Source organism: Silene latifolia, chromosome 10 (genome assembly GCF_048544455.1).
Source record: "Silene latifolia isolate original U9 population chromosome 10, ASM4854445v1, whole genome shotgun sequence".
In the NCBI taxonomy this organism is placed as follows: Eukaryota; Viridiplantae; Streptophyta; class Magnoliopsida; order Caryophyllales; family Caryophyllaceae; genus Silene; species Silene latifolia.
In genome coordinates this window covers 49,698,208-49,770,296 of record NC_133535.1, presented here as the reverse complement: position 1 = coordinate 49,770,296, position 72,089 = coordinate 49,698,208, and the positions used below count along the sequence as shown (strand labels likewise).

General features: G+C 38.0%; 4 protein-coding genes across 7 annotated transcripts; 2 read left to right on the top strand and 2 right to left on the bottom strand.

Annotated features, from left to right (window-relative positions):
- Positions 1–18,809: 18,809 nt before the first annotated feature.
- LOC141608982 (mannan endo-1,4-beta-mannosidase 6-like) lies at positions 18,810–20,086 on the top strand. Its single transcript, XM_074428269.1, has 2 exons — positions 18,810–19,245; positions 19,318–20,086. Exons 1-2 carry the CDS (start codon positions 19,084–19,086, stop codon positions 19,537–19,539), a joined length of 384 nt encoding a protein of 127 aa, XP_074284370.1. The 5' UTR covers positions 18,810–19,083; the 3' UTR covers positions 19,540–20,086.
- An 8,914-nt stretch (positions 20,087–29,000) lies between these two features.
- LOC141605616 (protein argonaute 5-like) lies at positions 29,001–33,872 on the top strand. 4 transcript variants are annotated; one of them, XM_074424471.1, is made up of 10 exons: positions 29,001–29,146; positions 29,259–29,359; positions 30,287–30,439; positions 30,520–30,650; positions 30,763–30,872; positions 30,969–31,066; positions 31,193–31,331; positions 32,770–32,890; positions 32,976–33,067; positions 33,489–33,872. In XM_074424471.1, exons 4-10 carry the CDS (start codon positions 30,629–30,631, stop codon positions 33,609–33,611), a joined length of 705 nt encoding a protein of 234 aa, XP_074280572.1. In that variant the 5' UTR covers positions 29,001–29,146; positions 29,259–29,359; positions 30,287–30,439; positions 30,520–30,628; the 3' UTR covers positions 33,612–33,872. The 4 variants fall into 4 exon arrangements, with proteins under 4 accessions (XP_074280572.1, XP_074280573.1, XP_074280570.1 ...); XM_074424472.1 differs by having other exon boundaries at positions 29,259–29,400; positions 30,972–31,066; XM_074424469.1 differs by having other exon boundaries at positions 29,259–29,400.
- Positions 33,873–45,944: 12,072 nt separating this feature from the next.
- Positions 45,945–47,601, bottom strand: LOC141607559 (protein FAR-RED IMPAIRED RESPONSE 1-like). Its single transcript, XM_074426911.1, has 2 exons — positions 46,614–47,601; positions 45,945–46,327 (listed from the first exon to the last, which is right to left on the bottom strand). Exons 1-2 carry the CDS (start codon positions 47,599–47,601, stop codon positions 45,945–45,947), a joined length of 1,371 nt encoding a protein of 456 aa, XP_074283012.1.
- Positions 47,602–47,703: 102 nt separating this feature from the next.
- Positions 47,704–49,675, bottom strand: LOC141607558 (putative protein FAR1-RELATED SEQUENCE 10). The gene is made up of 3 exons (XM_074426910.1): positions 49,642–49,675; positions 48,388–48,866; positions 47,704–47,763 (listed from the first exon to the last, which is right to left on the bottom strand). Exons 1-3 carry the CDS (start codon positions 49,673–49,675, stop codon positions 47,704–47,706), a joined length of 573 nt encoding a protein of 190 aa, XP_074283011.1.
- Between the last annotated feature and the right edge of the window lie 22,414 nt (positions 49,676–72,089).

The following is a 72,089-nucleotide window of genomic DNA, read 5'->3' as shown; positions in this document are numbered from 1 at the left end:
CTATGCGAGCCGAACTCTGGATGAGGCTCAAGTGAAGTACACTACCACTGAGAAAGAGCTACTAGCTATAGTTTATGCCTTAGAGAAGTTTCGTACTTATTTAGTTGGGTCAGAAGTCACTGTTTTTACTGACCATGCAGCTTTGAGGCATCTCCTTGCTAAGAAGGAGGCTAAACCACGGCTATTGAGATGGATACTCCTCATTCAGGAGTTTGATTTGCAGATTAAGGATAATAAAGGAGCTGAGAACGTTGTAGCTGATCACTTGTCGCGGCTGATGCGACAAGAAGGGGAAGATTCTCTACCTATAGATGATTCTTTTCCTGACGATACTTTAATTGCTATTATATCGTCTATTGTTAACCAAGAACCTTGGTATGCAGATATAGCTAACTTCGTCGTCAGTGGCAAGCTGCCGCCTGACCTTTCTCATCAGCAGAGGAAGCGTTTTCTGTATAACGCTAAGCAGTACTTTTGGGATGATCCTTACTTGTTTAAGGAATGTGCAGACGGTCTCTACAGACGGTGTATTCCGCAGTAGGAGACCAAAATAGTCCTGGAAGGCTGTCACTCCTCTTCATATGGTGGTCACCACGGTCCATCGCGCACCGTGGCTAAGGTACTTCAGTCTGGTTTTTACTGGCCTTCTTTGTTTGCTGATGCTAGGTCTTTTGTTTCAGCTTGTGATGTTTGCCAACGATCAGGGAACATTTCAAAGAGACTTGAGATGCCACAAAACGGCGTCTTAGAGGTTGAGGTCTTCGATGTCTGGGGCATTGATTTCCAAGGACCGTTCCCATCCAGTAAAGGTAACAGGTATATCTTAGTGGCTGTAGACTATGTGTCAAAATGGGTTGAGGCAATTGCCTCACCTCTTTGTGATGCTAAGACCGTGATAAAGATGTTTAAAAAGATCATATTACCCCGATTTGGTGTCCCTAGGGTCGTCATTAGTGATGGGGGAATGCATTTTAAGGAAAAGAAACTCACTTCTATTCTGTCTAAAGTTGGTGTCCAACACCGGCGAGGTTTGGGGTATCATCCCCAAACTAGTGGTCAGGTTGAGGTCTCTAACCGCGAGTTAAAAGAGATATTGTCTAAAGTAGTTTCTAAATCACGGAAAGACTGGAGTCTTAAGCTAGATGACACATTATGGGCTTACAGAACTGCCTTTAAGACACCAATTGGTGCATCACCTTATAGGCTAGTTTATGGAAAATCGTGTCACTTACCTGTTGAATTGGAATGTAAGGCCTGGTGGGCAATTCGTGAGCTTAATTATGATCCTAAGTTGTGTGGTCAGAATCGTCTTTTGCAGCTAGATAAGTTAGAAGAGTTTAGGCTTAATGCCTATGACAGCTCGCGCATTTACAAAGAAAAGACGAAGAGGTGGCATGACAAGAGAATCCTACCTCGCGAATTTCATGTTGGGCAAAAGGTGCTGCTGTTTAATGCCCGGTTGAGATTATTTCCTGGCAAGCTGAAGTCCAGGTGGAGTGGTCCTTATACGGTGACAGCTGTTACCAAATTTGGATCCGTGGAGCTCGAAGATTCCGAGGGTCATAGATTCAAGGTGAATGGCCAATATGTGAAACATTACCACGAGGCGAATGAAGCAGACAATCGCGTTGAAGTCCTGCGCTTCGACGAGCTTGACGCGCCAGTTCATTGATGCCAGAAAGGTCGTGCGGGACCTCTTAAACCAGCGCTCTCCGGGAGGCAGCCCGGACTGTTTTATTGTACTTTTGTTAAACAATTTATTTTTCCTTAGCTTTTTGTTGAACTTTATACGCTGTTTACGAACTCCCTATGTATTTCCCTGCTTTAATTGCGTGTTTTGAAGGTGCAAGCACTCGATCGAGTGGTTTCCAGCTCGATCGAGTACTTTTTGGGGAAGAATTACTCGATCGAGTGATAATTGTCCTCGATCGACCATTTCCAAAATCACGTTCACTCGATCGAGTGGTTTTTCACTCGATCGAGTCATTCCACTTGACAGATCACTCGATCGAGCTGTTCCAAGTGCTCGATCGAGCGGTTATGCTTCCCAACTGCTGTTTTTACGTCTATGGAGCTACTGCTTGACTTTCTTTGACCTCCCATGTTCATGGTCGGTTTGGGGAGGTTCCTCCTTATGACGTTTTGTAAGTTTTCCGACTCCACTCCTCATTTTCTCTTCAGTTTGCATTTCTTTCCCTATTTTTGGTACAATGAGGGCATTGTACGGTTTGGTTTGGGGAGGTATGCATCCATATCTGTGTCTGCATGTTTTCTTGCATTTTGCTTGCACGTTTATTTATTTCTGCATGCATTGTTGTTTTAATTAATTCCAAAAAAAAAAAAATCATATAAAAACCATAAAATTTCAAAAATTTCACGTTTAAATTGAGTCGGAACGTTTGAACATTGACGCTACTTTGAATCCTTACTTGAACCTTGCATATTCTTGACATTCAGTTGGCATGATTATGTGCATAATATACGAGTTTTTGTTTTTCTCTTATCTGAACGAATAGACATGATTCATTATGTCGGCAAGCTACATTACATTATGAGGTTAGAGTTCTTTTAAACTGGTGACATTCATGACCGGTTTCATTTAGGATGTGAGTAGTACTCTCTTTAAGGCATGTAACATCAATTTGCATAAGCATGAGTCTAGTCTTCTTAATACCTGTATGCATTCGGTCTGTGGATGGTGACACATGTTAGGAGAGGCAAGTCCCCTTTATTTCATCTACCCATGAGCCCCACATAGCCAAATTGCCTTTTTGTCCTATTAACTACTTTCTATAATACTTCCTACCCTAGCTGAGCTAGTGACGAGTAGTTCTTGGAATGTTTCATTGCAATATGGTTATTTTATCTGATTTCAGAAGATGGTGGAAGAATTGAAGAGAAAGAAAAAGAATGCTGAATTATTGAAAGAAAATGAAAAGAAAAAGAAAAATGAAAGACGAAAAAAAAAGGAGAAAGAAAAGAAGAAAACGAAAAAAGAAGAAAAATCATATGAGAAAAAATGAGAATTGGATAATGATTTTCACTCCCATGTTCTATCTATACTTTATGGGGAGTCGACAAGTATTGTTGTTTAGTGAGTTTAGTGCATAGTTTGCACCGTTTCATCTTGCTATATTGAGTACGAAGTTGGGATGCAGTCTATATTTAGATCCGTTGTTGCTAGCCTGGCTATTAACTCCACATATCCAAATTCATTTTAGCCCCTTCTTACCCATTACCTCACTTACCCAAATGTAAGTCCTCGGCATGTGTCTTGGTCACTAGTATGGTTGGAATGCATATGTACGGTTGTAGAGACTTTATTCATGTTAACTGCATGCATGTTCTTATAGATCGAGTTAGGTGAGTGTCTCTACTTCTTTCTATCTTTCACATATATACTCACCTTATGCCTAATTTTGAGTGACGAGCGACCCGTGAGAGTCCGACATCTTTTGAGTCTTGCAAGGTCGACGGTTCAGTAAGTTTGAAACATTGATTTAACTCGTTTGCACTTCTCGTTTGCCATTTTGTCGCATTAAATTTGTTCTAGTGGATGATTTGTAGCTGATGCGTTGGTCCCATTCCATTGTTTATTCTTAGTTGCATTCATATTTGCTTGGGGACAAGCAAAGGTTTGGTTTGGGGAGATTTGATGCGTGTCTTTTATATAAGGTTTCTACCTCATTTTTACACGCATTTCTGTACTTTTTATGTAGCATCTGGCTACAAATACCCCCGAATATTCTACTTTGGTTCGTTTTATGTAATTTGCAGGAATTAATCGAAGAGGAGCTAAATCGAGCCTAATTTGTCCCAATTGTATGCATCCATGGAGAATAAGGAGCCGGAGCTTGGAAATCTAACACTCGGAAGACGCGTGAGCTGGGTTCGGGAAGTAATTCAAGGTCTAACGAGCTTAAACAGCTCGATCGAGTGATTTATTGCTCGATCGAATGCTTTTATTTGCCTAGGTTACTCGATCGACCACTTTCGAGTACACACAAGAGGAGACAAGCAAGAATTACTCGATCGAGTAGTTTATTTCTACTCGATCGAGGAGATTGGCGCATAACTGCTCGATCGAGTAGTTTATTTCTACTCGATCGAGTGGTTTTCCTTCCTTAGTTGATTTCCGCCCAATTATTTTATGGGCTTTTGTAATCGGTCCATAGATTAGGTTTTAGGATGAATTTTTAGTATAAGACTGAGGGAGTGAACTACGTTACTCCTCTCTAGGCACCACGTCCGTTTTTACTCTAGTTCTTACTACTGTTCTTTGAATTTTGCTTCTTTTACTTTTTGCTACTCGGATTTGGGATACGATTGGTATTATCATTCTATTTTAATCTCTTAATTCTTAATCATTGCTCGAATTCCTTCTTCCCTTTATTGTTATCATAATCGCTCTATTTTAATCCTTTAGTTTTATCATTATGTTAAGTCTTAATTATCAATTTGTTATTATCGTTAATTCATTGGTTATGAGTAGCTAATTTTCGTTATGCTAAGACTATAGGGGATCCATAATTATGAAGGGAGAGTAATCGATTTATTGGGTTAATGCTGGTATAGTCTTTGTTGGTTAAATGCTACAATTAACTGTATCTGTCTAATTGAGTCGACGCAATTAGACCTTTAATTCTTAGTGATCCTTGACCTGGACCGAAAGGTTGGAAAAGGCGAGACTAGTAGTGTGGACAGCGGGGGCCACGGGGGCGCTTGGGAAACAAGCGTTTGCATTTTGTATGGAGTCGCCACCAATTTTTATGGGAAATTGGAACTGTTCGAGTACCTCGTGTCATGTCAAGACACAAAGTAGAGACATGAACACTAAGCAATCGTTACCCTTAGCATTCTATGTCTAGAATGACTCTCGTGGATGCCAATGAACACGGGTGTTCACAGATATCTGGAGTAAGGGGTGAGGGTACGTATTAGGAAGCTCTTTTGATCGAACACCTAATCCCGCCCGCCTCGATAGCGGCCTCTACTAATGATTAGGGAAGTTATTCGTACTCGATATATCGTCGGCTATATGCATGCAATGCAACATCCATTGTTTTGATCCTAACATGTGAGAATTAATACTAAGTCGGTGAACAATTAATTAGCATACAATTGGGTTGGGGTAGGATTTAATGTTCAATTATATATGAAAACATACAAGCAATAAAAGAAATACAATAATTATGAATTACAATAATGAAAATTACATTAATTACAATGGATTAGGCGATTTATGTCGAAAATACCTTTAAAACGGATAATTTGAGAAAAAGGAATAAAAGAAAGAATTAACGAACAAAACAGAAGGTGATATTACGGATAATAGTTAATTAATACGTAGTCTAAACAAACTAGGTCAAGGCAGAAACGGAGTTCAGGGACAGAACTCAGCCAGGAACAGGCGCAGCAGAGCTGCGTCCCTTGGAATAGGCGCAGCAGACGCTGCGTCTGTTCCTTGGCTCAGTTCTGACTGTGAAGCCGTAATTGCAAGTCTTAATGTTAATTGGTGATATTAATGATCGATTAAATTATTTACTCGGATGAAAGTGATTAGCATGTTATTTAACATATGAATGGGTCATAAAATCAATGAAACATGAATGAGACGGAATTGAACGAATTAACATAAGATGGAATAATGACAGAAGTGAAAAATATTAACAAGCTAAACAAATTAATTTAATTGATTAAGTTAGATACGATGGTTTAATGACGATTATGCGATGAACATGACAAAAGACAGATGAAAACTATATCAAAGACGAATTCCAGAAACTCAATATTGATGAATTGAATCTCTACAACCCGGAATTGAATTTAATGACGAAAACCCGCAAATATTGGATTATTAGGGATTTAAGTCGGATTTGTGATGATTAAAGCATGTTAATGATGATGATGAAGATATACATATGAATTATATACTATTATGGCGAAGAATAAACAAACAAAACGAAACAAACAAAAGGATTTTGGAACGAATAAGAGGATTTAACGAAGAAGAAAGGAAGCAGGAATCGCGGCCCCACGAAGAGGCGCATCAGGAAGCTGCGCTCCTTCAAGAGGCGCAGCGATTCTTTGCGTCCTTTCTCGACGGTTATCTACTGGAAATCCGTAAAAAGAGGTTTTAAAGCATGGTTTTAGAAATCGGTTTTAATGGTATTTTCGACATAAACCTTACATTTGATTATACAAAAAGGTAAATACAATAAATAAAAGAGAGATTACACTCTCAGACTTACATGTTGACAAAACGAGAAGGACTAAGATATCGATTAGTGATGCTCGACGCGAATGCAAAGAAAGTGCCCTCGTAAGAGGAAAACGATTAATTAATTAAGTTGATTATTGTGTAGTTGGTCAAATTGGTCGGTCATGCAACGGGGAGGCTGGTACTCAGAAGGATCCGAGCTTACGTGGTCGAATGTTCAAGCACGTAGACGCCAAAAAGTAAGAACAAAGTCTAGAATGCAAAGGGAGAAGAGAAGGGCGGACACTCGCGTGAGAAATATGAGGAGCGAAGGCTCCTATTTATACTAATCACGTGAAGGAATTAGGGTTTCGGAGACTCTTTGGAAGTGAATCTCGGAAAGATATGAAAAAGATACGAGAAACATGCAGAAAAGGGCCTGGGAAGAGGCGCAGCAGCCATTGCGTCTCTTGGAAGAGGCGCGAAGACTTCTTTGCGTCTGTTCCCAAGTGGTTTCCTCCTGCAGAAGAAAGATCTCCGTGTTTGAGTTATGGTAGGACGGAAATAATTCGGTTTTCCTTAATATCTTATGTGAATATTACGGGAAATTGCTTACTAAAAGATAAAATTTATGAAATATGGAATAGAAATATCCGGAACATTCCAGAACATTCTGACTCGGGTTTTAACGGGTATCAGAAAATGGAGACGGTTTTAGGCCCGGACTCCGAATGTACTCTAATTACTGTCAAAACGACCGTATTGGGACGTAGATGACAACTAAGAGGTAGACATTAATATTTGAGCAATCACTTGACGATAATCTTACGAATTGTCACAAATCGTTCCGCGTACCAAACATGCGGCCCAATCATCACCGGGTGGTTTGCGGGAGGTGCAGAAATGAGGTATCTACAAGTAGCGAACAATAGGGTATTGCAGTGAGGGCGAAAGTTAAGCTGTTTACGCTTTAGGGTGAATTAAGGACCGAAAGGTGACGTTCGCTACCCCTTGGACCGTATTTGCATTGACCTGAGACCTAGATTACTTGACTAAATGATTATGGTGAACCGTCTGTCTTATTTTGTTTCTCTTTATCTCGCTGATTCCTTCCTTTTAATTTCCTCTTCCTTATTCTTATTAGTTTAGAATATCATATTTAAAAACCCCCCATTTGGTTACCTAGACGAACTTAGATTAAGCTGACAATTTCCTACCTCTCTGTGGATTCGACCCGACTTCCCTAGCTATATTAGTTAGAGCCAGTTGGTATTTTTGACAGGTACGCGACAGACGTGTCAACTGTCGTATTTCTTAACATTTACACTCGCATTTCTTTACATTTACACTTGTATTTCTTTACATTTTACACTCGTTAAAATTATATAAATTTGCACTCATATATTTCTGTGGATATGAGTTGGTGGGGAAGGACGATGATGGTGGCATTTTTTGGTAGTCGGACTAAAATTTTACTCGTAAAGGACAAAGTTAATGGTGGCGTTTTTTGGTAGTCGGACTAAAGTTTTACTCGTAAAGGACAAAGTTACACTTATAAAGGACCAAATTCACACTCAAAGTACAAAATTTACACTCTAAAACCTTAAAATTGACTAAAAAATCAAATTTACACTCTTAAAATGTTACATTTACACTCTTAAAACATCAAATTTACACTTGTAAAATGTTAAAATTATATAAATTCAAAATTTCCGCCACAAAAAAACAAATTTACACTCTTAAAATGTTACATTTACACTCGTAAACATCACATTTACACTTGTAAAATGTTAAAATTATATAAATTCAAAATTTCCGTCACAAAAAATCAAATTTACACTCTTAAAATGTTACATTTACACTCGTAAAACACCACATTTACACTTGTAAAATGTTAAAATTATATAAATTCAAAATTTTCGTCACAAAAAATTAAATTTACACTCTTAAAATGTTACATTTACACTCGTAAAACATCACATTTACACTTGTAAAATGTTAAAATTATATAAATTCAAAATTTCCGTCACAAAAAAACAAATTTACACTCTTAAAATGTTACATTTACACTCGTAAAACATCACATTTACACTTGTAAAACTCATACAACATTACATTTACACTTTTGAAATCTGAAACTCAAAACTGATTAATTAGGGGCTAGAGAGAGAAAGAAAAATTAATTAGTGTATAAAAATTTGATTAGTGGTAATTTTTTTTTTGGTAATTTTCAATCTCAACCACCCATCTCAATCCAACCATCCACATTTTTTTCCTTTTCCTTTTAATGGCCTTTAATCAAATTCATCTCAACCATTCATTGAGGCCGTCCAATGGCCCTTAGAGGGACTTATGGACTCAATGACACATGTTGGACTCATTAGAACTCATCTCTCTCTCTCTCTCTCTCTCTATATATATATATATATATATATATATATATATATATATATATATATATATATCTTGTGAGTTTGGTTTCTTATGGTGAGTTGTGAGTTTGCACTTTGAAATCTCAACCACTAGATTATATTAGAGATGAATGACCAAGATCTAATCTTACATGTCATATAAAACCACGGTCATTTACTTATTTTCTCCTTTTTCTAATGTTACTTTTTTTTTTACTTTAATATTTTCTCTTTTTTTTTTACCTCGTGTTATTATGCTGTTATTGTGCTGTTTTTTTTTTACCATTTTGATTTTTTTCTCTTATGTTTTTCTTTAATTTTCTCAATATGTTACCTTTTTTTCTTTTTCTTTTTGTACCGGATTTTTTTTTACTTGAAATTTTTTTTATTCTTATTTTTTACCTCGTGTTATTATGCTTTTTTACTTTGATTTTTTTTACGACTTTGATTTTTTTTTACCACATGTTATTGTGCTGTTATTGTTATTCCGCTGTTATTGTGATATTATTCTGCTGTTACTTTGATTTTTTTTACGACTTTGATTTTTTTTCTTTTTTACCACGTGTTATTGTGCTGTTATTCTACTGTTATTGTGATGTTATTCCGCTGTTACTTTGATTTTTTTACTACTTTGATTTTTTTACTCTTTTTTACTGCATGTTATTCTACTGTTATTCTGCTGTTATTGTGATGTTATTTCGGTGTCACTTTGATTTTTTTTACTACTTTAATTTTTTTACTCTTTTTTTACCATGTGTTATTGTGCTGTTATTCTGGTGTTATTGTGATGTTATTCCGGTGTCACTTTGATTTTTTTTTACTACTTTGATTTTTTTTCTCTTTTTTTTTTTTCCCGTGTTATTGTGCTGTTATTGTAGTGTTATTCTGGTGTTATTCTAGTGTTATTGCATTGTTATTCTAGTGTTATTATAATGTTATTCTTATGTTATCACACACTTCAGTGAAAAATGATGATACGTGCCACATGGTATTACATATACCAATCACCTTTCAAAAAACTATACAATAAATATACGTTAGTTGTGTCCGGGTATATATGACAAGACATAATTCAAAACCAGACTCCAGATGAGAACAACGCCTTTCAGTCTTTCACCCAAATGCACGGCTAAAAGCCGACTGAGACCAACTTTCAGGCAACAATTAACAACTTGTAGCCTGGTCAGGCAAGAATAATTAACACACAGTGGAGGAAAAGGTCAATACCATTTGCACCAGTGAAATATAAAAACTACCCATACCACATGAATACCCAATTGCATCAGCTCAAGACTCCCAAAAGATCCAAACTTTCCACTGAAATAAGATCAAATCAACTGAAATACCGCCCAATTCCGGTAGTTACTAGGGTATTAAGGACTAGAAGAGACTATATCAGTAGGATGATCAAAACTATCCCAAATCGAAACATTGTTTCGATCAAGCAATACAATATTACCCATCTCATTCAAACTATCCCAAATCAATTCACCAACCATTCTTCAACCTCCATTCAACACCATGGCTGCCCGGAATCGAGCTCCCATTTCCATTCACAAAACCAAACCACGCGCCACCGTTAAACTTTTACCACCGAAGCAGCAGCTCCGTTCTGCTCAGCCGTACCACCACTCGACGACAATCAGTCCCAGCAAACCAAGTTCGCTCCCCTGCACCACGGATTATGCGTGTCTTTTATATAAGGTTTTTACCTCATTTTTACACGCATTTCTGTACTATTTATGTAGCATCTAGCTACAAATACCCCCAAATATCCTACTTTGGGTCGTTTTGTCTTATTTGCAGGAATGAACCAGAAAATGGTGAAATTGAGCCTTTTACCGTCCGTTTAGCATGCATTTGGAGGAAGAGTGAATTTGGAGCGGGAATGTAGCTATCTTGAGATGCGCAAAGAAGTAAAATAGCTAGGCGAGCAAAGGAAGAACTTCAAATTGTTAGTACCTACGTTGAAGAGCCATATCTCAAGTTCTACAATGGATATTCAGGTGATTCCAATTGGAGATGAAATTTTGTCCTCTTAGCTTTCTAACGCCACCAGAATCGCCTTGTTTTCCCAAGTAACGAAGAAATGGCAGCCGTTTGACGTTCAGTGCGCAAAGCAGGAAATGTGCGCTGGAAAGTACTCGATCGAGTGGATTTATGTTCGATCGAGTCCTTTTTCTACTCGATCGAGTAGATTCAATTTAGGGGTTACTCGATCGAGTAAATTTTCTACTCGATCGAGTGGTTTGAGCTTAATTTTACTCGATCGAGTGATATAAAGTTACTCGATCGAGTGGTTTCTTGTGCTTTAGTTAATTTCCGCCTAATTTCTCTTATGGGCCTTGGTAATTAGTCCATAGATTAGGTTTAGGATGGATTTTTAGCATAAGACTGAGGGGGAACAACGTACTCTGCTCCTCTCCTCTCTCGTTGAATTTCATTTTTTACCTTAGGTTACTGTTCTTTGGATTTTGTTCTTCCTTATACTTTTGCTACTCAGATTCGGATTGTATTGGTACTAATATTCTTCTTTAATCTTTTAATCATTTTTATTGCTTGAATTCCTTCTTCCCTTATTTATTATCATAATTGCTTTTATTCAATCCTTATCAGTTTTATCATTATGTTTAGTTTCAATTATTTATTTGTTGTTGTTGTTAATTCGATGATAATGAGTAGCTAATTTTCATATGCTAAGACTATAGGGGATCCATAATCATGAAGGGAGAGTAATCGATTTATTGGGTTAATGCTGGTATAGTCTTTGTTGGTTAAATGCTGCAGTTAATTGTATCCGTCTGATTGAGTCGACACAATTAGGCATTTATTTCTTAGTGATCCTCGACCTGGACCGAAAGGTTGGAAGAGGCGAGACTAGTAGCGAACGATAGGGTATTGCAGTGAGGGCGAAAGTTAAGCTGTTTACACTTTAGGGCGAATTGAGACCGAAAGGAGATTTTCACTGCTCCTTAGACCGTATTTGCATTGACCTGAGACCTAGATTACTTGACCGGATGATTATGGTGAACCGTTTGTCTTAGCTGTTTCTCTCTATCTGCTTAATCCCTTTCTCTTATTCTCTTTTCCTTACTCTTATTAGTTTAGAAAATCACATTTAAAACCCCCACTTTGTGACATTAGACAGACCAAGTTAAACAGATAATTAGCAAAATATCCTCCATGTGGAGATCGACCCTACTTACCGCTGACTTCTGTTAGAAGTAGTTAGGTATTTATTTTTGGTACATAACGACCGTATCAAATTTTGGCGCCGTTGCCGGGGATGCGACGCTTTTATCTGTTTTATTTTTGTCTGTTTTTCACCTCAAGGGAAGACTGAGTACCTTGAGGCCGTTCTTATCTTTTCTTTAGTCTTTGTTTTGATAGGTCTTACAGTCTATTAGACAGATTTTAGAAAAAGATCGCCAAGGGAAGGCTTGAGTACCTTCGACCCTTTTGCCAAGATGACGTCCGTCTCTCGACTTATTGCTCTGTTTGAAGCTCAAACTGAAAGATCTACTAATTGGGAGAGGAAAGAATCTTGGGGTTGTGGTAATCACTATGAGGCTGCTCCTCCACTGAGGCCTAGACCACAACCGTTGCTGCAACAAGGCTATCCACCGCCTTGTTATTCTTTCTCACCGCAACCAACTCCCCCACTTGCTCGGAATGATGAGGTTGAAGAAGTTAAGTCAATGATAAGGGCACTTGGTGAGGAATTTGCCATCCGTATACAGAAGCTACAGGCTTGGGTGAACCAACTAGCTGTCGAGCAAATCCAAGAGCAATATGAGACGGTGTATGCTATCAACACCGACATCATTCCGTCTCATGAAGAACCCGTGTCACCCAATGTTGAGAATGATTTCTATGACTCGGATGATGAATTCCTATCGTACTTCAAGAGTTTATGCGAAGATTTAAGCCCTGTACAGGAGGAATCACTCGATCGAGTGACTAACATTGGTCGATCGAGTGATTTTCCAGGAGAAAGTGCTCGATCGAGCAACAAATCTGCTCGATCGAGTGGAATTCAGGGGGAAAGTGGTCGATCGAGCAACAATTCTGCTCGATCGACTGAAGACGAAGGGGAAACAGTTCGATCGACTAATAGACATGCTCGATCAACCCGGAAAAGCGTGGAAGCGTTAAATCGTCACCAATGCCTATTCCAAGTGACGATACAAAGGAACATACGGTCAACTCCTATTCTGTTCAAGTTCCTTATCCACAACGATTGCTGCCACACCGTAGATTTCTGGACCGCATACGAGCTTTCAATGTCGCTGCTCATTACGATGAGATGATCACTCAGGTACCTACTTATGCTAATTTTATTTCTCAAATTGATTGGTCTGAGAAGGATGCTAGTGAGACGATAATGAATGTAGCTATGACTGAAGAGTGTAGTACACTTCTTCGGAATGGGATCCCCCCTAATATGTCTGACCCGTGTCGTTTTCCTATTCCATGTTCTATAGGGACCCATTCGTTTGATAATGCTTTATGTGATCTCGATTCTAATGTCAACATTTTACCTTTGTCTCTTGCCTTGAAATTTGGGTTGACTAAGTTCACACGCGCTAAAACGCCTGTTCAGCTAGCTGACCATTCTTATGTACGGGTCAAAGGAGCTTTACATGACGTACCTGTTAGGATCGGGAATTTCTATATTCCCGCAGATTTCATTGTCTTAAACATACCCGAAGACCGCAATGTTCCCATTATTTTGGGACGACCATTTTTGTGCACTGCTGGCGCAATTGTTGATGTCGGGGTTGGGACACTTACCTTTTAGGTCGGAGGAGAGGACTTGGTTTTTACTAAGTCCGATGACCCTAGGGAATCCATACCTATCATACCTTGCATTGATATTCCCCTTGTAGACTCCATTGATATTCCGTCTGATATTCCTAGTCTGTCACTTATTGCTGCTGTTATGACACCTCCGCCCCATTCTGGGAGCAAACTGGAGGAACATTTGTTTGTTTCTCTTTCTACAGGTCGTGACAAGTTCAAAGACCCGGGAGGTGAGATGGGTGCTCTTAGCATGAAGTCTGGAACTGCCTGGATAGACGACCCAGGAGGAGGTGTTGATAAAGCTACACCGTCTAGGAAAAAGCTGCTTGATGAGGTGATAGATTGGGACCCGGATGCTGTGGGAAGCTGCTATTCTTACATTGCCAAGTTGTGGAGGCCGGATGTCCGCTTGACGATTGCTGAAGCTATCGCGACACTGATCGGAGAGGCCTAGTAGTAGGCAACTGATTTGTGCTGTTGGATGATCCGGGAGGCAGCTCAGACTGTTTTATTGTACTTTTGTTGAACTATTTATTTTTCCTTAGCTTATTGTTGAACTTTATACGCTGTTTTACGAACTTCCCATGTATTTCCTTGCTTTAAATGCGTGTTTTGCAGGTCAAAGTACTCGATCGAATGGTTTTGTGCTCGATCGAGCACTTTTTTGAGGCAGTTTTCACTCGATCGAGTGATATTGTCCTCGATCGACCAAAACCAAAATCATGCTTACTCGATCGAGTGGTTTTCTACTCGATCGAGTCCTTCCAAGCACCAGTTCACTCGATCGAGCTGTTCCAAGTACTCGATCGAGTAGTTTTGACTCCCAGCAGCTGATTTACGTCTATGGAGCTACTGTTTGACTTTCTTTGACCTCCCATGTTCATGGTCGGTTTGGGGAGGTCCCCCTATATGACGTTTTGTAAGTTTTCCGACTCCATTTACCCTCTCCTCTTCAGTTTGCATTTCTTTCCCTATTTTTTGTACAATGAGGGCATTGTACGGTTTGGTTTGGGGAGGTATGCATCCATATCTGTGTCTGCATGTTTTCTTGCATATTTGCTTGCACGTTTACTTATTTCCGCATGTATTGTTGTTTTAATTAATTCAAAAAATCATATAAAAATCATAAAATTCAAAAATTTTCAAAAATTTTCATGTTTAAATTGAGTCGGAACGTTTGAACATTGACGCTACTTTGAATCTTTACTTGAGCCTTGCTTATTCTTGACATTTAGTTGGCATGATTATGTGCATAATCTACGAGTTTTTGTTTCTTTCTTATCTGAACGAATAGACTTGATTCATTATGTCGGCAAGCTACATTACATTCTGAGGTTAGAGCTTTATAAACTGGTGACATTCATGACCGGTTTCGTTTAGGATGTGAGTAGTACTCTCTTTAAGGCATGTAACATCAATTTGCATAAGCATGAGTCTAGTCTTCTTAATACCTGTATGCATTCGGTCTGTGGATGGTGACACATGTTAGGAGAGGCAGTTCCCTTTACTTCATTTTACCCATGAGCCTCACATAGCCAAATTGCCTTTTTGTCCTATTAACTACTTTCTAAAATACTTCCTACCCTAGCCGAGCTAGTGACGAGTAGTTATTGGAATGTTTTATTGCAATATGGTTGTTTTATCTGATTTCAGAAGATGGTGGAAGAATTGAAGGAAATAAAAGAATTGTTGAAAAAAAAAGTGAAACGAAAAAACGAAAAAAAAGAGAACGAAAAAAAAGCGAAATAAGAAAAGAAAGAAAAAAATCAAAAAAAAAAAGAAATTGGATAATGATTTTCACTCCCATGTCTTATTTATATCTTATGGGGAGTTGACGATTTTTGGTGTTTCGTGAGTTTAGTGCATGGTTTTGCACCGTTTCATCTTGCTGTATTGAGTACGAAGTTGGGATGCAGTTTATATTTGGATTCGTTGTTGCTAGCCTGGCTATTAACCCCACATATCCAAATTCATTTTAGCCCCTTCTTACCCATTACCTCACTTACCCAAATGTAAGTCCTCGGCATGTGTCTTGGTCATTAGTATGGTTGGAATGCATATGTACGGTTGTAGAGACTTTATTCATGTTAACTGCATGCATGTTCTTATAGGTCGAGTTAGGTGAGTGTCTTTACTTCTTCCTATCTTTCACATATATACTCACCTTGTGCCTGATTTTGAGTGACGAGCGACCCGTGAGAGTCCGATATCTTTTGAGTCTTGCAAGGTCGACGGTTCAGTAAGTTTGAAACATTGATTTAACTCGTTTGCACTTCTCATTTGCTACTTTGTCAGTTATTGCATTAAATTGGTTTTAGTGGGTGATTTGTAGCTGATGCGTTGGTCCCGTTCCACTGTTGTTTCTTAGTTGCATTCATATTTGCTTAGGGACAAGCAAAGGTTTGGTTTGGGGAGATTTGATGCGTGTCTTTTATATAAGGTTTTTACCTCATTTTTACACGCATTTCTGTACTATTTATGTAGCATCTAGCTACAAATACCCCCAAATATCCTACTTTGGGTCGTTTTGTCTTATTTGCAGGAATGAACCAGAAAATGGTGAAATTGAGCCTTTTACCGTCCGTTTAGCATGCATTTGGAGGAAGAGTGAATTTGGAGCGGGAATGTAGCTATCTTGAGATGCGCAAAGAAGTAAAATAGCTAGGCGAGCAAAGGAAGAACTTCAAATTGTTAGTACCTACTTTGAAGAGCCATATCTCGAGTTATACAATGGATATTCAGGTTATTTCAATTGGAGATGAAAGTTTGTCCTCTTGGCTTTCCAACGCCACCGGAATCGCCTTGTTTGCCCAAGTAACGAAGAAATGGCAGCCGTTTGAAGTTCAGTGCGCAAAGCAGGAAATGTGCGCTGGAAAGTACTCGATCGAGTGGATTTATGTTCGATCGAGTCCTTTTTCTACTCGATCGAGTAGATTCAATTTAGGGGTTACTCGATCAAGTATATTTTCTACTCGATCGAGTGGTTTGAGCTTAATTTTACTCGATCGAGTGATATAAAGTTACTCGATCGAGTGGTTTCTTGTGCTTTAGTTAATTTCCGCCTAATTTCTCTTATGGGCCTTGGTAATTAGTCCATAGATTAGGTTTAGGATGGATTTTTAGCATAAGACTGAGGGGGAACAACGTACTCTGCTCCTCTCCTCTCTCGTTGAATTTCATTTTTTACCTTAGGTTACTGTTCTTTGGATTTTGTTCTTCCTTATACTTTTGCTACTCAGATTCGGATTGTATTGGTACTAATATTCTTCTTTAATCTTTTAATCATTTTTATTGCTTGAATTCCTTCTTCCCTTATTTATTATCATAATTGCTTTTATTCAATCCTTATCAGTTTTATCATTATGTTTAGTTTCAATTATTTATTTGTTGTTGTTGTTAATTCGATGATAATGAGTAGCTAATTTTCATATGCTAAGACTATAGGGGATCCATAATCATGAAGGGAGAGTAATCGATTTATTGGGTTAATGCTGGTATAGTCTTTGTTGGTTAAATGCTGCAGTTAATTGTATCCGTCTGATTGAGTCGAAACAATTAGGCATTTATTTCTTAGTGATCCTCGACCTGGACCGAAAGGTTGGAAGAGGCGAGACTAGTAGCGAACGATAGGGTATTGCAGTGAGGGCGAAAGTTAAGCTGTTTACACTTTAGGGCGAATTGAGACCGAAAGGAGATTTTCACTGCTCCTTAGACCGTATTTGCATTGACCTGAGACCTAGATTACTTGACCGGATGATTATGGTGAACCGTTTGTCTTAGCTATTTCTCTCTATCTGCTTAATCCCTTTCTCTTATTCTCTTTTCCTTACTCTTATTAGTTTAGAAAATCACATTTAAAACCCCCACTTTGTGACATCAGACAGACCAAGTTAAACAGATAATTAGCAAAATAGCCTCCCTGTGGAGATCGACCCTACTTACCGCTGACTTCTGTTAGTAGTAGTTAGGTATTTATTTTTGGTACATAACGACCGTATCAACGGACACCCAGCTGCAACAAGAAGCAATCATCCAATGCTCAATTCGTAACCAACAAAAATTGATGGCGCAGATCGAAAGTTGATTAAAAAAAAAAAGATAAATCTAATCAAATATTAGCAGAGAGTTAGAGATGGCGCCGACTTCGTTGTTATCGGATGTCGGTGGTGATTATACCGACTGGGGTAGCGATTATACTGATTATAGCTATGCTAATGAAGATTATGGCCCCATTCAAGCTGATAAGGTACAATTCGACTATTTCCGTCTTAATTATTTGCTTATCTTTTATTTTAAATTTTTTAATGTTGCAGCCTAAGGTACACGACTTACCCAAGTATGAATTGGAGAGGTGGTCGTCTGTTGACGATGATGATTATGACGACGATGACGACGACCACACAATTGAAAAGCTTAGTTTAGACGATAAATTAGCGGCTTATCTGTTGCACGATGTGTTTTTTTATTTTATTACTATTAGATATTTAGATGCAATCTCAGCGGTCTATTTATTCAGATTCAATGGCTGAGATTTTTCAAACTCACAACTCACCGTAAGAACCAAACTCACGAGATGCCGCGTCTATATATATATATATATATATATATATATATATATATATATATATATATATATATATAGAGGCGGGATCTCGTGAGTTTGGTTCTTACGGTGAGTTGTGAGTTTGGAAAATCTCAGCCACTAGATCAAATGAAACCAAGGGCTGAGATCAAAAGAAACCAAGGGCTGGGTCATATGTCACTTCTTTTATAATCGCAAACAAACACTGTACCTCACGCAGAAAACAGAACCACTCCATCTTCTACCTCTCTCCCACTTCTCTCTCCTCCCTCTCCTACCTAGCAACCTTCAACGACGACAGCAAGTATGGCGGCGACCAATCCATCTGCCGGTAATCAACCACTTCGCCGGCGATGTCAGCCATCATTTGCACCTACTCCACTATTTCCCTTCCCTTTATCCTCTCCATCTCCACTCCGACCTCCGACGACGAACATTATCACCCGCAACGACCTTCTTCGTCGAAATCACCTACTTCACCGGTGATGTCGACGGTTATCCTTGACAACGCTCGCGGTGAATGTCCTTGACAACGCTCGCCGGAAAGCAGTAATCCTGCTACAAGGCCGATACGTCGGAAAGAAAGCCGTAATCATCAAGAACTATGATGAAGGAACTGGCAATCGCAAATACGGTCACTGCCTCGTCGCCGGAATCAGCAAGTACCCTATCAAGGTAATCAAGAAGGATTCCGCAAAGAAACAAGCGAAGAAATCTAGGGTTAAGAGTTTCGTTAAAATGGTTAGTTATAATCATATTATGCCAACTCGTTACACTCTTGATGTTGATCTTAAAGAAGTTGTTTCTGCTGATGTTCTTGGAAGTCGTGATAAGAAGGTTACTGCTGCTAAGGAGGTCAAAACCCGGTTCAAGGAGAGGTTTAAGACTGGAAAGAACCGTTGGTTTTTTTTAGCAAGCTCAGGTTTTAATGGTGGTCCGGTTTGTGCAGCGGTTCGAGTTATGCAGTATGAATCATTACAAAGCAATGTTAGGAAGACGAACCGTGGACAATAGTAGGAAGGAATGGGGTCCAATTCACAGTGAATGGTAGCCCATTTTATTTCAATGGCTTCAATACCTACTGGCTAATGGTATTTGCAGCAGATCAATCAAATCGCGGTAAAGTCAGTGAAGTCTTCCAACTAGCACCAATTGTTGGGTTAACTGTCTGCAGGACTAGGGCTTTTAACGATGGCCAATGGCGAGCATTGCAGACCTTCCCTTCTGTTTACGATGAGAATGTTTTCCAGGTTAGTTTTTATACTGTCACTGCTATTTTATAAAAAATGTTGGGAGGTTAACGCGATTTTAACTTTTTACAGGCGCTGGATTTTGTGGTGAGTGAAGCGAAGAAGAATAAGATCAGGGTAATATTATCATTGGTGAATAACTGGAGCGACTATGGTGGTAAACAACAGTATGTGAAATGGGGGAAAGATGATGGCTGTAATGTCACCTCTGATGACGACTTCTTCACTGATCCGACTCTCAGGACTTACTACAAGAATCATGTCAAGGCAAGACTCGAAATGCAGACTCAGTGACTTGACCTGAAAAACTTATTCTTTTATTGAATAATGTTTGGAATTGATGTGAAGCTTAGTGAAATTCCTGACTCCAGTATCCGGGCTAAAAGGTTACTGGGACCCCTATTCGATAGATATGGAGTTCAAACCACCATGTATGGTGCTGTAGACGATATGAATCTCAAAACCAGGTAAACTAGAGGGACAAAGTACAAAGCAATGTTCTACCCATCTTAACCAGCTTCATGTTTGTTTACCGTCATCAAAGAACAAAACAAGGCTGCTTTACAGAATGTCATTGGATTTCGCTCCAATATGGAAGCACATTCCCTTTATGCACTACTTGTGGAGGCATTTTGCTGAGAAGGTAAATTTTAAAAGTGGCCGTATACAATAATAGCACAATAACACGAGAAAAAAAAGAGTAAAAAAAATCTCAAACTAGTAAAAAAAAATCAAAGTGACACCGGAATAACATCACAATAACACCAGAATAACAATACCACCAGAATAACAGCACAATAACACGTGGTAAAAAAAGAGTAGAAAAATCAAAGTAGTAAAAAAAAATCAAAATGACACCGGAATAACATCACAATAACACCAGAATAACAAGACCACCAGAATAACAACACAATAACACGTGGTAAAAAAGAGTAAAAAAATCAAAGTAGTAAAAACAAATCAAAATGACACCGGAATAACATCACAATAACACCAGAATAACATCACAATAACATGCGGTAAAAAAAAAGAGTAAAATTGGTGTCTTTTGTCATTTATTTGGCAGGAATAACATCACAATAACACCAGAATAACAGCACAATAACATGCGGTAAAAAATAATAAAAAAATCAAAGTAGTAAAAAAAAAATCAAAGTGACACCGGAATAACATCACAATAACAGCAGAATAATAGTAGAATAACAGCACAACAACACGTGGTAAAAAAAAAAATCAAAGTCGTAAAAAAAACCAAAGTGGCAGCGGAATAACATCACAATAACACCAGAATAACATGCAGTAAAAAAAAGAGTAAAAAAATTAAAGCAGTAAAAAAATCAATAAAAAAATCAAAGTGACACCGGAATAACATCACAATAACAGCAGAATAACACGTGGTAAAAAAAAAAGAAAAAAAAATCAAAGTGGCAGCAGAATAACATCACAATAACAACGGAATAACAATAACAGCACAATAACATGTGGTAAAAAAAAAAGAGAAAAAAAAAATCAAAGTCGTAAAAAAAGCACAATAACAGCATAATAACACGAGGTAAAAAAAATAAGAGTAAAAAAAAATTCAAGTAAAAAAAAAATCTGGTAAAAAAAGAAAAAGAAAAAAAGGTAACATAACGAGAAAATTAGAGAAAAACATAAGAGAAAAAAAAATCAAAGTTGTAAAAAAAAAGCATAATGACACGAGGTAAAAAAAAGGAGAAAAAAAAATTAAAGTAAAAAAAAAGTAGCACTAGTGTTCCGGGTATGAATTCCGAAGTAGGTTTGTTTACCACGCTAGCTTTGTCGAATAATGCCTCTTCTAGCCTTGACTGCTCTCCTCGGCCTCTCCTGCAACAATGGGCAAACTGAGGGCTTGGCTTTGTGCCAAGCGTACTCACTCCGACGCTCAAGTCAGTGAACTTATTGTGATTAAGTAGTATGTAGCTTGATGACGTGTATTGTAGAGAGATGAGAGAGATAATACCAATTTAAGTGATTCTTAGGTTGGATTCCGGATCTCCTCCTCAATGAGGATTGAGGAGTATTTATAGACTTTCACCTTTTGTCACGTAGTGGCCAAGTGGGCCAAGTGGCGTAGCAGGTGGAAAGACTGATCTACCCTCGGCCGAGGGACCCATGGCAGGCCGGCGAGCCTGGTTGACTCCATGCCGAGGGTTCTTGGATATGAGTACGCGGGTATGTGCCCTACTGGAAGGTTGCCATGCCGAGACCAGTGGGAAGGCCGAAAGGCTGCATCGGCTGGGATGTCTAAGTCATTGGCTTGCTGTGGATGTCTCTGACCCCACTCAATATGTTGATTTGGTCAGCGGGTGCATCGTAATGATGCAAGACTGTCGCCCTCTCCGCCCCGGAAGGATTCCTTTCCTCATCATCATCACCGTCATCCACATCGTCATCATCCTCCCACTCCTCCGAACTCGCGGTCAACTTAGGGAAGGAGACCTAGGGCCCCTCGACCTTAACGGAATTGCGGCTACCACCTCCTCCTCATCAAAACGCGACGGGGAACCCCCCGGCGCACGAGTACTGGGACCGGCATCAGTAGAAGACATGGTTCACAACAATTACTTAAACAAAACAAAAAGTTGAAAAGGTTTTTCGGTTTACCTTGAAGAAAAGTGCTACGCCGACGTAAAAATTCTGAAGATCGGAAGAGAGGGAAAGACTTGGAAATTTTGGAAAGAAGAAAATTTTTAGAATGAATGAAATTGCTAACCAATTTCACTTCAAAAGCCTGGTATTTATAGGCAAAAGCCCATAAAGGAGGACCAATCAAAACGCGCGAGCCCCATAAAGCGTCGGCCCAATCAACGAAGAGACACATGTCGGGGCATGCGTACACGGAATGTCAATCGACGCAACAGTTGAATGTCAATCAATGCAACAAGAACAAGCGTCTTCAACACGCCCCTTCATATCCCTTTGACTATTCATCTTCCTCAGCAAAATCCTAAAGTATCTGTTCTCCGCCCGGCAAAGATGACTAACCAAGCTAGGTAGCACGGCCGGGGCAATCAAAAGTACACCTAAGCACTCTCAACCTTGAGTCCGCCGGCAAGTAACATCTTCTCTTCCACATTTGATGTCCATTACCCATCCATGTGGAGGGGGGATATGGTACGGCCTGCACAGAAGTAAGCCGAGGGAGAAGAAGCGGGCGAAAGGCGAGAAAATTTTCACTTGCGCAGAATATACGCTCAACATACATCGGAGCCCATACCACGGCATAGACTACGCTGGGGGCAAATTGATGGGGCATATTCTGCACCCGCTGACCAAATCAACATATTGAGTGGGGTCAGAGACATCCACAGCAAGCCAATGACTTAGACATCCCAGCCGATGCAGCCTTTCGGCCTTCCAGCCTGGGTCTCGGCATGGCAACCTTCCAGCCGGGGCACATACCCGCGTACTCATATCCAAGAACCCTCGGCATGGAGTCAACCAGGCTCGCCGGCCTGCCATGGGTCCCTCGGCCGAGGGTAGATCAGTCTTTCCACCTGCTACGCCACTTGGCCCACTTGGCCACTACGTGACAAAAGGTGAAAGTCTATAAATACTCCTCAATCCTCATTGAGGAGGAGATCCGGAATCCAACCTAAGAATCACTTAAATTGGTATTATCTCTCTCATCTCTCTACAATACACGTCATCAAGCTACATACTACTTAATCACAATAAGTTCACTGACTTGAGCGTCGGAGTGAGTACGCTTGGCACAAAGCCAAGCCCTCAGTTTGCCCATTGTTGCAGGAGAGGCCGAGGAGAGCAGTCAAGGCTAGAAGAGGCATTATTCGACAAAGCTAGCGTGGTAAACAAACCTACTTCGGAATTCATACCCGGAACAATTGGCGCCGTCTGTGGGGAAACAGATACTAGAAGCTAGTCATTCCCAAACAAAAAAAAAAAAAAAAAGAAACCCACCCAAAAAGCTAAGAAGATGTCAAAAGAACAAGAGGTGTTCGTAATCAAGAGCCCTCCACCTTAAGATACCGTCCACATTGCAGGTTGTGCAGCCCTCCACCAACCGGATAATTCAACCGGAGTTCGGGATGCCAATAATGCGATACGCCGCCGCCCGCCGACCAGGTCACCGTCATGGGCGTGTGGTTGATGCAAAGCAAAAGGGCAGCTCTGGACACGATTGTCGCCGGCCGCTCACACTGCTTGTCACACCGACAACAAAGAGCGGGACCCGTCCAGGAAGCTAGGGCCCAAAAGGTGACTCCGAGAAACCTGAACGAAGCACTGAGAGAGGCTGAGCCTACCAAGACGCCGGGGGAGCCCAGAGTGTCAGTGGTAGAACTAAGCCCTTCCCGCACTCGCGGAAGGACGATGTCGCCGCGACGCCCACGAGGCATACCCCAGACGAGCGAAGGGAGTCCGACTCACCAGAGTCGGAGAAGGAGTCCGACTCACCAGAGTCGGAGAAGGAGTCCGACTCACCAGAGTCGAAGAAGGAGTCCGACTCACCAGAGTCGGAGAAGAAGCCCTTCCCGCCACGGGGAGAGGGGCCGGACTAGGGATGCGAGGAGCCGATCGCCGCGTGTCATTAGACACGTGGTCAGACAGCCCCTCAGTGCCTACGTCCTAGAGACCCAGGTGCCGCCAAAGCTAAAGCTACCGTCTATATCATACAAAGGAGAGGGCGACCCAACCGATCATGCCGAGGCTTTCGAGTCTCACATGTCGGTGTGGGAGCAACCTGACGAGGTCTGGTGCCGAGTTTTCCCAACGACCTTGGTTGGAATGGCGCAAAGCTGGTACAAGGGGCTACCCGATGGGTCGGTATACTCCTATTCCGACCTAAGAGACGCGTTTTTGGCCCAGTACTCTACCAATAAAAGGAGAGCCGTCGAGACATCGGATCTCGACCATCGGCGAGAGGGAGGCGAGTCACTCCGAAGCTATGTGAAGAGGTTCGATGCCGTGGTTCGGCAGATTAGGGAGCGAATGCGAACTAGCGCCTTCGCAGACCGATGAAAGGCCTCCCCGGAGGGGACTTGAAAACGAGCTCATCAAGTGCGGTGGCCTGAGCCTTGAGTCCGCCAGGAAATTGGCCGACCAGGCCATCAAGGTCGAAGACTATCACAAAATATGGGTAGGCCACGGCGAGGCCGGGCACCCAGAAAGAAAGAGCCACCGGGAGGACAAGCCGGATGAAATGCGCCGTGACAATAATAGGTCGCGGACCGACAGGCCCGCCAGGAAGCAGAACCCAGCGGACGCCGGGGGGAGTTCAGGTCCGTACTACCATAAGAAGTACAAGGATCACACCCCCCTGGTCGTATCGGCCGCCGAGGTCTTCTCCCCGAGCAAAAACGAGGGGCGAAGTGGGAAAGGCCCCCAAACCTAGGGGGACGGTGACACGAGCACATCTTTGTGAGTACCACGGCCACACCGGTCACTTAACCAACGACTGCCGGCATTTGAAGAATGCCATTGAAGAGCTGATCCAGAAAGGGAGCCTCGGCAAATATGTTGCCAGAGGTCAAAACACAAGCACCGGCGGCTCAGATAAAAAGTCCGTCTTTCAACGGATAGGGACAATTCATGTTGTCATCGGGGGAAACGAGAACGGCGGATCCGCTCACGGGCACAAAAGGCACCTGAACGAACTATATCAGGCCGTCAACTTCGTGCCCACCACTACAATGCCCGCGCTTCCAACATCCCGAGCATAACTATTGGGAAGAAGGACTACGAAGGAGTCATCGCCCCACATAGCGACCCACTCGTAGTCCACTTGGACATAGCCAACCACCTGGTCATGAGATGCCTGATTGACACGGGTGCTTACACGAACATCATGTTCAGGGAGTGCTTTCTGGGGCTCGGCCTGAAAATTGCGGACCTTAGCCCATGCACCAACCCATTGTATGACTTCTCCGGCGAGGCTTGGTCCCCCGGGGTCTATCAAGTTACCGGTGATGTTCGGCCGATCCGACGCGGCCAAGAATGTGATGTCCGAGTTCGTGGTCATCGACGGCTCATCCGCATACAACGTTCTCATCGGTCGTGTCACCCTGAGTGAGGTCGATGCTGTAATGTCCATCCGGGCCCTGACACTGATGTATGTCTCGGACCGCGGAGAGGTTCATAAACTCGTCTCAAAGAACGAAAAAGACGAGGTGGTCAACGTCCAAATATCGGCCAGAGGATGCAACATGCAATCCTTCAAAGTGGCAAAGAAAGAGGAAAAAGGGAAGAACCCATCCTTAAGACAGGAGGACGAACCGATGAGCACCAACCACGTCGCCATGGTCGAAGGGGCTGAGACCGAACAGATAGAGATTGATCCAGGACGCACCGTGACTGTCGGTGTCGGCCTGGAACCAAAATTCAGGGCCGATCTCCTAGACCTGCTGAGAAGGAACAAAGATGTCTTTGCATACTCGGCCGCCGAGATGCCAGGAGTGAGCCGAGAGGTGATCGTTCACAAGCTGAACGTGCTCTCCAACGCTCGCCCTGTCAAGCAGAAGATGAGAAACTCCTCAGCCGAGAAAGATGAGGCCATCAAGGCCGAAGTAGACAAACTATTAGAGGCAGGTTTCATCATGCCTTGTACTTACCCCGAGTGGCTAGCTAATGTTGTAATGGTGAAGAAGTCATCGGGGGGGTGGAGGATGTGTGTGGATTTTACGAATCTTAATAAAGCATGTCCTAAAGATTGTTATCCCTTGCCTCGAATAGATAGCTTAATAGACGCAACGGCAGGCTACACAATGCTGAGCCTGCTCGACGCCTTTTCAGGATATCATCAGGTATTCATGGCAGAGGAAGACATGCCTAAATGCGCATTCATCACCATACACGGCACCTACATGTACAAGATGATGCCGTTTGGTTTGAAAAACGCCGGCGCGACTTACACAAGACTGGTGGACAAGGTGTTCCAAAATCAAAAAGGGCGAAACATTGAGGCTTACGTCGACGATGCTATTGTCAAGAGCAAGTCCGACGGCGAGCACCTAGCCGATTTACACGAGACATTTTGTTCACTAAGGAAATACAAGATGAAGCTTAACCCTACAAAGTGCAACTTCGGTGTCCGGGCCGGCAAATTCCTCGGCGTGCTTGTTAGCGCCAGGGGAATTGATGCCAATCCCGAGAAAGTCCAAGCAATTCTAGACTGCGGAGCCGAGGAATCGCAAAGAGGTTATAATCGACCGGGAGGATGGCGGCCCTTGCCCGTTTTATCTCTCGGTCAGCCGACAAAAGCACCCCATTCTTCAAAGTGCTAAAAGGGAATAAAGACTTCTGCTGGGGGGAGGAACAGAGCACGGCTTTCAAACAACTGAAGGCCCATCTGCAAACTCTCCCGACCCTGTCCAGACCGACGCTGGGGGAAACACTATATCTATATCTAGCAGTAACCTCGGCCACGGTCAGTGCCGTAATCGTCAGAGAAGAAAACAAGCATCAGCACCCAATCTACTTTATCGCCCATACATCGTTTTGCCGAGAGAAACTACCCGCGATTGAAAAAGCAGCCTTTGCCGTGGTTGTTGCCGCAAGGAAGTTGAAACCCTACTTCGACGCACATCCCATGACGGTCTTAACCGACCAGCCGTTGGAAAAAGCATTGGAAAAATTCGAACAGTCAGGCAGACTTATCAAATGGGCGAGAGAGCTATCCGGCTTCGGCATTCAATACAAACCGAGGCCTTCGATAAAGGGGCAGGCACTGGCAGACTTCTTGGCCGAATGCACGTATCGGGAAGAATCGTGTCCCGGCATGTGGGAGGTATATACCGATGGATCCTCCACAACGAACGGCTCGGGAGCCGGCATCCTTATCATCGGCCCAAACGGGACGAGTTCGAGTACGCTTTGAAGTTTACCTTCTCGACCTCAAACAACGAATCCGAATATGAGGCGGTGATAACCGGAGTTGAGTTAGCTTGAGAGCCATAGGAGGCGTAACACATCATTTTGAAAACAGACTCTCTCTTGGTGACTAACCAATACGAAGGAGAGTACGAAGCTCGGGACGATGGGATGGTAAGATACCTGGAAAAGGTAAAAGCTGAGACCTCAAAATTGAAGTCATTCAAAATGCGACACATCCCAGTGTCCGAGAACAACCGGGCCGACGCTCTCTCAAAGTGGCGTTCAACCATAAAGAATATCACCGAACCGTCTTTGGTGGACATCGTGAACGCTAAAAGCATTGACGAAACCATCGGCATGGTGTGCGACGTGGAAGCCGAGACGACATGGATGACTCCGATAAAGAGGTATAAAGCGTCAAATGAATTACAGGGGACCGCAACCTCTCACAAAAGATAAAGAGGATCGCAGCAAGGTACTTGGTATTCGAAGGAGAGTTATACAGGAGGTCCATGACAAGGCCACTCCTAAAATGTGTCGGTCAGCCGATGCGAGCTAATCTTGTGAAATACACGAAGGCATCTGTGGACATCACATGGGGGCAAGAACACTAGCCCACAAAGCTCTCCGAGCCGGCTACTTCTGGCCCACCATGCTTGAAGATTCCGAAACAAAACCAGAAAATGCAACAATCAAGCATCGGATGCACGCTCCGGTGATTCACGCACCTTCCCGAGACTCGCAACAGTGCTTAATCCCCTTCCCTTTGCACAGTGGGGAATGGATCTACTAGGGCCATTTCCAACGGCATCCGGAGGAAGAAAGTTCCTAATCGTCGCCGTCGACTACTTCACCAAATGGGTTGAGGCCGTGGCGTGCTCTGCAAAACGCTGCGGCGGCCGTAAGAAAGGTGATCTGGGAAAATGTCATAACTCGTTTTGGGTTACCCCAAGTCATGGTGTTCGACCATGGCCGAGAATTTTGGAGTGACACAATAATGAGCTGGTTGGAAGAACTCGGCATCAAATTTGCATACTCCTCCGTCTGCCACCCCCAGAGCAACGGACAGGCGGAGGCAGCCAATAAAACGATCCCCACAGACGGCGCCAATTGTTCCGGGTATGAATTCCGAAGTAGGTTTGTTTACCACGCTAGCTTTGTCGAATAATGCCTCTTCTAGCCTTGACTGCTCTCCTCGGCCTCTCCTGCAACAATGGGCAAACTGAGGGCTTGGCTTTGTGCCAAGCGTACTCACTCCGACGCTCAAGTCAGTGAACTTATTGTGATTAAGTAGTATGTAGCTTGATGACGTGTATTGTAGAGAGATGAGAGAGATAATACCAATTTAAGTGATTCTTAGGTTGGATTCCGGATCTCCTCCTCAATGAGGATTGAGGAGTATTTATAGACTTTCACCTTTTGTCACGTAGTGGCCAAGTGGGCCAAGTGGCGTAGCAGGTGGAAAGACTGATCTACCCTCGGCCGAGGGACCCATGGCAGGCCGGCGAGCCTGGTTGACTCCATGCCGAGGGTTCTTGGATATGAGTACGCGGGTATGTGCCCCGGCTGGAAGGTTGCCATGCCGAGACCCAGGCTGGAAGGCCGAAAGGCTGCATCGGCTGGGATGTCTAAGTCATTGGCTTGCTGTGGATGTCTCTGACCCCACTCAATATGTTGATTTGGTCAGCGGGTGCAGAATATGCCCCATCAACTAGAAAAAAGAGAAAATACGTAAATGACAGTGATTTTATATGACAGGTAAGATTAGATCTTGACCATTCATCTCTAATATAATCTAGTGGCTGAGATTTCCAAGTACAAACTCACGACAAACAATTGTACGGCTGATATTATTGATGGAAACAAATAAAAACCCAAAACAAACAACCTTACCAAACGTTTTCCCTTCTCTCTCTACCTTAACCTTCTCTCACTAAATCACAGGAAAAAAAATCCGCGAAAAATCCAGAAAAAATTGCGATTCACAGTAAATAGCGCCACAAAATCAATGAATTGGTCTTAATTGATACAAATTGTTCAAGTAATTGATGTACGTCTCTGAAATTTTTCAACTTTTACCACATAATTGATGTATGTACAGGTCAATTTGTACCGTTTTGATTTTAAAGGTTTTCGTTTTTGGTTTTTGTCTTGATTTATAGGGATTTAATGGAAATCGAAGGATCTAGTGTTGTGGTTGATCCTACTGATTCAATTGTTCCAGCTGCTAGTAATGACGTTGCACAGATATCTTTTGAATTAGGTATGAATATATTTTAAATTGATATGACATTATCATTCAAGGTTTGTTTTTGATCGTCTTCTAATTGTTGGAGTCAGTGTATCTAGTGAAGTAATTGTTAAGAATCAGTGATAAATAAAGCAGATGATACATAGTATTGAAGGTTTCTGTTGTTGTTTTCTTAAATTTATTTAATGTATCTAGTAATATAATTCATACTTATTAGTCCTCAGATAAAAAAGCAGATGATAACTTAGCCCTCTTGTTTGTTATGTTTGATTGGTGTATCTGGTAATATAATTGATGCGTGTCAGTTTTAAGATGGCGTATCTGGTAATATAATTGATGCTTTCCAGTTTTAAGACAAATTTAAATGATGAATATGACCTGTTGTCTTCCGAATTTGATTAATGTATCCAACAATCATATATAGGTACCTATATATAAGATGAATTGTACCTTACTGTGCATATATTAAGATAGTATAGTCATTGGGTACATAAAAGGGAAAGGAAAAACTCGGTTGAAACTAGAATGTGGATGCTCAAAGAGTTTAGGAGAGTATATCGGCGACTCGAAAGAACCGTGGTTATGAAACCGTCAGAAAGGAGGGATATGATTGCTAGGAAATTGATGATGCAAAAATATAAGTATTTTGAACCTACTAAAACTATAGGGCATGTCCCTGGTGTCCATGTTGGAGACGAATTTTACTTAAGGGTTGAGTTGATGATAATGGGTTTACACTTTTAGTTGATAAATGGGATTGATTCTATGGTAACTTCTCCGGATGAGACATGGTTGACCCTTTGCCCTTCACTTCAAAAGAATTTGTTGTTGAGTTGTCCAGGGATGTAAAAGAGGTTCAAGCAGGTTTGTGTGACACATTCAGTCTCTAATGGCTGCAACTGAATAAACATAAACTGTCTGGTTTTGTTTGTTTTGCAGTGAATCGAGGAAATTTGAGGTTTCTGTAAAGTTGGCTTCAAGGTTTGATGTCCATCATTTGAAGGAATTTCTCTCCGGGAGAAACACTGAAACATCACAAGATGCCATACAAGTTCTTGATGTTGTCTTTCAAGCTGCGAAGAGTTTAAAAGAGTAATCAAAATTAATTGTACTTGTGTTCTTTCGTTTTCGTTGTATTCTTTTTTACTGAATTTGTGTTTCTTGGCAAACAGGTATGTTATAATTGGAAGATCTTTCTTTTCTGAGGATTTGGGCAAAGGGAATCCGGCAGATGGTATTGAGTTCTGGAGGGGATACTATCAAAATATCCGGCCTACTCAGATGGGACTATCTCTAAACATTGGTATGTTAATCTCTTGGTACACACTTACCAGCTTCTGATTTGCAAAACAATTTCTCAAGGGAATGCGAATTTAAAATATTTTGATGTGTTTTGCAACTATATTTTGTCGTAGATTCATCTGCTCGGCCTTTCTTCAAACCATTATGTGTTACCTCATTCGTGATGGAGAGTGTGAAGTTAAGAGATCTTTCCAGGCCACTTAATGATGCTGCTCGTTTGAAGGTAATTAATATTTAGCTTTGGTATATGGTGGCTATTTATCTAGTTACATTGAAGCTAGAAGTCTAATAGAGCTACTTTTTTCCTTCTCGGGTGAAGAAGGCTTTAAGAGGCATAACTGTGGAAACTAAGCACATGGGCTACAGGAAGTGCTATAAAGTGATCGGGATATCGAACGAACCAGCGAATCAAATTATGTATGTTTGTTTAGCCATTATAACATTTTCACAGTTTTTCTTTTTATTTCCATGAACAGGGGAATTTTACGTAGTCTAATGCATCGGAAAGACAACTGACATTGTATATGTTTGCTTTGTTGCTAGGTTTTCTCTCGGTAATGAAGAGAGCGAATTGTTTGTTGCTCAATATTTCCGAGAAAAGTACAAAATGCAGCTGAAATTCCCTGCTTTGCCATGTATTCAAGTGGGATCGTCCAAAAAGCCTACATACATCCCCATGGAGGTCTGTTTTTTTCTGCTGCGTAACCTTCTTGGAAGAGGTATGTTTGATTCGTGTATCTGGTATTATAATTGATGCGTGTCAGTTTTAAGATGGCGTATCTGGTAATATAATTGATGCTTTCCAGTTTTAAAGCAAATTTAAATGATGAATATGACCTATTGTCTTCCGAATTTGATTAATGTATCCAACAATCATATATAGGGACCTATATATAAGATGAATTGTACCTACTGTGCATATATTACGATAGTTTAGTCATTGGGTACATAAAAGGGAACAGTGTCATACTTTTGTGTGTTGAAATCATAATACGTGTTTCAAGCCACTATTATATCTGCATAATACACATCGTAGCACATAACAAAACTAGAATTTTTAAAAACGTAGCTAGAAGCTAATTAAACGTAACTAGAACACGTTAAAGCGTACTTAGTTGCTAAATAGAACCTTAAGTATATAATAAATTAATGAATCTCACATAATGCCACCAAAATAGTTATTCACCACAAAATTTGTGAACGTGGGGAAGGTTAAATTATTGGCGGTGGTATCAGGTATGTGCGGTGCCTGCCAGTGATTAGCTGGTGTTGGTGGGATGGGCTCTGTGGTAGATAGTGGTTGTAGTGAAGAGTAGAAATAAGTACGGAGTATAGTTTTCCCGCTTCTATCTTTTTAAACCCGTCATATAAGGGAGTTTTGAAAAAACAATATTAATATTAATTAATATTAATAGTTGGGAGTTTTATCATCATGACCATGAGTGACCTGATCGGAAGAGAATTTGTCTTGGGCTAATATTCCCGAATTATTAAATTAATCAACAAAAAGATTACGTTTTTTATTTAATTTAATCAATAAATTGGATTACTTAGTGGTGTCATCTATCTCTTCTCTGTCTATCTTTAATCCCGCTAAAGCTCTGGTTCTACAAGCCTCTAATATTCTTGTGAATATTATATATACGCACACCGTTAGAAAAACTGTATATATACAGATACATATCTTATAAACCGCTGCAATACAAACAGTGTAGTAATGTGCAATCCATGTTGTGGGTGTTGTGGGAGCATAGAGCTGGGTAACATTGGAGTGATTGAGAGATGGGGTTGTTTCGAAACATTTGCTCAACTCGGTTTTCACTGTTTTAACCCTTTTTGTGGTGAATTCCTTGCTGCTATTCTTCCCTCTACCTTCACCTATCTCCCACTTTCCATTCATGCCAATACCAAGGTTCACTTTTTTCCTTTACATTCTCATCTTTGTCATTCTTCATCTCTTTGATTTGGTTTTTCCTCTGATAACTCGAAATTGTAAAAAAAAAAAAAAAGAATATTTGATTGCATTAAGGTACAACCCTGGTATATACGGATTACTAAGATTTGTATTGTCCTTTGAATTTTCACTCAAGTTCGATGTATATTACAGTCTTATTTCACAGGATAATGTCGAAGTAGAAATTGAATGCTCGGTTCAATATCGTGTAGCTACACAGAATGATGATGATGAATATTATGAACTGATGAATCCTGGAGAACAGATTCAGGAATATGTTTTCGATGGTATCCTTAATGATCCCCACTTTTTGTATTGTAGTATGGTTTATGTTTTGCTTCTTTACTCTACTAAATTCTATATGTGTTGTAGTGGTTCGCGATATTGTTCCGAAGATGAATTATACTCAGCCACTTGAAAGAAAATATGAGGTTGCTATATCGCTATCAGAGGAGCTACAGATGGTAATTACTTTTGGGTACTCACGTTTATCTGATTGTTTCCGTTTTTAATGAATCCGAAAACTTGTATTTGTTAATTCAAAACTAATTTGGTCATCGACACAATTTTCATTATCAATAATTTTCAAGTCCGAAATTGCCTCTGTGTTATTAATTCAGTCACGTAGAGTAAGACTCTCTGAATCAGACTCCTTAACCCGTAAAAAATTCCTTTGACCCAGCATTCGCGAGAGCTCTTATAGCATATTAGCATTAGCGTGAGATTGTTGCGGTAGTAGTTTTCTCTGATATAGTTTTTGCAATCATCAGTTTTCCTGTTTTATAGGATTTGAGCTAACGGTCTTCTTTACTGTGGTCAAAACTACTATAGTCAGAGCGGAACTTTATGCAGGAAGTCATGAATTTTCTGTGAAATGTGTTACAGGTTATGGGAGAATATGGGTACAGCTTAGAGAATGCTCTGATAACTAACATTGTGCGCAAAGTGACAGAAGAGGACAACAGACAAGAGAACGAACATTCGGTGAGAACGGTGAGAACGAGTTAACTATATAAAATTTATAAACAAGTCACGTGCAGCTGCCATTTAATCTCAAAGGCAAAACACAAATTATCACCAAACACACCAAATCTCATCCTCGTCCACCATCAGTCATCACCACTAGAGGCCGGCGACACCACGAACAGCAGCCACCACTTGCTAGACAATGCCGACGAGCACCTCGACCACCACCAGACGCCGGCGACTTCTCCTATCACTGTTTCAGTATCTTTCGCTTCACTTTTTCCCCTTATTCCGTCCCTTCCCTTCACTGGTGACCGCCAGACCACAATCGACGGCAAATATTCGTTTCGTCTCCGAGTAATGACTCAATTGACGTCGTGGATTGAATTGTTGTTGTTGGTCGCACGCTAAATCAGGCGAGAGAAAGTGGGTGTACAAATTTGCAGATCGAAAATGGGTATGATGGTTGTATTCACTCAACAACCTTCCGTCTTTGAGATTTTCTCGTATCGCCTATTTCAATTTAACTACTCTAATTTTTGATGTATCTCACCACTATTTTAATGTATCTAAACATAGATACGCAAAATTACTTACTAGGTACACTAAAATTGCTTTGAGATACATCATTGTAAGCAATAGATACACTAAATTACTACAGAGTATTAGATTAATATAATGTGTCTTGACAATGGCGTTTCCTTTCTCGAAGCTGTTGTTGGTACACCCTCCCCCATTTCTTCATTTTTTTTGTTTGTTATTAATCACTATTTGATCTTATCATATCCTGTTAAAAGATTGATTGTTTATTTTTTTGGATTTCGCCGTTTCGGGTTATACTGCATGGTTTAATTGAGGGCGTAGGTATTGATGGAGTAATGGGTTAAGTTAATTGATGAATTTTGTGGGATTGAATTGTGTTAGTTTACATTAGCAGTTTGGTATGGGCGTGGAAGAGAAGTGATCGAACTGCCGACGGTGACAAAACGACGTTCTGTGACGGAGCTCAGTGTAGTAGATACAATAAAAATGCTTGGAAACACATCAATTTAGAAACGATATACACTAAGCATATTGCCGACAATAAAACAGGACCACATGAACCGTTCTTGCCCTTCTCCCTGGGTTCTGGAAGCGGCTAAGTTACCCAACATAATTCACACAATAAAAACAGACAAGATGATTCGAATGCCATGGATGATGCACCACCATTTTGTGGACACGCCGTCTCAATTGCTCGGCATATTACTCACCATGAAAATAGACAAGATGATTCGAATGTCATGGATGAACCACCATTGCCCCCGTTCCTTGGCCACGCCTCAATTGTTGGGCATGTTGGTCATGAGAGAAATAGAAACGATGATTTGAATCCCATGAATGAACCACCCTTGCCCCCTTTCTCATGGTTCGGTTAATGTACTCGACTTATTGTCCATAAGAAACTCTGGCAGGCTAATGGAAACTGGTTATTACAACCTTGGGAATTTAGTGCTTGGTATGACTTCTGTTTGATCAGAGAGGCATTTGCACATTTACACGAAAGACGGGTTTTCGTCTTATTTTGTTTTCGTCGAGAGCTGTTTTATTAAATAAGTTCAAGAGTAAAATTATTCTTCTGAGTTAATAGTGGACTACAGTTTGTATCAGAAGATACATTCAGGGAAATGCTATAGCCCAGAGTCAATAGAATAATCCAACATTTCATTGATCAGTGGAGTAAAATCTGACCTACAACAAAGAACCACCGTTTGAATGCAGTAAAATCTGGTCACGGAAAAGTATATGTCGGGTTTCATGTATCACTTTTTGCAACTTTGGTTTGGAAATGGTGCACCTATAGTTTACTGGAGTCTAAAATTGTGGTTTTATATATCATAAATAAATATAATTAGGGTGTATTCGTTTTTAGATACATTAAAAATATTATTAGATACTTTAATTATGTTGTTAAATACATCAACCGTAATTTGGAAATAAGCGTATCTAGAACAAAAAAAAATGTATCTACATTGTTATAAAATGTATCTAGAATTTATGTAAAAGTGTACCTATAATGATAAAAAATGTATCCGAGATTTGATAAAAAGTGTATATGTGATGTATTTTAATGTATATACTATCATAGATACGTTTTTTACCTGAATTCTAGATACATTTTATAATAGTGTAAATACAGTTTTTTCCATTCTAGATACATTTTCCTTCACATATGATACAAAAAGTACAAACTATTTAGATACGTAAATTATTATTCTAGATACGTAAAATATTATTCTAGATACACGTGTATAACGATTAACGATACTAGAATATACAAAAAGCAGACCAAATTACAAAATTACAAATTCAATAAAAAAAATCCCAAATTACAAAACCTAATTTACCAAAAATCAAATTAATAACCACCATGATATGACTACCACCGCACCATCACCTGCGACAAGTTCCGGCGTCGATAAACCATGCCCTACTCTCGTCTGAACCATTCCACGATCTCGGATTCCAGGTTAATTGACGAGGTCATCCCTAAGTTTTGGCCTGACGTAGGCGCATCCACAGCGACGAAGAGGAAGAGTGTTCAGCGACGGGTCGCCGTCGTTGATTATTTGTGGTCGTGGATTGAGGAGAGGACAGTGATGATGGTTGCAATGAGAAAGAAGAGAAACGACGGTAGAGCGATAGAGAAAACGTGATAAGAGAAAAAGAGACAGGGACACAATTGTTCGCCGGCGTCGATTGAGGTCATTGTTGGGAGACGGAACGAGTATTTGCCGGCGACCATGGATGAAGGGCGTTCATGATGAGTACGAGTTTAAGCTTTTGTGATTAACAATGGTGAATTTGGGCTGCTGCTTAATTATGGAGAAGGAGATGGTAGTATGTGTGCTTAGTTGTTCTCGTTAACAATGGTAAATTAAGAGGAAATGAGATTGTCAATATGTGATTGGAGTTGTATTTATACAAAATAGTCGGGAGGTAATAGGGGGAATTCTAACAGGGGAGTATTAATTAAATTTGTAGATTTAATATCAACCACTGATTTTACTCCCATCTAAGGGATGAGAGTCGTTCTCACCGTTCTCACCGAGTGGTCGTTCTCACCGGATCCTAAATATATATATATATATATATATATATATATATATATAGAATTGGGTTCAAATGAGTCCCCTTCCCTTAAGTGAGTCCATAAGTCCAATTCTTAGCCCTTAGATCTTAAGAAATGAATGGCTGAGATTTTAAGCACACATCCACTTCCTCATGCAACATTAATCATGCAATTTTACCCAATTCCCCACGTTAACACTTTTTCAATTTTCTAAAATTCATTTTCAGAAAAAAAAACGTTTGTTTCTCTCATCTCTCTCATTTTTCGCGGTTCATTCTTCTCCCTCTGTCTCTTCAGCTACCTAATGTTACTCAACTTCTTCATCATTTTCTACCCATTTTCCAGAAAATCAACTTGATATTCTTCATTTTTTATCGCAAATCAATCATCTTTCGCATCCTTCGGGTATTTTTCTCTTTATCCTCATTTTACTTCACTTTTCCATAAAATCAATTTGCTTAGTATCAAATCGCAATCGATTGTTAGTTTTTTCACCTTCAATAATTATCTGCTTATTATAAAGTTTACCTTTGTATTTTTTTAACCATTATTTATACCCATTTCATATAATTATGAGTATGAAACTGCCATGATCTATTTGTGTAACTGTATCAATTTTGATAACCTCAATTAATCGGTCAAATTAGGGTTTTGATTGCTCTTTGTATTTGTAATTTGTGTAGTGGAAAGTTTAACCCTAATCAGTTCATCATGTTGAGTGCCCTTACATCAAACGGGTTCCTTTTTTTGCATTGGAATGTTTATGAAACTTCAATGATCTATTTCTGTAACTTTAGCAATTTTGATGACTTCAATTAATCTTGCAATGTTGATTTTGAGTGCTTTGTCTATCTTTAATTTTTGAATTGCAATCTTGCAATGTTGATTTTTTGAGTGCTTTGTCTATCTTTAACTTTAGTATTTTATGCAGTGTGTAACATTTTCCCTAATTATAACTTTAATTTGTTGATTATGTAACTGCAATGATATATTTTTTTAACTATTTCAATTTTAATTTCAATTAAGCATTCAATTAATGTATGCTTCATTGTATATTGTATATAAGACTCTGGATTATGAATGTTGCTTTTGCTGGTAAAGATGAAATTGTGAAGCCTGTTGCTGATTCAGCTCCATCGACAATAGAACCTGTTGCTGATTCAAAATCCTCGATAGTCATACCTGTTGCTAATTCTACCCCCTCGATAGTTGTTAAATGCAAGTGTCACAAGCTTTTGAAATTGATTTCAGAGCTGAATGATAGGCAGCGAGAAGCATTGAAGAGAATTGGGTTTGAGGGGCTGCTCGAGATGAGGCTCAAAAAGTTCCCTGTTGAACATGTACGGCTTTTTTATGATGCTTTTAACGATGGCAGCTATGTGTTTAGGCCCGCTGACTTTCAATTAAAAGAGTTCCTGTTGACTAAGCATGATGTACATGATTGCTTCATGTTACCTCTCGGTCCTAAGGAACTCCAACTAGTACCTACTGGTCGTAAGAAGGAGGCGGATGAGCTTGTAATTAAGCAACTGAAGGATCGGTGGAGGAAGAAATACGGAGTGACAAAAAGTGCTGATCCTATTCCCTTAGGGAAGATATTAAAAGATATTGAGGCAGATGAAGAGGGGGGAGACACATTCTGCAGGTTGTTTGTGTTATTCAGTATGGGGACATTCTTAGCCCCTACAACAAACGGGTTTGACATGAAGCTTCTATCGGCAGTTGAAGACGTAAGTCTCATTAATCAATTTGATTGGTGTTCATATGTGTTAGATAGTATGGTTCTTCTTTGGTCTCGAATCTCGGAAACCCATCACGTGCTTTGCGTTTGTATCCCTTTTCTTATGATTGCATATTTCCGAGGTTTGACTTTCGTGGTAAAGTTTTAAGTCATGACCTCCCATTGATAAAACATTGGGATGACCAGAGTATTACCGAGAGGTTAGACGGCGGCCGATTGGTGGGTCTTTGGGCGTCGAAATTTTCAATCGTGATTTATCCCCGATGCCTTCAACCTTCCTATAAGCCAAATCGGATCATTGGTACCGATACCCCTCAATTATTATTGCCGTCTCACGTCGGACATACCTTCCGATATGAAGTTCATTCAGATTCAACTACCTTCTGGTGTTGAGGATGACAAGGAATTGCGAGCTAGAGCCGTGGATGTAAGTCAATATTTTCTTTTCTTATTCTGTCTAAATATTCTTTTTTAATTGGACTTGTGTAGATAATAACTTGAAGCTTTTATACAATTTGTGAATTAAAGTTTCGTGCAAGATGGTTAAAGTTACAAACCATAAATTTGAATTGGGAAAAATTTAGATAACATGTTTTTTTATTGATAGTTGGTATCATGTGTTGCATCTGTAGGATGTGCATGAGCTCTATTTAAAGATGCAATGAACGCAATTGTCTTCCATGCATGGTACTCGGACTTGACCTCAAGGATTAGACGTCTAACCACTCCACAGACCTATCCAACTTTCTTTGTCCCGTCACAATCCACACAAGCATTCTTTGAATCTGATTCACTTCATCAACATGTTGCTCAAGTAGCTGATCTATCACATCGAATGAAAGATTTGGTGGATAAAGCACCCGTTTTTCAGGAAGCACCAGTGAGCAGTCAAAATAGTAAGGAAGATGATTTCCGAAATATTCAGCAAGCTGGTGACGGTTCCTTTGATTCAGCTGGAAAGAAAGATAATCAACTGGATGTTTCGCTGAATGAAGATTCATCATTCCTTAATTTGGGGACAAATGATTTCTATACTACCCAGGAAGTTAATGAGATATACGGGCCGGAGGAAAGGGTTGTTGAGGAGGTACATTTATCTGCTGATGAGGTCCCTGGAAACTATTCACCACATAATTTTATCAACAAAAATACTTCTTCCGTCGTTGAAAATAATGAGACCGTAGATAAGGTGCTGGTACAAGTGGCTGTTACGGAAGCACTTGATGGCCCTGCTGTTAAAAAAGGAGAGGTTCTTCACGAGTCTATTACCCAAATGATTGGGTCCGCTCAGGTTTATTCTACTGCTGAAGTACATTCGGTTTTACGAGATCTGCGAGAGTCAAAAATTGATGTCGAGGCGTTATCTGGAGGGGATATGGTGGCAGGGGTTGAGCAAGGAAATAGTGCATCTCGTTCAATTTACGTTCCGCAAACTGACAGTGAACACCATCCTTTTTTACTTCACTCAAAAACCTAGCTGTCATGTATTGGCTGTTGTCCCTGAAAACCTCGGCTGCTCTATTGACTGCGGGTCACCTAATCCAGAACAACTATTAGTGTCAGAGATAATGTGCCGCAACAAGAGACTGTTCACTGCGGTTTTTAGCAAGAGGAAGGACGTAATGGATTACGTCTTTTATAAGTCCGACAACTATAGCAAAACGTAAGTGACTTCAAAAGCTAGATAATAGGTTGAATAAGTTTAATTTATTGTTCACTTCATCCATTATAGGGAAATGAATTTGACATCCATATTTCTATTTTTTTTAGGGAACAACTTGTGTCTTACAGCAACTGTTACTGCATTACAAGGGAGGACATGGCATCTTTGTACCCTGGGGTGCAAATCACGAATAATGTGATCGATTGTTGGTCTATACTACTCAACCACATCAGAAATGAGAACACTGCACCAGTCTCCACTTCCCGTTGTTGGTTTGGTCTTAGCCACATTGTATGTGCCCATTTATTTATCGCTTTGGTTTTACATTATTATTCATAATATGTCATTGTAATCCATATTCTTGGACAGGGTCCTGTGGTTGAAATTTGGAATGCCAAAAAAAAAGGTGAAGTTTTGGATCTTAGTAAAGACATATTCACTGCATGGGACATGTGGGTTGAAGAGTGTCGATCTCCCTTTCATCTTGACTCTAATCTGGTATATGTTACCTACTTGTTTCATTGTATAACTGATAACACTTAAAGTAGCAGCTTTTAAATGGATTGTAGTGTGTTTTTGTGATCGAACATCTTATAATACTCGTCTTTTTGCGATCACAGGTCTTTGTTCCGGTTTTAGCCGGCGAACATTACAGTTGCGCATGCATAAATTTTCTATCACAGTAGGTTGAATACCTTGATAACCGTTCCTATGGTGAAGATTTTGACATTTTGCCTTACGTAGGCGTGGCACGTATCTCTGTAAGTCAATACATTTTAAAGTTACTAATTCATAGTTTGAAATGGAATTAGGTTTTATTATGAAAGTTTTACAATTTGTGAATTCAAGTCTCGTACAAGATGGTTAAAGTTACAAACCATAAATTTGATGTGGGAAAAAATTGGACATTAAAGTTTCAGAATTAGTAAATTGAAGTTTGAGAAAACATTCTTAAAGTTACCAATATGTGGACAGAAATAAAGTTATGAAAGTAGTATAATAAAGTTTCAGAAAGTTGTGCTAAAGTTTCTAGAAAAAAAAGTGTAGTACAAAAACAACTAAGTATTAAAGTTGCGGAGGTAGTGAATTGAAGTTTTACAAAACAGTGTTAAAGTTACACTTTATGGTAAAAAGTTTTGAGCATTAAAGTTTTGTAATTTGTGAATTAAAGTTTCGTAATTTGGAGTACAAAAGCAAGTAAGTATTAAACTTGCACAGATAGTAAACTGAAGTTTTATAAAACAGTACTGAAGTTACACTTTATTGAAAAAGTTTGATCATTAAAGTTTTCCAATCTGCGAATTAAAGTTTTATAATTTTTGGTTAAAGTTACCAATTGAATACTTGAAGTTACACTTTATTTGGTCACTGTAAGCATGTAATTCGAAACTTTGTGACTGAGGAGTTTAAAATACTGACAGGCTAATGAAATGGGCAAGTATATGGTGCATAAAGGGTTAAGCAAAGGGTCCAAAGTTAGCGAGTTTAAACTCGTTAACGTTATCTTTAGATGGCAAGGCCTAGGATACTCTGCCAATAATTGTGGTACGTATACGATGATTCACATGCTGCTATATAATGGTGTGCCCTTTGATTGCGGGTTAGGCACCATGGATGCCATGAATTTGTACAGAGCGGAAATTGCTGCCACCCTTGTATTAAGTGACCTTAACAAGTCAAGGGAACAAGTGTTATCAGGGGTGAAGTCCTTCAGAGATGATGAAAGTATTTCGTGTGCGGCGCCTGAACGTATAGATTCTTTCAAAACCCCTCGCACTAAAAGGAATGCTGATTCTAGCATACAGACTGAATCCGCTAAGCGTCCTTGTCCTAATAAAACTGACTCAAGTAATGCTGAAACTAAATCCTCTTATTCAAATTCCGCGGCCAGTGCAAATCTATCTGCTTTAAAGAGTCGTCCTCGGGGGAAGGGGGATGGTCTTGGGTGCTCCCTTGATTGTGGTGTTGCTGATTTAAGCACCCTTGTTATTTCGAAGACTCTGCGAAGCAACCAATTATTACTGAAAGATGTGCCGAATAGAAGAAAGCATGTTGCAGACTACTGCTTCCTGGACGACAACAACTTGGACCCTAGGCAAGCCGAAGTTCTCGATCTAACCAAGCTTTTTTACTTGATTATGTAAGCTGTATCGGTCAACTAATATATTATCATTGTAGGGAACACCTAGCAGATTATGGGCGTAATGCCATGCTATGTCGGGATGACATAATGTCAATGCTTCCGGAATCAAAAATGTCAACAAGAGTAATTGAATCTTTGGTCCAAGTGTTGAATCGGATAGAGTCAGAGGACAATGAGGTTGCAAGGATGGCTTTCCTCGGTTTACGTCATACTGTATGCATCTTATATCTACTTATAACACGATATTTAGATGTTTTACATGACACGGCCATTGTAACTTCATCGTTTTTAATATAAAATTCAAAGCTGTACTTTGAAATATCTGTAGTCTAGTGCAATGAGCGATTATGATAACCTTTACCATAACCATAATCTCTGAGTTGTACCATTAATTTGATGCGGGACGTGGTAATGAGAGACTCTTTGGACAGCCAAAACGAGGGAACGCCTAATGATAACCAGTACGATAACCTTTACCATATATGGAATTTGTTCATAAATGACTGTGGGGAGACGTTTAACTTGGAGGCAAACTACATTTTCGTACCGGTTAATGTCGACGATCATTTTGCTTGCATATGTATCAACTTCAACTCAAATACTGTCGATGTACTTGACAATGTCTTTTATACTGATACTACAAAGTCAGACATATTCAAGGTGTCTCGTATAATTGTAAGTTTCCTTCTCTTTTCTCTATTTAAATTTAGATGACCTAATTTCTAATTTAATTTACGAGTACTTTGAAATATTTGTAGACTAGTGCAATGAGCGATTACTTGGAATCAAGAAAAGTGTCCGGAGCACAGAAGGTTGCAACTTTTGACCACCGTCAGGTTGTATTTACATGGCAGTCTCCGAGGCCAAATTCTCTTGAGTCCGGCTTATTCACCATGATGCATATGTTATTCTACGAGGGTTCCCCATTCGAGCACGGAGACCTTGTGCGGAAGGTTAACAGGCGCTATCTGGTTATCCAACTTGCAGCTACCCTTGTCCTAGCTGATATGAACAAAATCCGAAAAGAAGTTTTGCGGAGGTGGACAAATTTGTTGCGGAAAAAGAAAGCTTATGGAAAATTGTATATGCTAGGCGTAAGATTGCGAAGATTATGCCTACAAATTAAAAATAACATGTATTCGTCTCTCTTTTGATATGTAACTAGTCTTGAATGATAATTCATGACTTTTGAATATTCCGGATGATAAGGCTATTTAAGTTTCGTAACTTTAACCATGTTTTCTGAAACTCCAATTCAGTGCCCGTGTAACTTTATTACTCATCTTGTTTTTTTTCCAACAGAATTTCTATTGGTAATTTTAACCCTATTTTACGAAACATTGGTTCGGTGCTCAAGTAACTGTAATACTCAAAATATTTGATCACATCAAATTTTCACTTGTTAACTTTAACACCAAATCACAAAACTTTAATTCACTGATTATGAAACTTTAGTTCTCGTCAACTTTAACAACAAATTACGCAACTTTAATTCACTGACTCCAAAACTTTAGTGATCAAGCTTTTTTCTGCAAAAATTGAAACTTTAATACCATTTTCTGAAACTTCAATTCACAAATACTGATACTTTAATATTTACTTTTTTTGTACTCCAATTTTTTATTTTCGTGAACTTTAACAACAAATTACGCAACTTTAATTCACTGACTACAAAACTTTAATGATCAAACTTTTTTCGACAGAAATTGAAACTTTAATACCATTTTCTGAAACTTCAATTCACAAATACTGAAACTTTAATACTTACTTTTTTTGTACTCCAATTTTTTATTTTCTTAAACTTTAACAACAAATTACGCAACTTAAATTCACTGACTACAAAACTTTTATGATCAAACTTTTTTCGACAGAAATTGAAACTTTAATACCATTTTCTGAAACTTCAAGTTACAAATTCTGAAACTTTAAAATTTTTCTTTTTTTGTACTCCAATCTTAAATTTTCGTACACTTTAACAACAAATTACCAAACTTTAATTCACTGACTACAAAACTTTAGTGATCAAACTTTTTTCGACAGAAATTGAAACTTTAATACCATTTTCTGAAACTTCAATTCACAAATTCTGAAACTTTAATATTTTTCTTTTTTGTACTCCAGTTTTAAATTTTCGTAAACTTTAACAACAAATTATAAAACTTTAATTCAATGATTACAAAACTTTAATGATCAACCTTTTTACGACAGAAATTGAAACTTTAATACCATTTTCTGAAACTTCAATTCACAAATACTGAAACTTTAATACTTATTTTTTTGTACTAAATTTCTTATTTTCGTAAACTTTACCAACAAATGACGCAACTTTAATTCACTGACTACAAAACTTTAGTGATCAAACTTTTTGCGACAGAAATTGAAACTTTAATACCATTTTCTGAAACTTCAATTCACAAATTCTGAAACTTTAATATTTTTCTTTTTTGTACTCCAGTTTTAAATTTTCGTAAACTTTAACAACAAATTATAAAACTTTAATTCAATGATTACAAAACTTTAATGATCAAACTTTTTACGACAGAAATTGAAACTTTAATACCATTTTCTGAAACTTCAATTCACAAATACTGAAACTTTAATACTTATTTTTTTGTACTAAATTTCTTATTTTCGTAAACTTTACCAACAAATGACGCAACTTTAATTCACTGACTACAAAACTTTAGTGATCAAACTTTTTGCGACAGAAATTGAAACTTTAATACCATTTTCTGAAACTTCAATTCACAAATTCTGAAACTTTAATATTTTTCTTTTTTTGTACTCCAGTTTTAAATTTTCGTACACTTTAACAACAAATTACGAAACTTTAATTCATTGATTACAAAACTTTAATGATCAAAATATTTTCGACAGAAATTGAAACTTTAATACTATTTTCTGAAGCTTCAATTCACAAATACTGAAACTTTAATACTTACTTTTTTGGTACTCCAATTTTTTATTTTCTTAAACTTTAACAACAAATTACGCAACTTTAATTCACTGACTACAAAACTTTAGTGATCAACCTTTTTTCGACAGAAATTGAAACTTTAATACCATTTTCTGAAACTTCAAGTCACAAATTCTGAAACTTTAATATTTTTCTTTTTTTGTAATCCAGTCTTAAATTTTTGTACACTTTAAAAACAAATAACCAAACTTTAATTCACTGATTACAAAACTTTAGTACTGTTTCCTGAAACTACAATATACTGTTTTCTGAAATTTCAATTAACAAATTTAGTCACTTTAAATCAAAGTATTTCTTAACCTCCCACAAAATATAATAAAACCTTCAGACTACAAACGTTAAATGCAAAAGATACATTTAAACAGTACTGAAATGTTTTCCAACTCCTAAGCCATAAAAATCAATTAAACAGTACTGAAATATTTTCCAACTCCTAAGCCATAAAAATCTATTCGTCTGATGCATCCTCTTCTTCCCCCTCCTCTTTCTCCTCTTCGTCCTCTTCGTCCTCCTCCTCCTCCTGTTCTTCTTCACTTGATTCTTGCAATTGTGGTGGACTCTCTGCAAACGGGTTGGGCAGTTCCTCTTGTCGTGGTGCCCCATTTGCTTGCAATTATTGCACATCCGTTTCGGCTTACTTGCAATTGCAATCGCCTTCGACTTCCTAGACAATAACCTTTTCCCACTACCCTTATTTTTCGAATACTTAGGTGGTAGTATAGTGATCTCCTTAGTTGCTTTACAGCCAAGTAATTTTTCCATTTCTTCTTTTTACTCGGTTCCTGTTCGATAATAATAGCTTTTCCCGAAAGTCTCTAATTAGTTTTGAAAGGCTCTCAACATCTCCCTTATCTCTGCCACCAAGTAATCCAACGGTCTCATAAACTTCTGACCACAGTTTCGTCATCTCAAGCTGTTTTGCGTCGATGATATCCATGTCCACAATTTCCTCCCCGTCATAAACGCACTCAGTTCCCCTCACAGCATCTTTCGTCCATCTCCTGGCAACTGCATATTCCGGAATTATTTTTACACTATTGCTTGAATAAATCCAAATTATATGTCTGCATAGCAGTCCCCTACGCTCAAACAGTCTACACGTACATCTCGCCTCGAGTGTACCTGTGTTATCATAAAAAAAAAAAAATTAACTTTACGTTCACGGTTTATAACTTTATTAATTCGAAGGAAACATGGATACAACCAACATTAACATAGTTTCTAACAAACAAAAAAATTTAACTTTAAGTGCACTGTTTACAACTTTATAATTTCAAAAACTGTATCAGTAGGTGAATAATGAACATTAACATGGTTTTACACTTTTTTACACTTTTAGCAAACTTTATAATTTACAGAGTTACACTTTATTACTTGTTGATAAAATAAACTCCAAACACAATCATACCTGGGTTAAACTGAACTTCAAAATTACGGCTTCTCTCTGCATCCATCACGGTACTGACCTCTAAGTTACCCAATACCACAAAACCCTTGCAACTACATGTATCAGTGGAGTACTTCACCTCCTTTTGAAACTCCTCAAACACGTCATGTGTGTAAACCCTTGCCCCGTCACTCTCTATTGCCAACTTAGTAGACAGTTTAGGGTTTGATTGTCGGTTTTCGTTGTCAAGTCTCTTTGTATTGTGTCTTTGTTGTTCCATAGCACTTTCAAAGCGCATCCAAAACTCTACCAAAGTACCAGATTTGTACTCAAACCGCTTAAAAAAACTGTTCTCACTCTCTGACCTCTGCGTCGTCCTCATTACAGCGCCCATATTCAAGTCCTTACAATGGGCCATCACCCACTGCTTCCTTATAGAGTAGCAGTCAACAAACCACTCAACATCACCAACTATATGTTGATCCATTATTTCTAACCACTTACCATCAAACTCCTCCGCTTCAAGATCCTCGTCCCATATGATAGCATTTAATTTCTTCAAGAAATCCTGGTAATCAGCTCGCGAGCTACCATACTTAGTAGGCACCTTATTCATAATATGCCACATACAAAACCTATGTCTTGCTGTCTTGAAAACAAGGGGAAAAGCTTTCATAATTCCCGGATCCTGATCGGTTATTAAATACTCTGGTTCCTTACCCCCCATTGCAATGAGAAACCTATCAAATACCCACTTAAACGATTCATGATTTTCTTTTGCAATAATTGCGCAACAAAAGGTTACGGATCGTTTATGGTTGTCAACACCAGTGAATGGGGTGAAAACCATTGAGTACTTGTTTGTCGAGTAGGTAGGGTCATAAGAAACAGCATCACCAAAGGCGGCATAGTTCCTCCTAGCAATACCATCAGCCCAAATTGCCCTACGCAGGCTACCATCTGAGTCCACATCATAGTCGAAGTAAAAACCTGGCTGAGTTTCTGCCATGCTCTTAAAACGATCAATAAAAAGCTGTCCATCCCTCTCGTGAACGAAACACTTAATGTGTCTTTGGAAATTCTTGAAGTCATTCAAACTAGCTCCAATATTCTAAAAACCCTTAACAAGCTCCTTACACATTCTGTAAGTCTTTGTTGCTCCAATATTTAGCTACAAAGACAACCAAAAAAACGAAATTTTAAAAATTGTGAGTTTAACAGTTTACTAGAAGAGTTCATTATAACAACAACGAACATTTACAAAACTTCACATAAATGTACTACGAATTACTACTATACGCATTCAGTTTGAAGCTTACTCTCAGTATATTCATCACTTTAACAAAGAAGCGGAAAGATAAAAACTAATTTTAATTCATCACTGTAACAAAGAAACCATGTCCTAGCTGAAACTTTAACAATAAATTACGGAACTTTAATTCACTGCCTACAAAACTTTAATGACCAAACTTCTTTCGACAGAAATTGTAACTTTAATACCATTTTCTGAAACATCAATTCACAAATTCTGAAACTTTAATATTTTCCTTTTTTTGTACTCCAGTTTTAAATTTCCGTACACTTTAACAACAAATTACGAAACTATAATCCACTGATTACAAAACTTTAATGATCAAACCTTTTCCACAGAAAGTGTAATTTTAATACTGTTTTCTGAAACTTCAATTCACTAATTGTGAAGCTTTATCTCAGTATATTCATCACTTTAACACCAAGACTGCATAAGAACATCAACAAACATTTAAAGATGTATAAATAATTTCAGTTTACTCACCCTTGAATTTGCGACAATCAAACCCATGTGAAACTTCGAAATGTTTTTCGATAACTTCTGAAACTCTCTATCTTTGACAGATACAAGCTCATGATTAAGCCCCTCGTGAAATTGGTCTACTAATAAGACACCTTTCTTAAAAAATAACCTAATTCTAGCCTTGCACCCCATTCTCTTTAACTTAGTTCTCCTTTCCTGCTTCACCTCATTCCCCTCATTACTTATGTTCTCCTTAATTGTTGGAGTGAAACCTTCCCTGTTACACACCAGAAGCTTCGATTTTATAGTGCCATCACGCCACTTCTTTGTCGTGTACTTACGCACATCAAATCCAGTAACAAGTGCGTACACATTATAAAAAGTAATAGCTTCCTCAATGTCCCCAAACTGCATTCCGACATACGGTGTAAAAACATCTTCCACCTGCCTACAGAATTCCTCCTCTGTAACAGGTGCTTTTGGTGTACCATCATCTGTCACTGAACAATATCAAACAATAAACTAACTTAAATAGGATTTCTGGAACTTTGATTCTGTACTTTCATACTTTTACAATCAGTTTGTAATTTATAACTTTAATAATATTGTACAAAACTTCAACTCTCTACTTCTGAAACTTTAATACTACTCTTTTTTCCAGATCAGACTAGAATTCAGTTAACATGAATTAGTAACTTTAACTCAAACTACTAAAACTTTAATTCACTTTTGATGAAACTTTAATACCTAAACTTAATCACACTTTAATAATCAAACCTGAAATTTTCTCAAACGCCCAAAATATGTAATTCTGACGGGAATTTTTGAAACCTTAAAATACAAAAACTGAAACTTTGTGATTTAGTTACTTCAACTGTGATTAGTGAAACTGTAATACATAAAAAATGAAACTTTATTACAATCTACAACTACACTTTAATAAAAAAACAGAAAACACAAAAATCAACGCCTAACTCAATCTTTCCAACTGTAATTCCTCAGACCAAAAACTTCAACAACATCACAAATTGTTGCAGACAACAACCGTACAACCTACTTTCAAGTGCCTACAATGATCATTAACGAAATCCTATATTACATTACAATAAGAATCTTCAACAAAGAAGCGGAAAGATAAAAACTAATTTACTAAAAAAAATACAGAGAATAAAAAACACATACAAATTTAGATCAACTGCTTCAACTGTATCTTCAAAAAACAAAGTAAAGAAAAAAAAATTAAACAAAGAAGCGGAAAGATAAAAACTAACTTACCATTCTCCACTGCTACAATATCCATACAAGACATGTTGATGAAGAAAATAAAGGATATGATTATGTTACTGATAAGTTGTTGTTCAACGAAGCCGAGACAGGATTAGGAACAAACGGTGTGCTTGAGAAAACAAAAGGTGAAATCAAAAGGAATAAGATGGAACAGTTTGCACGAATGAATGTGAAAAAAAAAGGAAGAAGAAAGGGTTTGCACGAATGAAGATGAAATCAAAAGGAAGAAGAAAGGGTTTAAGTTGTTATGCGTGAGAAAATAAAATAAAGTGATGACAGTTGTAATTATGATTGCAACGTAATCAGTCTTGGTAGAATAAAAAGTGTGCTCTATCTAATTAATTTTTCTTTTTTATATTTTTTTGTACTAAAGAGCCTCTTAATCTCATCCATTGATTTTTCCTAATCCAATGGCTAACAAAAGGACTTAGGGACTTATATTTGGGGGTGGACTCATTAGAACTCCCCTATATATATATATATATATATATATATATATATATATATATATATATATATATATATATATAGAGAGAGAGAGAGAGAGAGAGAGAGAGAGAGAGAGAGAGAGAGAGAGAGAGAGAGAGAGAGAGATCATGTAAGTCCATCATATACATATAAGTCCATAAGTTCTATTAAGGGCTCTTGTTTGGTGAAGATGGATGGCCAAGATTAGGGCTGTTCAACGGTCCAGAACCAGACCGACCCGGATCAACCCACAGATTAATGGCTAATCTCACCATCTCTCTCCTCCCTCACTAATCCACCCTAATTAATCACTAACTTACTATATATTTGTTTTCCACTCACCCATTTCTCTCTCATCTTACACATTTCACTCCTCTTTTCTCTCAAACTCTCAATAAAAAAAAAACCCAAATAAATAAAAAAACCCAAAAAATCCAAATAAATAAAAACCCAAAAATCCAAATAAAAAAAACTCAAAAAAATCAAAAACCCAAAAAAATCAAAAATACAAAAAAATCAAAAACTTCTCTTCCTCATACACCACCACCACACCCGACACCACCCACCGTCCCACCATCGCTACAAACCAGTAATGTCTTTTTTTTTTTTTTTTTTTTTTTTTCAGATTGTGGGTCTCTTTTTTATCGTCTTTTTTTTTCTAGATTTTGTGTTAAATTTGATGTTTGGAGTTGTTTTATTTATATTTGTTATTATTAATCTTAGATATATTAAAGTTATTATAATTCATATTTTGACATTTTAAATATCGTCTTATTTTTTATTTTTTCAAATCTCGTCTCGTTAAAATTCGTCTGGTTATATAAATTTTGAAGTTTTAGTATTTAAATTTCAATGTGTATTTATTTATTTTCTTAAATTTCAATGCGTATAACTTCAATGTCTTGTTTTATAAATTATTTAAAATCTCGTCTTGTTATATAAAATTTTCAGATTTAGTATTTAAATTTCAATGTGTATAAGTTTACTGACATTATACATAACTTCAATTCACATTATGTATAACTTCAATGACATTATGTGCAACTTCAATTTGATTATGTGTAACTTCAATCCACATTATGTATAACTTCAATGGTATTATGTGCAACTTCAATGTACATTATGTGCAAATTCAATGTCATTATATATAACTTCACTGACATTATGTATAACTTCAATCCACATTATGTGCAACTTCGATGACATTGTGTGCAACTTCACTGATATTATGTGCAACTTCAGTGGGCTTTAGTGACATTAACTTCAATCTCATCTTGTTATTGTGTTGGTTTCAAATCTGAATTTATATTTTGGACTAAAGTTACACGATTTTGGCCTAAAGTTATACAAAAAAGGACTAAAGTTACATTATTATACACCAAAGTTATAATATTAAGGACTAAAGTTACACTCTTAAAGCACTAGAGTTACATGATTTTGAATATATAAATTTAATTTGTATAATTTTAAGTCAAGATTGTGTAACTTAGTCCATATTTGTATAACTTTAGTCCAAATTTGTATAACTTTTGTAATTTACAGGTAAAACTTTATTTCTTGAGAGTGAATTTTATTAAATAACTCTAGTCCATATTTGTATAACTTTTAACTTTTAGTCCAAATAACTCTAGTCCATAAACTTACACTATTTAGTCCAAAATTTTGCAACTTTAGTCAAAAAAAAAAAAGAGAAGTGAGAAGAATAAGAGATTTAATATTTTAAGGGTATAACTTTAATCCTTAATGATATAACTTTTGTCCTAAATAATGTAACTTTAATGTTTAAAGGGTATAACTTTAGTCATAATTAGTGCAACTTTCATCACAAGTAGTGTAACTTTAGTCATATAGCCCAAGTTTATGTAACTTTAATGTTTGAAGTGTATAACTTTAGTCGTAAGTAGTGTAACTTTAGTAGCAGATAGTATAACTTTAGTTGTATTCACATATAATTTTGAAAATTCAAAATAAAAAAAGTTAACAAATGTAAATTGTAAACAAAAATTATAAAGTATAAAAAACCGTAAATCTCACCAATACTAGATCTAAAATAAAAAAAAAACCGGAAAAAAAAATTTAAAATAAAATAAAATTGAGAAGAAGAAAACTAGACCTGAAAACTAATAACAAAAGCAAAAAAGGAACAAAAAAAGAATCGAAAATAACTTAAATCCATAATAACAAAAACCCGTTAATCTAACAAAAAAAACGGTAAATCTAAGAAAAAAACCAAAAAACCAAAAAAAAAACCAAATAACAATAACAAAAAAAAAACCAAATAACAAAATCATGATTCGTCAAAAAAAAATTAACAATGAAAAAAAAAAATTAATTTATTGCTAAAAATTTAAAAAAACACCTCACAACAACAGCAACACACAAACACTAAAAAAAATATACAAATTGAGTTATATAAAATAGATATATAAATTTTGTATTTTATGCGTATAACTTTCGTGCATAATGATATAACTTTTGTTTTTCATAGGTGAAATGGTCGGATCGGTTTTGTTACTCGTCGTCAAAAGTTACCTAGACCAAAACAATATTTATAACTTCACAAACTACTCTACTCTTAGTAAAGAGGTAAGTAAAGGTCGGATCCCAAGGGACGAGTATTGATGTAGGATTTTCGATTGCAAATGGTTGTGTCCAAGAGTGTCACAATTTGGGTTGAGGTAGGAGATCAACTAAACTAATCAACAATATAAAAGCAAAGCAATGAAAACAAGCAAGATGATTAAAATGAGATGTAAACAATTGATTAAAAGCACTAGGGTGTCATGGGTTCATAGGAGATTCATGCGATTTGATCATACAAACATGTTCTCTACTAAATGCAAGCACTTATTGTTATGATGGGATCGAGTTAGTGTATATCTTACAATCCCTAAGAAGGTTTGGGTCCCGGAGCCGAATCGATTAGATTGTACAACATCTACAAGTCGACTTAATCCTCCCTATCCAACCACTACTACAGATACAGGCTATAACAACGGTTAAAAACCGTTGTTATATAAAAAAGCGGACGTTGTTAAAGCGTCCGTTGTAAAAGGTTTTAAAAACGGTTGGTTTTCTTAAGGAACCCGTTGTTAAAACTATTAACAACGGTTTTAAATATAAAAACCCGTTGTGGAAATTAAAATGTGACTCAATTTTGGGAGGAAAGTTATAACAACGGGTTGTAATATACAAAACCGTTGTTATAACTAAAGACAACGGGTTTTTTTATAAATAACCGTTGTTGTTTGTTCTTAAAAAATAAAAAAAATTAAATTAAATATTACTAGATGCATGCATAATTACGGCCCGTTATAATTTCGATGCATGCATTATTACTGCCATCCCTGTGCATATGAACGGACAATATGAAATGAGAAGGATTAGTAATAAGATTTGAAGCAGCAGAGAGAGATATGATGATGATTATGGCAAAACTTCCTAACATATATATTAATTAAAAAACAACTCAAACCACACATTGCTTAGTATAAATACATGCATTTTCTCAACTAACCTTCCATTATCTCACCATACATCTCCAAACCCTAACTGCTAAAACAAACTCCAAATAAACCCTACTTAATCTTTCAAAACAAACTCCAAACTCCAACAAAATGAATGATATCATCCTTAAGACTCTTACTATGATCGGGAACAACAACAGTTTCATACGCCGGTTGCTCCACATTGAGGAAAGTTTCAGGAGCTACCTTGCGGATGCTCGATCCATACTGAAGGACGCCAAAGAAGATGGCTTGACGGAAAGCGGCGGCGCGATTGCGGCTATATGACGATATAGCAACTGCTGAACGGAACCTCCAAATAGCCAAGGAGGAGAGGACGGATATCATAGAGGAGAATAAGATCCTCTATGAAAATATAAGAATTGCATTTTTATTAATGTTATTTTTTTTTAATTTATGTATTTATTTTTATATATATATATATATATATATATATATATATATATATATATATATATATATAATAATAATAATTATGTTTATCATGCATTCCTCTCTATCATCTTGCTTCTTCTTTGTTTTAGTTTATTTAATTTGTTTTACTAGCTAATTAAGCGAATAATACTTAAAGAAATAACATAATGGTCGATAAAAACATATACACATGCAAATGAGATAATTAGAAAAAGAAAATAATGACGATGAAAGACGATGAAACCAACAAAGTGACGGCGAGATTTACCTGATAATTAGACGATGAAATCAACAGTGACGGCGAGAAGATAAAGCGACGATGAGAAAGAGAGAAAGCAAGAGACCATGAGAAAGAGAGAAAGTGTGTGTTTTGTGTTTGTGTTTGTCTGATGTGTTTGTGTTTGTGTATTAAGGTTTGTGTTTTGTGGCTGTAGCAGACTTGTGTTTGTGTGGTTTATAGTATGGAAGGTATTGACAACGGTTATTAAACAACAACCGTTGTCAAATAAGTTTTAACAACGGTTGTAAAACAACAACCGTTGTCAAATAAGTTTTAACAACGGGTTTCAAAAGTAACCGTTGCGATTACTTTTCACTAACTTTGCGTCAATTTTGCGCCAAATTATTAACAACGGTTGTGCATGTGTTACCCGTTGTTAAAACTTATAACAACGGTTTTTATAACCATACCCATTGTAATTCATTTTAGTAAAGTTCGCGCCATACATTCTACAACGTCTATTGTGATTTTCGTGAATAATCAATGTTAAAGGGGCGTTGTAGTTGCCTGGATTTGTAGTAGTGAACTATATGCACGGTTTAATGAGACTCGAGTTGGTTTATGTCTTACAAGTCTCATTGAAAAGGTAAGTGATGGGTAAAAAATGCAAGGATTCATAGGCTCGCATTTCATCAAACATAATATGTGCATAAGTTGAAATCACAACAAGCAAGCAAATTAATTATGAAAACATATTAGATTAAGTATGAATCAATCCCCATGTTGGTTTCCTCTAATTCCCCATTAACCCTAGTTAAGGAAACTACTCACTCATTATCAAGTTTAACATGCTAACAAGTTTGTCAATCATGCTAGCAAGGCAAAACATGATGAACAAATGAAAAGGATTAACAATAATTAAAAAGGGATTAAGAGAGAATTATACCTAAAAAGATGATTCCAAATAATAAAGCAAAAAATAATAGAAGTACTTGATGATTGATGGAAGGTTGTCAATCCTCCAAATAAACCCAAATAATCTTCTAATTACCCAAAATAAATGATGAACAATGGAGAAATTAAGAAAAGATTAAGAAATGAGATTTGTATTAATGCTAAATTAAGAGTTGATTACAAGATTAAGAGAGTATTGAGACTTTATTAGGATAAGATTAAGATGAGATTAAGATGACATGCTAATCTAGGTAGTACAATGGGGTATTTATACTAGAGATTAGGTACAAGGATTAGGGTTACTAAGGGCTTAAATGACTATTAAGACCCTTAAGAAAAGTTGAGGAAGTGCTCCTCTCCGTTTTGGTAGTCTCCAGGAAATCTGCTCGTTCCGAGCGTCTAGGCAGTAGGCACGGTGGGTTATGCAAGGGAATCCGAGCGGATCAGGGGAGAGATGCTCGGATTTGGGGGCCTCAAGACGAGCGTCTTGGCATCGGGACGCTCGGATTCTGGGCAGGGAGACGCTTGTCCTGGGCAGGGAGACGCTCGGATCTTGGGTCAACACTTCTCTTTTCTTCTTTCCTCAACAATTCTCGGGGATCTTGTTGGGGATGCAAGGATCATTTCATCATTGCCCAATCTACTTTATTATCTACATAGGCCTTCTAGTATCGTCTTCCCTTTGATGCTTGGTCATTGAATTTGATCAATTTAGCTCCATTTTGCCATGAAAATGCAAGGTTTGCACTCCTCTCCTACCAAGGGAACAAAACCTCAAAGAATATGCAAATCGGGAAACTAAAGATAGTAAATGACCTAATTATGCACTAAAAAGCATAGGAACGAGGCTAATTCGGGGACTAAATATGCTTAAATATGAGTCACATCAAATATCCCCAAACCAAACCTTTGCTCGTCCCGAGTAAAGAGGTGATAAAAACTAGGACCCTTATTCAAACTAACCTACTAATATAGCCGATGTGAGAGAATTAGCGGGTCTCACTCCGCCCCTTCAACTCACAACAAGACAACCATGAGGTAGGATGCCTTCTTTCAAGGCAAGGTGGGGCTTGCCAAAATGGCGACACATCCAAGCATTAAAGCACACAAAACAAATAAATGGATGCATCTACAAAAATGAATAGCCACTTTCCTCATCTAAGTGGCGGAAATTATCTACAAGGGAAGCAATCTAAGGGTACACATTCCATCATAGATACGGTTTCTTCAAACTACTAAGCCTAGAAGGATACCAATAAATCACCTCCAAGTTGTGTCAAGCTAGGGTACCTTTGTCCTCAATCGTTAAATGCTTTCGTCAAGAGCAGACTCCCTATGGTGTTAGAAATACTGGAGGATCGCGGAATTCCCCTTCTTGCCTAGACTAGAAGAAGGGTCGTTGTTAGGAATTTGTGCCTTGAATTGTGTCGAAGACGGATTAAGGTAAGGCAAGTAACAATTAATAGGAGCAAAGACAAAGGGAAAGATCCGTGACTTGTGCGGGTCGCACATAGAACTGGATTGTGCATGGCTGATGAGTTCGTGCTAAGCACGTGAATTTGGGTTGGTACTTTTAGTTTCACGCCTTTGCTCTACATTGGAAACTAAGTGGGTCCTCCACTTTTTCTATGTCTAGGGACTTTGTATTTCTTTAGTGTGTTACGTAAGTTTTGGGTGATTAGGAAATTAATTATTTAATTTCCTATTAGTTTATTTCTTTATTAGTTTATATATTTTATCTTGGGTGGAATAAATATATAAAGACCCAAGTTTTATTCTAGGTTAATTAAGAGAGAGATTTGAGAGCACAATAAAGAGAGTCGATTTGTGAGGTTCCCTATGAAGAAGAAAACTCAGTTTGTTCCGGGATCTATTATTGTTGTTCGTCTGTCTTTGAAGATCGGAGGAGTTTGTTCAGATCTTGGTAGGCTTCAAGATTATTTGTCCTTCGTCTTATTGGGGTAGTCTCTTTTGTTCCTTTGAGACTACTATATTTGTTGGTAGAATAGGGTATACTTTTGGCTCATATTGAGCGCGTGTGTACCGGTCTACTGCTGTACTATTTTCTCCACTATAGTGAAATTTGATCTCCTCGCAGGGTAGACGTAGCCAGTTATTTTACTGGTGAACCACGTAAATCTTTGTGTCAACTTTATTTACATTCGTTATTTATTGTTCTTATCACCTTATCAATTAACTGTTTGGGTAACGGGACGCCTCCGTTACAACAATTGGCACCAGAGCTAAGCTTCTGATTTAGGATCTGCTTCCGCGTTAGTTGTCTTTTAGGCGTTATTTGGGTTTCTTGATTTTCAGGTGAAAAGATGCCGGGAACGAATGTTTTGAATGTTGAAAAGTTCTTTGGGAGAAATAGTTTTGGGTCGTGGCGATTAAAGATGAGAGCTTTGCTTAGACAAAGAAGGCGTACGGGTCCGTTATCTCAAAGGCAAATTCAGTTAGATTAGTTCGTACGATGCAAAGAAAGACAGATGCGAGATGTAGTCTTGGAGGAGAAGGCTCATTCTTTAATTTCGTTATGTTTATCGATCACGTTATGGTTGAGGTTGCCGATGAGGAAAGCGCTATAGGTTTGTGGTTGAAGTTGGAATCTTTGTATATGACAAAGACTCTAACCAACAAGTTGCTTCTTAAGCAGCGTTTGTTTGGTCTTCGTATGCAGGAAGGTACATCTCTCAAGGACCATCTAGATCGTCTTATTTCTATTTTACTTGATTTACGTAATTTAGATGTTAAGGTAGATGATGTGGATGCCGCCTTAATTTTGTTAGTTTCTTTGCCAAATTCGTTTGAGACTTTTGTGGAGTCTTTTGTTGTTGGTAAAGATTCTTTGACCCTAGAGGAGGTGAGGTCAGCACTTCACACTAGGGATTTGCGCCGAGTAGTGTCAGGTGGTGTTGTAGACAGTAGTCCTGTAGGGCTGGTTGTGAATTCGGAGGGTTCTAGTAAGGGTAAAGCCAAGTCTAAGGGTCCTCGTAAGAATGTCTGCAATTACTGCAAGGAACCCGGTCATTGGAAAAATCAGTGTCCTAAGTTGAAGGAAGTCTGGTGTTTCTGTTTGTTGCACAAAAGGTTGCTAAATACGATTCTGAGGAAGATTATGCTCTCGTTGTTGATGTTGTTCCACGTTCTTCGGATAGTTGGATTTTGGATACGGGATGCGTTTATCACATGTGTCCTTTTAGGGAATGGTTTACTTCTTATGAAGCTTCACATGGGGTTAATGTTGCCATGGGTGACGGGTCTATCTGTGAGGTGCTTGGAGTTGGTACTGTTCAGGTTAGGATATGTGATGGTGTTGTTGTCTTCCTAGAAGGTGTAAGGCATGTTCCACATTTGAAGAGAAATCTTGTTTCACTTGGAATGTTAGTTGATCAAGGCTACAGTTTTCAAGGTGATGGTGGATCGTTGTGCGTTGGTAAGGGTTCTTTTGTTGCTTGGAGGGGTGTTAAGGAAGGAACTGTTTATGTCCTTCAAGGCACTGTGCTGACTGTTGGAACATCAGGTAATCGTTCTTCTGTCTCTCTCGAGTCTAAGTTGAGGCATATGCAACTTGGATATGTGAACGATACATTGAAGCACATCCAGTTTGGGTCACTTTGTGATATTCTGGATAATTCGGGTTTGGATAGCTTTAGTGAGAATGGTAGTGTTGACAGTAAGGTGGAGTCTATTCCGGTAAAGGTCAAGCTACAGGGTTCTCAAGACAAGCTATCTACTTTTGTCTCTTCGCCTCAATGAGGCGGCCTGTGCCCCAAGAGGTGGGGCGGTTTGGGGCTCCAGGTGGAGCCGTTTGTGGTTCTTGAAAGAGAGTCGTTTGGAGCCTCATAAGGGGTCATTTGAAACTTCGACGGGAGTTTATTCTTCGGAGCTTTTGGGTTGGACTTGCTAGTCTAACAATTTGTACCTTTGATGGAGGTAATTTGTGCTCACTTAGAATGTTTGTTTTTTTGTTTTGGTTTCGACTTGAGTTTTGTTGCCTTGGTGTAGGCATTTCTGTGGTGGTCATGTTGGAGCTTGTGTCCTCCACAAATTAGTGTGATAACATTTATAAATCTCTTAAAGGTTCACAAGGGTATACTTCGTATTTTATCAGTTGATTAACGATTACCTAATAACGGTTGGCTTGCTAGAAAGTTTGACGTTATTATCATACTGATGGCGGTGATCAACTGGTCCCTAAAAGTCACACCTAAAGGATGTGTTTGTGAGATGTGATTATGGAAATGTAATCACATTGATGCCTTATATGACTAAACAATTAGTCAACGTGTTGATGAGACGATTATTTAATGTCGATTAAATAATATTAGCTGAGACGAATTAACTGTCAATTCGTAAATTGAATATAATATGTTATATTTAATTAATGTATATAAGGTTAGCTTGAACGAATTAAGATGTTAATTCGTAATTAAATGTAATCGGTTATATTTAATTAACAGATTATAAATATGCGATATTTATAGTTAAAGTATATATTATACGATATTGTCATAATAAATTATTACAGACCGGCATTAATAAATCGACTGCAAGCTGTTGTATGTAGACTTATTAATACGGAATAAAATAAATGACAATTTATAAATTATACACTTTATATACATTTTGTAAGCTACCAAAAATAAGAAGATTTAATCACCTTATCCTGGTAGGTAGGAAAACCGAAAATATGGAGAGAATACTCCTTATTATTTCGGTGGTCAACAAAAGAAAAAGAAAGAAAAATATCTCCCCTTTTCCTCTAATATTTCGGTTATATTAGGGTTCAAAAGAGATCATTTTTCTAACTCTTTTTTGACCGAGCATTTCTATCATCAAAGAAAAAACACAAAACCCTAAAAATTAATCAGTTAATTGGGGATCTATTCTAGCAAGAACAAAGGCATATCTCATATCATCTTGGGTGCAACTGATAGGCGAATATCATTGCGATATTGTTCTTAGGCCGATTTTGCTAGGACCGAAGGTTGATTCTTCATCCTCTACCTTTTGTTTATGTAATTTTCTTTTATGACTAGTTATCATCTTTATAATTTCGTTATAATCCTTACAATTTAAAGGGAAGTATACCGATATTTCCTACAAGTGGTATCAGAGCCAAGGCCACGAAATTATTTTTGATGATTTTCATAAACGAATTCATACAAAATTTTTAACAAAGAAAAAAACAATCGGCCGAATATAAATTTTTTTTTGCCGTGACAAATTTTTTTAGCCGAGTTGAATTTCCACAAATACTATCCTACAACTAGTTGTATAATAGCTATGTACAACCGCGTCAAAGTTATCGAGCTCTCACACAAAGTTGTTGAGTTATTTTATAAGTTATTGAGCTATTTTATGAAGTTATTGAGCTTAATAATTATTCTGTTAAGCTCAACAACTTTGTATCATAACTCAATAATTTTGTTAATAGAGCTCGACAACTTTGTAACAAAGCTCCAGAACACTAAATAAGTTGTATATACAACCGGTTGTATAATACAATAATTGTTGAATTTCTGATTTTTTGTTGTTTTATTTCCATTTTGATTCATTCATATTGTTGTTTTAATCAGTTAAGATGATAATATGATAATTTGTAGATGTTTCGATTTAATGAAAATTAATTGAGATGTAAATGGAAATCGTTTTTGTTTGTTAATGTTTTGTTTTTGCTATTTTTTTTGGCATATAAATTAATTTAACAAAAAGTTCAAATCAATTATGATAATCGGTTTAATCATGATTTAGATATTCTTTTAACAGGTTAAATTTGAATAATCTAGTTTAAACATATGTTTAAATTATAAGATGAATATGCCAATCTTGTTAATAGCAACTTTAAACAATTGTTCAATTTTTTTTTTTAAAAGGTGCGGCTGTTTTCAAGAAGAAAAAAAAAACTGAGGTTCTTTGTTTTAGGGTTAATTCAGCCGAGAGAAAAAAAAATTTTTTTTTTTTTGGTGTTTTTGGTGAAATGCCGAAAAGAAAAAAAAGGAAGGAAAAATTCTGGTTTTTTTTCCCGTTTTGCTCTTTGCCGAGAGCACAGAAAAAAAAAATAAATTTCTGTTTTTTTCTTTCCTCCTGTTTTTTTTTGCCGAGACCAATTTTTTTTTTTAAAAAAGGGTTTTTTTGTTAGTTTTTGGCCAATATTGATTATACATTAAATCGATAATGTATGATTAATTGTTGTGAAGAAGTTCACAATTTTTAGATACCTAATTATTTTAAAGAGGTTTAAAATAATGTTGGATTAAATTTATATTACAAGATTAATATGAATTAAGATTGAAATTAATGTGAGTAATTGAGGAATTGTCACTTAATTTGATCATTTAAATAGGTGGTTTGGGAAATTAATCTACATAATTAAGGAATTATGTCTTGCATGTTTAATTTTTAGTTGATGCATTTTTATTAGTTGAATGAATCGTTGAATGGATTTATTTACGTATTTTTGCAATCGGTTGTAATTTGTAATACCTAGTGTGGCCTTAGTTAAATTATGTTTTCGTAATGATGGAAACATAATTTTTAATGTAATTTGAGATCTCGCATCTCCGTTTTATTTTCTTTAAGTATTATGGTTTTGAAATTAGAATGTAAATAGGATTATTTTGTAATTTTAATTGTTATTTTAAAGAAGACTAAAGATGGAGATTGAAGCTCACTCCCGCTACATGGACCAAGATGGAACATCAAGACAAGCTTCTCGGGTCCAAGGATGGATTCAAAAGTTGTATTTATGTTCATTTTGATAGATAGGCCACACTAGGACTTTATTTTGTTTTACGTTTTACCGTTCTTATTGTTTTTCATTCCCATGCTAGTTAGTGCATCATTTTCCGCCTAAAACCAAACCACCTACTAAAATGCATGAAAATTGACTCATATAGATTGTATGTTAGTTTTTATAGACATACAGATGTCACACAGTTTAAGCCATCACCTTAGTTTATTCATTCACGCATGCTAGATATTAGTTCACTTAAAATGAATTAAAATAAAGTTGATGGGATCTTCCTCTAAAACGGAAATTGAGACTAGTCTTTATAAGGGCAAACAACTATGAATCCCTTCTTCGTCGGTAGGCATAATATGACCCCTTCTACGTTGGGTAAGTAGTTTGTGTTGACTTAGTTTATCTCAACATTATAGTCCGAAGAGTTTCTCGTGATTATGATGGACTAAAGATAGAATTTACAGAAATTTATCGACCAAGAATTCTAACAGTAGAATTAGCTAAAAGGTTGGCTTATCAATTTACAGATAATTGAGTCTTGGAATCATTTATATAATTCTTGAGGGAGGTCAATTGTATAAATGCTTGAGTTTTCGCTTATAACAGTTTTACATTAAGACTTAAAATCATAACGATGCATATGCTTATTATTTTTATTCTTCTTTTCGCAGTGTAGAATAAGTTTATTTTGATAATACTGTTACAACAAATGGCTGGAAATAACGAAATCCCAATGCGAGTGCCACACTTGGACGCGAGTCCTGGCTTAAAGTTTTTATGGACAACATGAATCGCTTCACACGACTGAAGAATGATGGGTCCAACTTTGCGGACTGGGAGGCAGCACTACGGTATGCTACCATTGCTGACGGTAAGCTCAGATACTTAACTGAGCCAATACCGCCAAACCCAGGCCCAAATGCAAGAGCTAACGAGACAGTTGCTTATAGTGACTTCGTTATGGAAGCGGGTGCGATAAAGAACGTACTCATCTTTGCAATGGAAACCAATTTGCAGAGACGCTTCATTGCCCAAGGTGCAAACAAGATTTTCACCACGCTCACTAACGAGTTCTCAAAAGCACCGAGAATCGTTACTTATGAGCATACCTGTCGCTTCTTTGATGCGAAACTCCAAAAGGGCCAATCGGTTAGCCCACACATTCTTAACATGATTGAGAATGTCGAGAAATTGGAGACACTTGATTGGAAAATCAGTGAGAGCATAGTCATTGACCGAATGCTTCATTCACTTCATGATGGTTTTGTCCTTTTTAGGGGAAATTACTACATGAATGACTTGAAGAAAAGTCCTCATGAGCTACACTCACTTCTCGTACAGACCGAGAAGGATATGAAATTGAGTGGGAGCATGAAGCAGAATGTTCTCATGATTTCCAACAAGAATAAGGGTAAGGGCAAAGCTCCCGGCGACCTAACTGTAGGTAAGCCAAAGTTCAAGAAGGCAGGAAACGGTAAGAGTGGGCCTGGTGAGACTAGTGGCTCACAAGGCAAGGCAAAGAGCAAGGGCGGTGACATAGAATGCCACCATTGTCACAAGACCGGACATTGGAGGAGGAACTGTCCCGTGTACCGTGAGGACATAAAAGCAGGCCGCGTCGTTCCTGTTGGTATGTCATCTTATATTCATATGATTGAGATTAACCATGCAAGTTTGAAAACTTGGGTACTTGATCTTGGTTGTGGTTCTCATCTGTGTAATCATTTGCGGGGCCTAAAAAACATCACACCTCTCGGAAAGGGTGATGTGGACCTGCGAGTCGGGAATGGAGCTAGAGTTCCTGCAGTCTCGAAGGGAACATATGTAATCCAACTCCCTAGTGGTTTTGAGTTATTTTTATATAATGTTACTATATACCCAGTTTGTCTAAGAACATTATTTCGGTTTCCGTACTTGATAAAGACGGATTTTCATTTTTAATAAAGGATAATATTTGTATTTTCTCTTTCAATGAAATGATTTATGGCAAAGCGATTTCAAGAATGGAATTTACATCTTAGATCAAACTACGAGATATATTACACGTGAATAATAAGAAATTAAAGGTTGGTGACAAAGATCAAACCTATCTATGGCATTGTCGAATGGGACACATAAATGAAAAACGTGTAAAGAAACTCGTCGAGAATGGGACTATTCCCGCATTCGTTTTTTCTACATTTGGCACGTGTGAATCATGTCTTATCGGCAAAATGACTCGAATTTCCTTCAAAGGTGTTGGAATGCGCGCTAGTGACCTATTAGGTCTCATACATACTGATGTTTGTGGACCTATGTCAATTACCGCTAGAGATGGCTATAGATATTTTATCACTTTCACGGACGATTTGAGTAGATACGGATATGTCTACTTGATGAAGCATAAAAGTGAGTCCTTTGAGAAATTCAAGGAATACCAGAACAAGGTTGAGAACCAACTGGGTAGAAAGGTTAAAGCACTCCGTTCAGATTGGGGTGGCGAATATCTTTCAAATGAGTTTGATCAACACCTTAAAGACTGTGGAATCGTTTTACAGTTAACTCCACCTGGAACACCTCAATTAAATGGTGTGTCCGAACGGAGAAATCGAACCTTACTTGATATGGTTCGATCCATGATGAGTCACACGGTAGTGCCTGATTCATTATGGGGTTTTGCTCTTTGTCGTTTGCTCTTATACTTAACCGAAGTCCGACTAAAGCTGTCGACAAGACTCCATATGAAATGTGGAAGGGAACGGTCCCTAACTTGTCCTTTATTCGGGTTTGGGGCTGCGAGGCTTATGTCAAGTGAAGACACGAGGATAAGCTTGGCCCGCGATCGGTCAAGACATACTTTATTGGTTATCCAAAAGGAACGTTTGGTCATTACTTCTATTCGCCTACCGAACATCGAGTTTTTGTTGCGGCTAGTGCGACGTTCTTAGAGAAAGAATTTCTCGAGAACACAACAAGTAATAGAACCTTCGAGCTATCGGAGATTCCAGAACCAACAACCGAGGAACAGATGGAGGAAGTTGTTCCTCCAACTGATGATACGGTTAATATTCCTGAAGAACCTAGGAGGTCGGGTAGAGTCTCTAATCCTCCGGACAGATACATTGGTATGGTCGAGGAGAGTGACGTTTTACTCCTAGAGAGTAATGAACCCGCTACCTATAAAGGTGCCATGACCTGTTCCGACTCAAAGCCCTGGCTTGAAGCCATGCAATCCGAGATTGACTCCATGTATGAGAATGACGTATGGGATCTAGTTGATTTACCTAATAAGGTAAAACCTCTACAGTGCAAATGGCTTTACAAAATAAAGCGTTACGTAGAGGCGGGCCGAGATACCTATAAGGCACGACTAGTGGCAAAAGGTTTCACTCAAGTGCACAGTTTGCATTATGATGAAATTTTTGCACCCGTAGTTATGCTGCGTTCCATTCGGATTATCTTAGCGATTGCCGCTTTTCATGACTATGAAATTTGGCAAATGGATGTGAAAACCGCCTTCTTAAACGATTATTTGGAGGAGGAGTTGTACATGGTGCAACCCGAAGGTTTCATAGATTCTTAGAATCCTAGGAAAGTGTGCAAGCTTAAGGGTTCCATTTATGGACTTAAGCAAGCTTCTCGGAGTTGGAATCATCGTTTCGACCAGGTGATAAAAGAGTATGGTTTTACTCGATCGGTCGAGGAACCATGCTTATATATCAAGTCGAGTGGGAGCAAGATTGTTTTCTTGATATTGTATGTCGACGACATACTCTTGATTGGGAATGACATTCCTCTCCTATCTTCGGTTAAAGGATGGTTGAAGAACCATTTCCAGATAAAAGATCTGGGTGAGGCACAACGCATATTGGGAATACGTATCTACCGAGATAGATCACGACGGACGTTGTCACTTAGTCAGGAGTCTTATTTGGATAAGACACTTGAAAGGTTCAGCATGACCAACTCCAAGAAGGGGAACCTTCCAATGACGTCTGGGATGCAGTTGAGCAAGTCTCAGTCACCCACGACGCCGGAAGGGATTGAGTGCATGAGTCGTATTCCTTATGCATCTGCAATAAGATCAATCATGGATTCCATGATATGCACACGTCCAGACGTGGCATATGCATTAAGTATGACGAGTCGGTACCAAAAGAATCCAGGTGAAACACACTGGATAGCTGTTAAAAACATCCTCAAGTACCTACGGAGGACTAAGGATAGGGTATTGACTTATGGAGGCGATAGTAAGCTATGCGCAATCGGTTATGCAGATGCTAGCTTCAAAACGGATCGAGATGATTCAAAATCTCAGTCCGGGTTCGTCTTCACTCTTAATGGTGCTGCGGTCAGCTGGAAGAGTTCCAAACAGGATGTTGTAGCAGATTCTACCATTGAATCCGAGTACTATGCCGCTTCGGAAGCAGCAAAGGAAGCTATATGGATGCGTCAATTCTTACAAGGACTTACGATAGTTCCTAGTTCGAATGACCCGATCACTATCTATTGTGACAATAGAGGTGCCATCTTCCAGGCTAAGGAGCCAAAGTCTAGCAACAAGTCTAGACATATACATCGGAAAGCTCACCTGATCCGTGATTACGTGGAGCAAGAAGAGATAGTGATTGACAAGATAGCTTCGGATGATAACATCGCGGATCCTCTCACTAAACCGTTGAATTATGATAAGCATGAAGGGCACGTTATTTCCATGGGAATTAAACGTGTTCCTGAGTTGTAGTAGTTGATTATGGATTTGATACATTATCTTTTTCATATACTATTTATAACTTCATCGTTTTTTATAATATTTTGTTTTTCATGTGGATTGTACTGACAACATTGAACGCCACAAAGTGAACTGAATTACATTATATTTGTTTTGGTCCGTAATCGCCTTAATGAGATGATAACTCTGGCTATTATATTGTGCAGTCGATTGATGGTGGGTTCAACGAGCCATAAGTCAAACGGTTGACTGATCGATCATAGATGCGAGATTATAACGATACCTCGTAGGACAAAATTTTGTGACAACGTAATGGAGTCCTAAATGTTTAAAAACATTCGGTGCCAGGTCGTGGATTGGACGTCCATTGTGTTCCTAGAGTCGATTCTTTTGACTATCGACTGTCTCTTGAGATTAAGGCAGTTTTTGGGTGACTTTTGTTTCTTTCTCATGGTCTGCCATAACAGGAGACTAAGTAGATTTTTTCTGGGTCATTTCATACTGTGCTTACATCTGCAGGATTCGAGTTGAGGAAAATATCCAACTTTTATCAGGTTTAGTTATTTCTCAGGGCCACTCGAGGAGTTGTAACTGAAATGCATGGCCATGCTCGAATGATGATTCGTTTATCAGTTAAGTTACTCTCTAGTCGGGGAAACCACTCTTGATATTGATCACTTGTAAAATACGACCTTTGTGAATATGGATTTTTCAAATTGTTTTACATTGAGTGGGAGAAATTTTAGGATATGAGAATCGGTTATCGCACATACACTTGTGAGGACAAGTGGGAGTTTGTTGGAGCTTGTGTCCTCCACAAATTAGTGTGATAACATTTATAAATATCTTAAAGGTTCACAAGGGTATACTTCGTATTTTATCAGTTGATTAACGATTACCTAATAACGGTTAGCTTGCTCGAAAGTTTGACGTTATTATCATACTGATGGCGGTGATCAACTGGTCCCTAAAAGTCACACCTAAAGGATGTGTTTGAGAGATTTGATTATGGAAATGTAATCACATTGATGCCTTATATGACTAAACAGTTAGTCAACGTATTGATGATACGATTATTTAATGCCGATTAAATAATATTAGCTGAGACGAATTTACTGTCAATTCGTAAATTGAATATAATATGTTATATTTAATTAATGTATATAAGGTTAGCTTGAACGAATTAAGATGTTAATTCGTAATTAAATGTAATCGGTTATATTTAATTAGCAAATTATAAATATGCGATATTTATAGTTAAAGTATATATTATACGATATTGTCATAATAAATTATTACAGTCCGGCATTAATAAATCGACTGCAAGTTGTTGTATGTAGACTTATTAATACGGAATAAAATAAATGACAATTTATAAATTATACACTTTATATACATTTTGTAAGCTACCAAAAATAAGAAGATTTAATCCCCTTATCCTGGTAGTTAGGAAAACCGAAAATATGGAGAGAATACTCATTATTTCGGTGGTCAACAAAAGAAAAAGAAAGAAAAATATCTCCCCCTTTCCTCTAATATTTCGGTTATATTAGGGTTCAAAGGAGATCATTTTTCTAACTCTCTTTTGACCGAGCATTTCTCTCATCAAAGAAAAAAATACAAAACCCTAAAAATTAATCAGTTAATTGGGGATCTATTCTAGCAAGAACAAAGGCATATCTCATATCATCTTGGGTGAAACTGATAGGCGAATATCATTGCAATATTGTTCTTAGGCCGATTTTGCTAGGACCGAAGGTTGATTCTTCATCCTCTACCTTTTGTTTATGTAATTTTCTTTTATGACTAGTTATCATCTTTATAATTTCGTTATAATCCTTACAATTTAAAGGGAAGTATACCGATATTTCCTACAGGTCATGACACCTAGTATACTCAAGTGAGACATTTGTTTTGTTCGTGGCGTTTGTGTTTCTTTTGGGACAGTTTGGTACGACGGTACATTTAGCCATGTAGTGTGGAGGAGATTTTGTTTTGGAGATCTTGTGTGCGTTGTTTTGGTACACCGTTCCATCATAGTGACATTGGGTATCTTATATATTTGGGTTGGCATTTGGTAGCTTTTGTCTTCTTCGGAGTTTTCTACGTTTGGCCTTCCTATTGGTATGAAGATATGTTGGGTACTTAGTACAATTGGTAGTTTTCAGCTTACTACATTGGGTACTTCGTATATTGGTCACATTTGTTGCACACTTGGTTCATTTGTCCATTTTGGGAGTTGTGTTCAAGTCAAAGTGGAGACTATCGGGACAGATAGTGACTTGTGGATCGACTCTATTGAAGCTGATTTGGGGTTTGGTTCTTGATTGGGTTCGTGTTTGAATAATTCAAGTCAAGGTGGAGATTTGTTAGGAATTTGTGCCTTGAATTGTGTCGAAGACGGATTAAGGTATGGCAAGTAACAATTAATAGGAGCAAAGACAAAGGGAAAGATCCGTGACTTGTGCGGGTCGCACATAGAACTGGATTGTGCATGGCTGATGAGTTCGTGCTAAGCACGTGAATTTGGGTTGGTACTTTTAGTTTCACGCCTTTGCTCTACATTGGAAACTAAGTGGGTCCTCCACCTTTTCTATGTCTAGGGACTTTGTATTTCTTTAGTTTGTTACGTAAGTTTTGGGTGATTAGGAAATTAATTATTTAATTTCCTATTAGTTTATTTCTTTATTAGTTTAGATATTTTATCTTGGGTGGAATAAATATATAAAGACCCAAGTTTTATTCTAGGTTAATTAAGAGAGAGATTTGAGAGCATAATAAGAGAGTCGATTTGTGAGGTTCCTTCTGAAGAAGAAAACTCAGTTTGTTCCGGGCTCTATTATTGTTGTTCGTCTGTCTTTGAAGATCGGAGGAGTTTGTTCAGATCTTGGTAGGCCTCAAGATTATTTGTCCTTCGTCTTATTGGGGTAGTCTCTTTTGTTCCTTTGAGACTACTATATTTGTTAGTAGAATAGGGTATACTTTTGGCTCATATTGAGCGCGTGTGTACCGGTCTACTGCTGTACTATTTTCTCCACTATAGTGAAATTTGATCTCCTCGTAGGGTGGACTTAGCCAGTTATTTTACTGGTGAACCACGTAAATCTTTGTGTCAACTTTATTTACATTCGTTATTTATTGTTCTTATCACCTTATCAATTAACTGTTTGGGTAACGAGACGCCTCTGTTACAACAGCCGTCCCCTCTCTACCATGCACAAAAGCAGATACGAAGGAAAAGAGATCAATAGAACTTGAGTTTCATATGGGAGTTTGCTTTGTTGTTGTCTCCCCCGCCCCCCAATTTCTTGTGGCATTAACATTTTGAGAACATTTCTTTTGCCATTTCTTTTGATGTTTGGCATTTTCAACACTTGACAATTTCAACTTTTGAAGCATAGGAGTTTTCATTTTTGTTACTCCTCTTTTTCTTTGATGCAATTGCAAACTTTTTGACTTTCATTTCAATTCTTGAACTCAAATTTGAAAATTTTTTGTGCCCATTCCCTTTTTTGATGACAAAATGTGGTAGAACATGGATGATGGTTGCATGCTTTCAAGGGTCACCTTGGAATAAACGGTAGCCAAGGAGTTATCACACCACAAGGTACACTTGACTAGGCCTTAATCCATGGGTCAAAAGATACTAGCATGACACATCCTAGGGTGTTTTATAAGTATTCTAACAAGCAAAGTCTTAAGGCGAAAAAGTATCTACAAGGGCCTTATATACACTTATCGAGCTTCCCAAATAGATGGTTTCGCAAAATTTTCCTAAATGCAACTATATGCCATGATGCAACTAACATTTATACAACCTAATGCATATGATTCTACCAACTAGTATGCCAAATAATCTAAATGCAATCCTAAATTCACATTGTTTATACCGCATCAATCAAAATAAAGCCACATAGTCATTAACATAAAGAGGAAAAAGGAGATTGGAAAGATCATACCATGCGGTCTTCTATATCCTCATGTCTCGGATGTGGCGTAGTCGATTAATGTGAAAAAGGATGAACAAACACAATATATACAAGACTATACTATAAAGGAAAAGAACATGTTTTTGAATTTTTGAATTTTTCAAATTTTTATGGTTTTTATGAATTATGAAATAAAAAGACATGTTTTTGTATTTTTCAATTTTTTTTAATTTTTATCATTTTTGTTTTAAAAAGTCATGTTAGAATTTTCCATCCCTACACTAGTATGGGCATTGTCCTCAATGGCCAATACGATAGGAAATTATGCAATTTATATGAAGATGCATGATTTCTAAACTAAATGCAAACTATATGACATATAAACAAGTGAATGCAAACTAAGCTATGCTATATGATGCATGAGTTTTTGTTTTGGTTGGAGAGAATAATTTAGATTAGCTCCCAATGCATATGCATAAACTTCCCCAAACCAAAATAGACACTATTGCTAATGTCAAAAATTGGAGGAGTTCATGCATAAGGATGCTATGCATGAAACTACAATTGTCATTTTGGATTTTGAATGTGGGAACAATAAAATAAACACCTCAATGGGACCGAGGTGTGAGTCCTCTAATTGATGCTAGGATTCAAAAATCATGATCAAGATAAAAATAATATGAAAAACAGGAGAAATAAACAAACCTTAAAGGAGGTGTAGGAAACTCACAAAGTAATGTGGCATCCTCCCAAGAGCTTGCTAATCCTCAATCTTCGCCCATGGCATCATCACTATCATCTCCATCATCATCAACCTCTTCACTAGAATCAACCTCCATAGATCCGGAGTTATCATCACTTGTACTTGATCTTCCTTCTTCTTCCTCACTACCCTCTTCTTCTTCACCTTCTTCATTTTCTTCTTCATTTTCTTCACCTTCTTTTTCACCACTCTCAACAACAACCTTCTCTTCACCCAAGCTAGCACTCCTAGAATCACTAGGAAAGAAGACTTCCCTATCCGTCCAACTAGGCAAAGGACAAGATGGGTCAAGAAGCCCTTGCCTAGCTAGATGTAAGAGAGGCGGATATTATGCTCTATATGCATTAACTCGATCCTCATGGGCTTGTTTGTGCATTTGTTGCATCAAAAGGGTCAAGTAGTCATTCCCCACTGTAACATTTTCGGGTTGAAACTCATGGTAGGTGAATGGGTAGGGTGGAGTGATAATAGAGGAGGAGGGCTCAGCAATGTCCTCCCTTTGGTGTTGTATTATGTAATCGGCTTCCTCGGAGAGTGGGAGAAGGTAGTGTGGCCTATGGACATTTAGTCGGCAAATTTTGTTCGGTAAAGTGAAGGACTTGGCATCTTTTGTTAACTACTCAAATTTGTCGTCAAGAGTGTCGTTCTTGAGCCATTTGAATTTTTAAACTATGGTGGCTAGATCAATGATATGGCCTCCCT

Excerpts from the sequence above, each read along its gene's own strand:
- LOC141608982 (XM_074428269.1), top strand. The coding sequence starts at position 19,084 with ATGGTATTTGCAGCAGATCAATCAAATCGCGGTAAAGTCAGTGAAGTC. Across the intron at positions 19,246-19,317 it reads ACGATGAGAATGTTTTCCAG|GCGCTGGATTTTGTGGTGAG; the intron begins GTTAGTTTTTAT and ends AACTTTTTACAG.
- LOC141605616 (XM_074424471.1), top strand. The coding sequence starts at position 30,629 with ATGGGACTATCTCTAAACATTG. Across the intron at positions 30,651-30,762 it reads GGGACTATCTCTAAACATTG|ATTCATCTGCTCGGCCTTTC; the intron begins GTATGTTAATCT and ends ATTTTGTCGTAG. Across the intron at positions 31,067-31,192 it reads GAACCAGCGAATCAAATTAT|GTTTTCTCTCGGTAATGAAG; the intron begins GTATGTTTGTTT and ends CTTTGTTGCTAG.
- LOC141607559 (XM_074426911.1), bottom strand. The coding sequence starts at position 47,601 with ATGGCAGAAACTCAGCCAGGTTTTTACTTCGACTATGATGTGGACTCA. Across the intron at positions 46,328-46,613 it reads TGAAGTTCAGTTTAACCCAG|GTACACTCGAGGCGAGATGT; the intron begins GTATGATTGTGT and ends ATGATAACACAG.
- LOC141607558 (XM_074426910.1), bottom strand. The coding sequence starts at position 49,675 with ATGTCTTGTATGGATATTGTAGCAGTGGAGAATG. Across the intron at positions 48,867-49,641 it reads TATTGTAGCAGTGGAGAATG|TGACAGATGATGGTACACCA; the intron begins GTAAGTTAGTTT and ends GATATTGTTCAG. Across the intron at positions 47,764-48,387 it reads TGATTGTCGCAAATTCAAGG|CTAAATATTGGAGCAACAAA; the intron begins GTGAGTAAACTG and ends TTGTCTTTGTAG.